The sequence below is a fragment of the Phyllobates terribilis genome, unplaced genomic scaffold (genome assembly GCF_046119375.1).
Source record: "Phyllobates terribilis strain yellow unplaced genomic scaffold, ASM4611937v1 Scaffold_3__8_contigs__length_932513732, whole genome shotgun sequence".
NCBI classification, from domain to species: Eukaryota; Metazoa; Chordata; class Amphibia; order Anura; family Dendrobatidae; genus Phyllobates; species Phyllobates terribilis.
Genome location: NW_027362763.1, coordinates 79311929 through 79384017, shown reverse-complemented (window position 1 = coordinate 79384017; position 72089 = coordinate 79311929). Strand labels below are relative to the sequence as shown.

At 42.9% G+C, this 72089-nt stretch overlaps 2 protein-coding genes across 2 annotated transcripts in view; both read right to left on the bottom strand.

The window, feature by feature from the left end:
* LOC141257947 (interleukin-17F-like) overlaps positions 1-7247 on the bottom strand; it is a 7487-nt gene extending 240 nt beyond the window's left edge. The window contains exons 1-3 of the mRNA XM_073672951.1: positions 7151-7247; positions 3336-3535; positions 1-1095 (exon numbers count right to left, since the gene is read on the bottom strand). The exon at positions 1-1095 is cut by the window's left edge and continues 240 nt beyond it. Coding sequence (XP_073529052.1) covers positions 885-1095; positions 3336-3535; positions 7151-7183 — 444 coding nt within the window. The 5' untranslated portion in view covers positions 7184-7247 and the 3' untranslated portion in view covers positions 1-884. The remainder of the gene's footprint in view (positions 1096-3335; positions 3536-7150) is intronic.
* A 50023-nt stretch (positions 7248-57270) lies between these two features.
* LOC141257946 (interleukin-17F-like) lies at positions 57271-60627 on the bottom strand. The gene is made up of 3 exons (XM_073672950.1): positions 60372-60627; positions 58453-58703; positions 57271-57528 (listed from the first exon to the last, which is right to left on the bottom strand). Exons 1-3 carry the CDS (start codon positions 60399-60401, stop codon positions 57294-57296), a joined length of 516 nt encoding a protein of 171 aa, XP_073529051.1. The 5' UTR covers positions 60402-60627; the 3' UTR covers positions 57271-57293.
* Positions 60628-72089: the final 11462 nt, after the last annotated feature.

The window sequence follows — 72089 nt, the reverse complement described above, 5'->3', positions numbered from 1 at the left end:
GAAGGTGCAATGTTACCGTCTTGCCTATCCAATTCCTTATATGTGACTGCAGTTTTGAAACTACACCTCCCAGCATGGAGGCAGTGTCATGGAAATGTATTTAATTGGTAAGTGCATGGGGAAAAATAAAAGTAAAAGCGATAAGTGTGAACAGCACTCTAAGGGGTAATCCGGTTACACTATATTAACACTTTCTGCTGAATAGGGGATAGATCAGGAGGATTTCCTGAGGTCAGAATACAGCGTTCTCCAGCATGGGGTCTGTTCACACTAGCCTTCTGCACGATACAATCTCTATCTGACTAATACATTGCATCTGTCAAATGTGGAATGGATTACCACTAGTCGAGCATTTATCTCTAGTGATGAGTGAGTGTGCTTAGTTTAACCCTTTAACCCGGCATGCTCGGGTGCTCACCGAGTATCTCGTATATTATGGTCGAGTCCTGCATGATCTATGGCTGTTAGACAGCCTCAACATGTGACGAGTCTATAACCGCTATAAATCACGCAGACGCAGGGACTCAAACATAGTATACGAGCACGCCAAAGATACTCGATAAGCACTCGCGCATGCTCTGTTAAACGAGCACACTCATCACTATTTATCACTTATCACAGGGGTAAGTAATGAGTTACCAGAATATCTCTTTAAATTAAGTAACTTGTGTACTCTTTCAATACTTTTGTATAAGGGGTCCCCAGTTCTGAGCAACCCCTTTTAATTCCAAGTTGTGATGTCAGTGGGTGCATTCTATAAAGGGTTAAATATAAATACACGAGCGGCGGTGGCATCCGGCCTCCACGAATCTGCCGCCTCCTTCACGTCTGCTCTCTGAGGGCCCGATGATCAACAATGTCCTTCGTGGCGCCATCTTTGAAGATCACGTCTTCTGCTGTTCCCTCACTTCGGGGTAGATGCACGTGCAGCCCACGGTCACCACCATCTCGCCCAGCACCAGCAGGTCCCCCTCTCTCTTCAGGTAATGAATGTTCCTTTTAATCTGCGCGACGTTCATTTCATTGCCCATACATTTATCAGAGCAAACAACCTCCACAATCCGCTCTGGATACCCTTTGGGGTTCATAATGGGCCTATGGAAAGGAGAGAAGTGTTTGGCTTTAATGTATGCAAATTTATTTTCTTAATTTCTTTTTCAAATGTAAAATTAACTTTTTTTTTTTTCCCCCCACTTCTCTACACCACGAGAACAATTTTTGGGTTACACAATGAATACAAATTTATATTTTTAATTTTACATTTAATTTCTATTTTTTCCCAATCTTCTAAATTGATGTAATTATGAAGGAGGGGGGTGGACCTAAAAATTTGTGGGGTACATTTAACGCTCTTTACTAACACATCAGTATTTCTATGCCCAAACCAGGAGTCTTCAAAACACAGAACCAATGTCAATTTTTCCATTCCAGATTTTTCTCTGTTAATTCCACTCCTGCTTTTATATTACAAACACTGATGAAAAATACTGCAGTGTGAATAAGCGTTAGTATCTGCAAACTTGTGGTTACACTGATCTGTGTACCCATCACTGTGTGGGGAAAGGGCTACTCCTGGTGCCTAATATGTTGCTCATCATTGAGGGGTTAAGCAGTTTATTACAAAAAAAAATGTATTTTTTTTTTTTCCCTAAAAGTTATAGGGCTGTTGGAAATTCTTGAGTTTGGAAGCAACAATGGAAGACTAACAAACTATGCCAAACTTTCTTGCCAGCCTTAGTTACAGGGGAATTGGTAAAAAAAAAAAAAAAAAAAGTGTTTGAAATGCCCCCAAAGGTCTTTTATGATGTCTGGGTTGGTGATGGAAGGGCACAATGTGGGAAATAAATGAGGAAAAAAAACGCGGGTGCAAATAAATTTCTAGCCGTATCCTGTTGAAAAAAAATAAACACGTCCACTGAAATGGTGACACAATCTAAAATGGATTTTAGTACACTCTTGTGGTTGTTATAAAAAAAACTTATTTCCATCCCCCCCCCGTGTTTGCAGAAAAAAAAATTAGGACCCACATATCGTAAAAAAAACCAAAAATTATTTGAAAGAAATTATGAAGTCTTAAAACCACATGTACGGTCATGAATGGGTTATACAATTATTGCATCATTTTATCATTCTAGGCATATTTTTTCAGTAAATGGTAATATACAATTTCATCTGAAAAAAAAAAAGTTTTACCCAGGTGTTAAGTTTATTTTCATCATTTATCAAAATGCAAAATTAATGAACAAAGAAATATAAATCCCAAAACAGCACCAGTTCTTCCCGGTACATTTGCACAACGTCATGGATTATAGTCAGGTGTATAAAGATAATAATTATTCCTTTCTTATTTAAGATGAAACAGTCATGAACTAAAACAGAAACAAGCTTTGTGGGAGGCTTAAAACTGGGTGAGGAACAGACAAACTTTGCTACGAAGGTGAGTGTGTAAGAAAGTTTCATGTCAAGGGTCATACACAATGGCAAGGCCTAAGCACAGCAACAAGGTAGTTATCCTGCATCAGCAAAACAGACTGGGCACTCAGGTTGTGCTGTCCCAAGTTTCTTTTGAAGACGCACCAAGAAATGGGCAATGTTGAGGACGGTTAACGCAGTGGACGGCCTAGGAAACTTGGTGCAGTTGGTGAAAGACACCGTGCTTTATTCCCTTAGAAACCGAAGGTTGTCCAGCAGTGCCATCAGCACAGAGCTGGCAGCAACCAGTGAGACCCAGCAGCTATATGCTACAAGTCTGGCCAGAAGTGGTCTTCATAGAAGAGTTGAGGTCAAAAAGTCATACCTCCTATATGGAAACAAGGACAAGTGACTCAACTTGGTCAGGATTAATAGTGTCCTCAATGCTCAGAAATCCAGGCAGATACTTATCCATCATGTAATACCATCAGAGAGGCGTCTGACTGGCTCTAAATTTATTCTGCAACAGGACAACGACCCCCAACATCCAGCCAATGTCATTAATAACAAGGAGACCTGTAAGTGATGATTCAGCCTCAAAAATCCCTGATCTCCCATCATCCAGTCTGTCTGGGATCACATGAAGAGCCAGAAGGATCCGCAGAAGCCTCATGCACAGAAGATTTGGGGTCAGTTCTCCAAGATGTTTGGAAAAACCTGCCGAGATCCTTCATAAACCGTGTACAAGTGGCGAGAAGAAGTGATGAAGGTGACGGACTGTCACCGGATACTGATGGTGTTTAGAGTTCTCTTTTGTTAATTACATTATTATATCATTATTTTACATATATATATATATATATATTAGATTATCAAGTGATTACTGAAAAAGAGAAGCTTCCACCATTATTCTCATCACTTACCTGTATTCAAAGGGCACAATGTTTCTTTTCGGGAAACTTCTGATCTCGCTGACGTCTACTTCATGGTTGACTGGTTTGTCCACTCGCACCTGGATGAAGTTTACTCCTTTCTTATTCTTGAAGCATTTGTTCTTTTTATTGGGATTCTTAGCGCCGTCTACAGCATGGGGGATGAGTAGCAGAGCCATAATGGTGATGACCTACAGAAGAATTGAAAAGGTAAGACTTTACCCTAGTCGGAAACCCTCTCTCCGATCCCAATCTTATTACTTATTCTGTGGATACAGGAAAACTTGATAACTTAATGATCACTTGGGGGTCTTATCGCTAGGACCGCTCTTGGCCGTGAGCACGTGGCCCAGTAGAATGGAGAGCTGGTCGCACATGGGCACCACTTTTCCATCTTTGTGGCCTACCAAAGATAGCTGGGATATCTCTGCCAGTCCCACAGACAGCGAAGGGCGGCCACATCTCTATTCTACTGGGACATTTTAAAGCCACATACTTAGGGCCAGGAGGGATTTTAGCAGGGCATCCTGGCAGTCGGTGGGCCTGTTGAATGGTCCCATAGTAGCCATGTATTGCAGTATATAAAATCAGTGATCAAATGAGCACTGGTTCAAATCCCCTAAAAGGGACTAGAAAATAAAGTAAAATATAACAAAAAAGTTTAAAAAAATATAGTAAAACTTTAGAAGATCTAAATAATTATATTAACATTCTTTTCCTCCTATAAAAGTTAAAAAAAATAATAAAAAAATTAGCATATATTGTATCGCCGCCTCTGAAAAAGTTTGATCGATCGAAAAATGAATTAACCGGTATGGTTAAGCAACATTTAAGAGAAGAAAAATCAGAACACCAGAATTGTAAAGTTTCCCTGAAAAAACGCAATCAAAAAGTATGAAATCCAAAATGGTATCAATAAAGACATCAGCTCGCTATGCGAAACAAAACCCATCGATGGGAAAAAATTTTAAAAAAAAGTTACAGGTCTGAAAAAGTGGTGACACAAAGTAAAACTTTTTACTGTTTTTTTTGTTTACAATTCACAAACTTTGTAAAAAAAAAAAGTTTGTAAATTGTAAAAAATAAAATAAAAATGTAAATAATAAATATATGCAAGTTTGGTATGGCCATAATCGTACTGACCTGAAGAATCATGTTATCAAGTCATCTTTACAAAACCCCCAAAATAATAGCAAAATTGAGTTTATTTAGTCATTTTCATTGCACTTTGAATTTTTTTTTTCCCATTTGTTTCAGCCCATTATGTGGTAAAACGAATGGTGACATTAAAAACTACAACTCGTCCCCCAAAGGACAAGCCATCGTATGATTATGTCGGCTAAAAAAAATTAAACAGTTATGATTCTTGGAAGGAGGAAAGTAAACAAATAAGTAAAAGCGCAAAAACTTTTATCATCCAACTGGGGATTAACGGATGCCACATCTTGCTTTGTCCCTTTGCCTCTCCACCACCACCAACTAACAAAGTACATTTTAATAAATAGATATTCTTAACATATTATATCAATATTTTATTCTATGTAAGAGCAGTAAAAAGCATGTGGCCTAATGGCCTAATTTAAATAAGTAATAACAAAGGATAAAAAACCTTGAATACTATAGATAATAAAGTATGATGCACATAGTCTTCCATACAGTATAATGGCATCATATAGTCCTCCATACAGTATAATGGGCCCACATAGTCTTCCATACAGTATAATGGCATCATATAGTCCTCCATACAGTATAATGGGCCCCACATAGTCCTCCATACAATATAATGGCCCCACATGTCCTTCATACAGTATAATGGCATCATATAGTCCTCCATATAGTATAATGGGCTCCATACAGTATAATGGGCCCCACATAGTGCTCCATACAGTATAATGGCCCCACATAGTCCTCCATACAGTATAATGGGCCCCACATAGTGCTCCATACAGTATAATGGCCCCACATAGTCCTCCATACAGTATAATGGGCCCCACATAGTCCTCCATACAGTATAATAGGCCCCACATAGTCCTCCATACAGTATAATGGGCCCCACATAGTCCTCCATACAGTATAATAGGCCCCACATAGTGCTCCATACAGTATAATGGCCCCACATAGTCATCCATACAGTATAATGGGCCCCACATAGTCCTCCATACAGTATAATAGGCCCCACATAGTGCTCCATACAGTATAATGGGCCCCACATAGTCCTCCATACAGTATAATAGGCCCCACATAGTGCTCCATACAGTATAATGGCCCCACATAGTCCTCCATACAGAATAATGGCCCCACATAGTCCTCCATACAGTATAATGGGCCCCACATAGTCCTCCATACAGTATAATAGGCCCCACATAGTGCTCCATACATAGCCCCACATAAAATAAATAAATACTCGCCTCTCCTCATTCCCCTGCTGCTCCGGTCTCTTAATGGTGTCTTCAGATCCTCTGCACATCCTGGTACAGCGGGCGTGTTATAATGATGTCATTGTGCCCGCTGTCCTAGGTCGTCGGATGTTGAGGGGGAATGATGGGAAAGAGAGTGTCACCTGGCGCTCCCTCCTCCATCATTGCTTTCAACTGTATCGGCATCCATGATGCTGATACAGTTGAAAGTGCAATATCGGACGGGGGACCAAATATACTCGTGGGACCCACCAGGTGTTGTGGGACAAATATACTCACCCTGCTTCCAGATTTGGCCTGCGGGCCAGAGTTTGACATATGTGGTCTAAGTGAAGGGCTTATCTCTTTTAGGTATTGCTGCTGAGACCTGATGTAACTTGTGGAAGAACTTAGCATCAAGTGTTCCCTTTCTCTACAGCACAACCGCAGGACAAATGAAGTATTACACAATATCCACTAACTTCAATGGCCTATTATAATGTGTGGATGTACCAGGTCCTCCGGAGTAGGGTTATATTCACACTGAGTTTTCTGAGGCCTTCAAAAGTGACAGGTTTTCAAGCAGAAATTTATTCAGGAAATGCTTTTTTTAGGAGAGTTTTTGGAGGAGTTTTTCTTTTTCTTGAAAAAGTTTTGAAAAATTTTGGAAGAGTTTTTTCCCCCTGATACCTTTTGATTGGACAGTGCCTAGTTTGGAGCAGATTCCATCAGGATGCGCTTCATAGAAGCGACATGCACTTTTTTTATCCTCTCTTGGTGTTTTTCAAAACTTCCAAAAAAAATGAATAAAAAAAAAAAAAAGGCTAAAACCCCCCCCTCATTTAAAGGAAGTTGAGTTCCCTTAGACATGAACAAGTAGTTCAAGCATTGAGAAGAATTTTGGAGCATATCCTCCAAGAAATCTCCATGTTTTTGTTTCCAGCCTAAGAGACTTCTGTACCTGCTCTCCACTCCGGGTTATAGGTGAGGGTGCTGAATGGGATCATCCCTCTGTTACCTCGAAATCACTGATTGGGTATTAGAAAATGTTTTTTTCTTTCTCTAAATCAGAGGATTTCTGAGCAGAAAGCAGAAATTTATAAAATGTGAAGGAGATAAGGAGAAGCCTTGAGACATTAGATCATTTTACAGACTTTTTTTTTTTTTGCTCTAAAGCCACCCTAAAAAAATGGTAAAAACTGTACAGTGGAATATTACACACCATGAAGGATTTTTTTTTGTAAATACAAAAATAAATAAATCTAAATTTGCAAAATTCTCTTAAAATGTAAATGTGAAAATATCAAAATAATTGCATTTTAGTAAAAATATAATAAAATAATTGAAATAATAATGCAAGAATAAAACATAAAAACATAATGTATAGGTAAAAAATGACCGATATGTTACCTGCCACCGAAGCCGGTTCCTCGCCTGCCTCATCCTCGTGCCTGGTGTAGGGGAGCCGATGTTTGAGGGGTATTACGAGCCTGTGGCCGTGTTATAAATCTGGCGAGGCCACACCTTTCTTCATGTGGCTTCAGAGCTCACTTGACTGGTTGGGTTCGCGATGCACTAATCATACAAAACACTTAGCAAATGTCTCACATTTACCTCAAAAGCCACCACTGTAACAGACAGATGGAGAGATCTGTGTAATTTCATTTCCACTGCAAAGAAGGAAAATTAAATTGCAAATTCAACACTTTTTCCACTTGACTTATTGCTTTGCCCTACATTGTTCTCAAAGCTTTTCTAAGATGACTATTTGGGTACGTTGTTTTTTTGCATAGTTTATGGGCCCTTTGCGGTCCAATAGTTGTCTGTGACCCATTTGGAGGTGGTAGTGGTTACCTGCTGGGCCCCTGTTCGACTGCACTGGTTGCACCAATAATAATATTTATCCTATCATTTTATTGCTTTAGCAGCAGCAACCTGACACTGGTTGCTACATTTCTGTCTACTATGTACAGTAGATATAACTCTGCATATTCTTTGTAGAATTTGTTGGGACCCCTTCCTGGCGTTCCCTCTCGTCAATGCCCTGTTATCGGGTGGCTCAACTGCATTTGACCCTGCTGTAACTCTGTTGTCTATTAAAGGGGGTTTCCACTAATAAACTTCTGGCCTCTATAGGGTCCGGGCTGTGTTACAAAACTAAAGTGAAATATTACTCACCCTCCCGGGGTCCAGCCTCGTCTTTCCACTGGCCTCTGTCACGCCCAATGGTGGCGCACGTGGATTTGTGAACCAAATGGGCCACAGGGTCGGGCCTGCCTAGGAAGGGGCATAGCTAAGCGGCTGCCTGGTGTTTACTGGAGCTCCTGATGGTTGGCTGCGGGTAGTCGCCAGGTACCACTCCTAGGCAGATCCCCGTACTGCAGCTGCTGACCCCGGGGGTCAGGTTTGCTGACATGGACTAGAGCTACGTTCAGACTCACAGGTCTCGGATACTGATTCAGGGACTGGCCTCTCATGGACCAGGGGTCAATGTTCAGGCTCTGGCCACACTAGGACCAGGGACTTTGGATTCAGGACTGGCTGCAACAGGACCAGGGGACATCAGGAACAGGACTGGCCGCACCGGGACCAGGGACTTCAGATTCAGGACTGGCCACAGTAGGACCAGGGACAACATTCAGGCACTGGTCGCACCAGGACCAAGGATTCGGGTTCAGGACACTGGCCACAGCGGAACCAGGCGACTCACAACTGCACTGGTAGAACACCACACTACCTAATGACCGAATGTATTGCTTGACGACTCCCTAAGGGGAAGGGAGTCTTTTATACAGGATGACTCCCAGCAGGTGTACTAAATGCCTCTCAGCTACAAGCCTGTTTCATGAGTTTAGTTTTTTAAAAAAATTCTGTGGAAGCAGGGTTGAAAAGCAATGTCTGACTTTCATTTGTTCATTTTCATAGATTTTTAATTTATTATTACTTTTGTCAGATTCAAGTTATTTCTGTGACCATTGTGGGTTTTTCTTTCATTAAACAAGGGGTACCAACAATTTTGACCACGTGTGTACAGAATTTCTATCTGGCCTGCCTACCTAAACTGAGTACTTGGTTCTGTTGTCAATTGTTAAAGAGATTCTCCGGGTATAGAAAAAAAGAAAGAAAGAAAATGTCATTATAAATTGCATAGAAGAGGAACATCACAGCCATAATAAGAAAAATATCTTCTTTATTTGTTATAAATCCATAAAACATTCTTATAAACAAAAGTAGGTTAACATAATAAAACCGACTGATGCGTTTTTGTTGAGATGTGGAAAACCCTGTTCACATATACATTCCAGGTCATTATAAATTGACTCTTAAATATCTTTCATTAGCAAATCACACTTATTTTGCGTAGGGAAGTAATCACTATAGAAGAATAAAATAGCTGCAGTCTTTTTACACTGGTAGAAACTTGTCCTAGAATATTAATAGAGAAAGGTGCCTGTAAGCATGTGCAGTAGGAATAGACAGGGTGGGTAGCAGTGAGAGCAGCCTCTTCTTACCTCAGTGCCCCTGGTAACTCCAGTATAAGATGAGATAGACAGGATAGACAGCAGTGCGAGCAGCCTCTTCTTATCTCAGCACCCCTGGTAACTCCAGTATTAGATGAGATAGACAGGATAGACAGCAATGTGAGCAGCCTCTTCTTACCTCAGCACCACTAGCATCTCCAGTATTAGATCAAATAGACAGATTGTAGACAGCAGTTTGAACGGCCTCTTTTTACCTCAACACTCCTGATATCTCCTACCTCAGCACCCCTGTTATCTCCAGTACTAAATCAAATAGACAGGGTGAACAGTGTGAGCAGCCTCTTCTTTCCTTAGCACCTCTCGTATCTCCAGTATTAGATCAGATAGACAGATTGTAGACAGCAATGTGAGCAGCCTCTTGTTACCTCAGCACCACTAGCATCTCCAGTATTAGATCAGATAGACAGATTGTAGACAGCAGTTTGAACGGCCTCTTTTTACTGCAACACTCCTGATATCTCCTACCTCAGCACTCCTGATATCTCCAGTATTAGATGAGATAGACAGGGTGGACAGCAGTGTGAGTAGCCTCTTCTTACCTCAGCACTTTTGATTTCTCTAGTATTAGATCAGATAGACAGAGTGGACAGCAGTGTGAGCAGCCTTTTATTACCTCAGCACCCCTGTTATCTCCAGTACTAAATCAAATAGACAGGGTGAACAGTAGTGTGAGCAGCCTCTTCTTTCCTTAGCACCTCTGGTAACTCCAGTATTAGATCAGATAGATAGGGTGGACAGCAGTGCACACTGCCTCTTCTTTCCTCAGAACCCCTGGTATCTCCAGTGTTAGATGAGATAGATAAGGTGGACAGCAGTGTATGCAGACTCTTCTTTCCTCAGCACCACTGGAATTTCCATTCTCCAGTATTAAATGAGATAGACAGGGTGGACCACAGTGAGAGCAGCCTATTCTTTACCTCAGCATGCCTGGTATCTCCAGTATTAGATCAGATAGACAGGGCGGACAAAAGTGTGAGCAGCCTCTTACCTCACCATCTCTAGTATCTCCACTATTAGATCAGATAGACAGGGTGGACAGCAGTTTGAACAGTCTCTTCTTACTTCAGTACCCCTGGTATCTCCACTATTAAATAAGATAGACAGGGTGGACAGCAGTGTGAGCAGCCTCTTCTTACTACAGCACCTCAAATATCTCCGGTATTAGATCAGATAGGATTCACAGCAGTGTGAGCAGCCTCTTCTTATCTTAACACCTCTGGTATCTCCAATATTAGATCAGATAGACAGGGTGGACAGCAGTTTGAACAGTCTCTTCTTACTTCAATACCCCTGGTATCGCCAGTATTAGAGCAGATAGGATGGACAGCAGTGTGTGCAGTCTGTTCTTAGCTTAGCACCTCTGGTGTCTCCAACATTAGATCAGATAGACTGGGTAGACAGCAATGTGAACAGCCTCTTCTTACCTTAGCTCCCCTGGTATCTCCAGTATCAGATCAGAAATATACAGGATGGACAGCAGTGTGAGCAGCCTCTTCTTACCTCAGCACCCCTTGTATCTCCAATATTAGAAAAGAAAGATAGGATGGACAGCAGTGTGAGCAGCATCTTCATACCTCAGCGCACCTGATAGTTCCAGTATTAGATTTATTAGGCTTGAGAATTTTTAACTTTTAACATAGCCATAAAGCATGTTTTGGATTGCTACATGTGTATAAGATCAGAACCACAATCAGCACATGAATGCTGTGCTAGGACCACCATCAGTACATGAATGCAGCACCAGAACCACTGTCAATACAAGAATGCAATACCAGAACCACGTCAGTACATGAATCAGTGCTAGAACCACCATCAGTACATGAATACAGCACCAGAATCATTGACAGTATGAATAAATCACCAAGTTTAGTACAGTGATCAGTTGTAATGTCACATCAGCCCCATGTACAATTGTATCACATGAACCTACAACTCCCAGTATGTCTTTAACAATGGTAAGGAGATACTGGGAGTTGTTGTTAACAGTCATCATTAGACTGAGGACCATACTGGAACCACAGTACTGATGAGATGCAGGCAATATCAGAAATAAGCATTTACATTCAGGCACTTTATAGATGACATCTTCTCTGATTGAAGTCGTTCCCATCAGTTTTGTCTTCATGTAGTAGAGATGCCATGATGAGAATTCACGCTTAGAGCTTGTCTCTGCAGACTTCCCTCTTCTCTGTTTTCAGCAGCACATCTCGACATGGTGCCCTTAAAAATAAAAGTATAATTAAACTGCCCCATAAATAAACATATCTCCCTTGCTGTGTCCCTGAAAAAATAATTGCTGTGTTTCCCACACAAAATATAACCTGCCTCCACACATGCTGCCTTTCTCCAAAATATCCCTCCCCTATACTGGTCTTATTTTTTATTTATTTTACTCACTTATGTAGCGCCATTAATTCCTCAGCACTTTACAGACATCATCATCGCTGTCCCCATCGGGACTCACAATCTATATTCCCTATCAGTATGTCTTTGGACTGTGGGAGGAAACTGGAGAACCCAGAGGAAACCCACACAAACACGGGGAGAACATACAAACTCCTTGCAGATGTTGTCCTTGGTGGGATTTGAACCCAGGACCCCAGCGCTGCAGGACTGAAGTGCTAACCACTGAGCCATCATTTTGGTCTTCTGCAAAATATCCTCCCCACACTGCTCCTCTGAAAAATATCCCCCCCACACTGCCTCTCTCCATAATATCCCCCCACACTGCCCCTCTACATAATATCCCCCACACTGCCCCTCTCCATATTATGCCCCAACACTGACCCTCTCAATAATATCCTACAGACTGCCCCCCTGCAAATTATCCCCCCCACACTGCCCCTCTGAAAAATCTCTCCCAACATTGCCCCTGTGCAAAATATCATCCCCACCATGCCCCTCTGGACAAAGTACCCCCCCACTGCCTCTTGCAAAACTGTCCCCCCTTTCAAAATTGTCCCTCCATTATGTGCCCTCACAGTAACCTCCCTCTTCCACAATGATCAGGCATGTAATCTTTGGCTCCTCGATGGAGCCGTTACTGTTGCCCATGCTGTCTCCACTCCTCTGCAGCGCTTAGGTGCTGAGATGCCAGTAGCAGTGTGATGACGTCAGTAGAGTACTGACCTCATCACGCTGCTGCACATCGGGAACGGGGCTGGCAAGCACTCCTCTTTTCCTGCCCAGTGCCACAGTGTTCAAATGTATTCACGTCTGAAAAACGTGAATACATTTGAGTATAGGAAGAAGGGAGCGGTGTCTCCTGAACAGCTCTGCGGGCCACTGTAAACCCTTCAACAGGCCCTATGCAGTCCGCGGACCATATGTTATACAGGCCTGCTTTAGTGTGATTTTATAATCAGCTGGAACAAAGATCAGCACAAAGTTTATTAGGAAAAGTTTTTTGACTTGCCTTAGAAAAGTAAATGCATTAGTCGTGCAATTCAAGATTTATTATCACATCAAGTTAAAAAAAAACAAACTAAACATTAAGTGAAACAGCAGGTAGTGGTAATTTTGCTCGAGTGCTATCTAGTCGTACAATCCTGTGTCGATCTGCAGACGTTGTTGTTTCTGTGGCTCCACATTGCTCTATCCAAGCTAAAATGCACAAATTTTTCCTCCAGCCCTTGCTGCAAAAGGCGACTCAATTCTGGAGTAAATATTGAGCACGGTTAATGAAAGCAATGAAATAGTCACAAACTTAAAGAAACAATTTGTGTAAAATTAAGGAGAGTCAGTACGCCAAAAATCGAATTGGTACAGCTTAAGATAAGCTAGTGGCATTGTGAAGTGAGGTTGGTTCCCTTAAGAGGAGTCTGTCAGCACAAAATCACTATTCAAACCAAGCACGGATTCTTTCCCGGTGTTCCCTTGGCGTGGTTAAACAAAACAGTTCAGTGCATCTTTCCACAAATTTGATTTTCACCTATATCCACCCTCCCCTGGCTCCTGTAAAGATAGAACTGTCTATCCCATAAGAAAAGACGATGGGAAGTAGGTGGGAAGGTGCACTGAGCTATTTGGCCACATGAGCGCCTGTGCTTGGTTTGAACAGTCATTTTGTTTTAACAGACTCCTATAAAGTGCAAGCTAATTTGGTCTCTAAGATGTCTTACTTGGAAGACTCTTCACGTAGGTCTAATTCCCGATGTTGAGTTTTCCAGGGAAAGAGTAGATTCTCAAAACTAAATTCATGCAGGAATGGTTACAGAGTACTTTTCCTACAGATGTTTGTGATTTATCAAGCACACATCATCTTGATGAATAGGAAAGTCCTAGAGATTACCTTAGAGCAATTCTGGCTAAGATGTTATTATCCTTTGATACAGACTTAGTCTTACAACCACCAGATCTAAAGAGTAGAGATGAGCGGTGTTCGACTAGAACTGTTCGCCAATCTCAAATTCTAGCTGTTTTGGGCGGTGTTCGAGTTGTTCGACGAACCCGAACGATTTGCAAAAAATTCGGCTGTTCGAGGTTATGTTCGATAACTGTTCGTGCACCAAAAGCGTGTCCTGCATGTCTGGCGCTATTTAGAGCACCAATCATGCAGGGATTGTCTGCCACTCACTGTAATGCCACAGCCATGGTGGTTGTGGCATTACAGTGATTGCCCAAATCGATGGGAACAGTGCTCACAGTGAAACACGAAAAGCCGGCAATTCAGCAGCGGCATACACCGGTACCCGACAATTTAGAACCGAAAGAATAGAACTTCACACATAGATTAGATAGATATAAACATGTCAGCCACATATATACGAAGTACAGTGAAAGTGCTGCTTACTGTACTTGTCATTTAGTGTAAAGGATTTATCAAAAAAAATAATAGTGTTTTCATGCACCGTCTCTTTAAAAAAGCCGGCCGGCAATTCAGCAGCGGTACCCGACAATTTAGAATAGAAGGAATAGAGAATCACACATAGATTAGATAGATAGAAACATGTCAGTCACATATATATGAAGCACAGTGACAGTGTTGCTTACTGTACTTGTCATTTAGTGTAAAGGATTTATTAAAAAAAATAATAGTGTTTTCATGCACCGTCTCTTTAAGAAAGCCGGCCGGCAATTCAGCTGCGGTACCCGACAATTTATAACAGACCGAATAGAGCTTCAAACATAGATTAGATAGATAGAAACATGTCAGTCACATATATAATAAGTACAGTGACAGTGTTGGTTACTGTACTTGTCATTTAGTGTAAAGGATTTCTTTAAAAATATAATAGTGTTTTCATGCACCGTCTCTTTAAGAAAGCCGGCCGGCAATTCAGCATCTGTACCTGACAATTTTGAATAGAAGGAATAGAGAATCACACATAGATTAGATAGATAGAAACATGTCAGTCACATATATATGAAGTACAGTGACAGTTTTGCTTACTGTACTTGTCATTTAGTGTAAAGGATTTATTAAAAAAAATAATAGTGTTTTCATGCACCGTCTCTTTAAGAAAGCCGGCCGGCAATTCAGCATCTGTACCCGACAATTTATAACAGACAGAATAGAGCTTCACACATAGATTAGATAGATAGAAACATGTCAGTCACATATATATGAAGTACAGTGATAGTGTTGGTTACTGTACTTGTCATTTAGTATTAAAATAAAGGATTTATTATTAAAAAAATTGGCGTGGGGTTACCCTTAATTTTAGGCTCTAGCGGAGGTTAAGCAGACAGCTGGGGCAGATGTTTGAAGCCTGGGAAGGGGGTAATACCCACGGAGCTTCCCAGGCTACTAATATCAGCCCCCAGCTGAATACATAGCCTTTAAGCTATTAAAATGGGGGACCCCCCCAAAAAAATGACGTGGGGTCCCCCCTAATTTAATAGCTAGCAAAGGCTAGGCAGACAGCTGGGGGCTGATATTAATAGCCCAGGAAGGGAGCCATGAATATTGGCCCCCTCCCAGGCTAGAAACACCAGCCGTCAGCCGCCCCAGAAATGGCGCATTCATAGGATGCGCCAATTCTGGCACTTAACCTCGCTCTTCCACGCTGCCCTGGTGCGGTGGCAGGGGGTAATAGGGCTGGGGTTGATGTCAGCTTATAATGCCAGCTGACATCAAGCCCAGGTTAGTAATGGAGAGGCGTCTATAAGACACCCCCATTACTAACCCCATAGTCAAAGTTAAAAAAAACACAAACACCCAGAATAAAGTCCTTTAATTGAAATAAACACACAATTCTTTATTGTTCTAAATTAAACCATACTTACCACCACGCCCATTCCAGCTGAAGCCAACGATCTCCTGTAATAAAAATAAAATAATAAAGCAACATCATCCTTACCTTTCCATGGCTCCCATGACAGCTTCAGCTCTGCTACATCGAGATGACAGGCTGGACCGCAGCAGAACGCTGCCATCCAGCCTGTCATCCCGCAGACACTGAGAAGCGCAGGCATGCTTGCGCTCCACATTGTCTCTCTGTGACGGCATAAAGATGAGCCGAGGTCATGTCCAATGAACTCGGCTCACCTCATGCACGTCACTGACAGCGTGGGAGAATTCTCCTGCACTCAGCACTTCAGCGTGAGAATTTTCCCACGCTGTCAGTGACGTGCATGAGGTGAGCCGAGTTCATTGGACATGACCTCGGCTCATCTGGATGCCGTCACAGCGAGACACTGAGGAGCGCAAGCATGCCTGCTCTTCTCAGTGTCTGCGGGATGACAGGCTGGATGGCGGCGTTCAGCTGCGGTCCAGCCTGTCATCTCGATGTAGCAGAGCTGAAGCTGTCGTGGGAACCATGGAAAGGTAAGGATGAGGTTGGTTTATTATTTTTCTTTTATTGCAGGAGATCGTTGGCTTCAGCTGGAATGGGCGTGATGGTAAGTATAGTTTAATTTAGAACAATAAAGAATTGTGTGTTTATTTCAATTAAAGGACTTTATTCTGGGTGTTGTGTTTTTTTTAAATACTTTACTAGAAATTCATGGCGGTCATGTCTAATACTGGCGTGACCCCATGAATTTTGGGCTTGGGGCCAGCTGATAATACCAAGCTGGCCCTAACCCCTTTATTACCCAGTGAGCCACCGCACCAGGGCCCTGGATGAGTTGGGTACAGCGCCAGAAGATGGCGCTTCTATGAACGCGCCATTTTCCGGGGTGGCTGCGGACTGCAATTTGCAGCGGGGGGGGGGGCCCAGAAAGCTTGGGCCTCCCTGCGCTGCAGATTCCAGCCCCCAGCTGCCTAGTTGTACCTGGCTGGACACAAAAATAGGGCGAAGCCCCACGTATTTTTTTTTTTAATTATTTCATGAAATTCATGAAATAATTAAGAAAAAAAGGGCTTCCCTATATTGTTGTGTCCGGCCAGGTACAAATAGTCAGCTGGTGGTTGGGGGCAGCCCGTTCCTGCCTGCTGTACCTGGCTGGACACAAATATAGTGCGAAGCCCCACTTCAATTTTTTTAAATTATTTCATGAAATAATTTAAAGAAAATTGACGTGGGGCTTCGCCCTGTTTTTGTGTCCAGCCAGGTACAACTAGGCAGCTGGGGGCTGGAATCCGCAGCGCAGGGAGGCCCAAGCTTTCTGGGCCACCCCCGCTGCAAATTGCAGTCCGCAGCCACCCCGGAAAATGGCGCGTTCATAGAAGCGCCATCTTCTGGCGCTGTACCCAACTCATCCAGGGCCCTGATGCGGTGGCTCACTGGGAATTAAAGGGGTTAGGGCCAGCTTGGCATTATCAGCTGGCCCTAAGCCCAAAATTCATGGGGTCACGCCAATATTAGACATGACCACCATGAATTTCTAGTAAAGTATTTAAAAAAAACACAACACCCAGAATAGAGTCCTTTAATTGAAATAAACACACAATTCTTTATTGTTCTAAATTAAACCATACTTACCGTCACGCCCATTCCAGCTGAAGCCAACGATCTCCTGAAATAAAAGAAAAATAATAAAGCAACATCATCCTTACCTTTCCATGGTTCCCACGACAGCTTCAGCTCTGCTACATCGAGATGACAGGCTGGACCGCAGCAGAACGCTGCCATCCAGCCTGTCATCCCGCAGACACTGAGAAGCGCAGGCTTACTTGCGCTCCACAGTGTCTCTCTGTGAGGGCATCCAGATCAGCCGAGTTAATGTCCAATGAACTCGGCTCACCTCATGCACGTCACTGACAGCGTGGGAAAATTCTCCTGCACTCAGCGCTTCAGCGTGGGAGAATTCTCACACTGAAGCGCTAAGTGCAGGAGAATTCTCCCACGCTGTCAGTGACGTGCAGGAGGTGAGCTGAGTTCATTGGACATGAGCTCACCTTATGCACGTCACTGACAGCGTGGGAAAATTCTCCTGCACTCAGCGCTTCAGCGTGGGAGAATTCTCACGCTGAAGCGCTGAGTGCAGGAGAATTCTCCCACGCTGTCAGTGACGTGCAGGAGGTGAGCTGAGTTCATTGGACATGAACTCGTCTCATCTTTATGCCGTCACAGCCAGACACTGCAGAGCGCAAGCATGCCTGCGCTTCTCAGTGTCTGCGGGATGACAGGCTGGATGGCAGCGTTCTGCTGCGGTCCAGCCTGTCATCTCGATGTAGCAGAGCTGAAGCTGTCGTGGGAACCATGGAAAGGTAAGGATGATGTTGCTTTATTATTTTTCTTTTATTGCAGGAGATCGTTGGCTTCAGCTGGAATGGGCGTGATGGTAAGTATGGTTTAATTTAGAACAATAAAGGATTGTGTCTTTATTTCAATTAAAGGACTTTATTCTGGGTGTTTGTGTTTTCTTTTAACTTTGACTATGGGGTTAGTAATGGGGGTGTCTTATAGACGCCTCTCCATTACTAACCTGGGCTTGATGTCAGCTGGCATTATAAGCTGACATCAACCCCAGCCCTATTACCCCCTGCCACCGCTACAGGGCAGCGTGGAAGAGCGAGGCTAAGTGCCAGAATTGGCGCATCCTATGAATGCGCCATTTCTGGGGCGGCTGACGGCTGGTGTTTCTAGCCTGGGAGGGGGCCAATATTCATGGCTCCCTTCCTGGGCTATTAATATCAGCCCCCAGCTGTCTGCCTAGCCTTTGCTAGCTATTAAATTAGGGGGGACCCCACGTCATTTTTTTGGGGGGGTCCCCCATTTTAATAGCTAGTAAAGGCTATGTATTCAGCTGGGGGCTCATATTAGTAGCCTGGGAAGCTCCGTGGGTATTACCCCCTTCCCAGGCTTCAAACATCTGCCCCAGCTGTCTGCTTAACCTCCGCTAGAGACTAAAATTAAGGGGAACCTCACGCCAATTTTTTTTTAATAATAAATCCTTTATTTTAATACTAAATGACAAGTACAGTAACCAACACTATCACTGTACTTCATATATATGTGACTGACATGTTTCTATCTATCTAATCTATGTGTGAAGCTCTATTCTGTCTGTTATAAATTGTCGGGTACAGATGCTGAATTGCCGGCCGGCTTTTTTAAAGAGACAGTGCATGAAAACACTATTATTTTTTTTAATAAATCCTTTACACTAAATGACAAGTACAGTAAGCAACATTGTCACTGTACTTCATATATATGTGACTGACATGTTTCTATCTATCTAATCTTTGTGTGAGGCTCTATTCCTTCTTGTCTAAATTGTCGGTTATCGGTGTATGCCGCTGCTGAATTGCCGGCCGGCTTTTTTAAAGAAAGCGTCTTCTGAGCAGTTTGTCAGCTTTTGGACACCTTTGAAGGTGTTTTCTATGTGTTTCTATGTGTTTTTGTTTGCCTGCCATTGGTTTTAACGGTGTTCGACGGTGTTCTAAGGTGTTCGACGAACAGTTCGACGAACAGTTCCTCGAACATCCCGGTGTTCAACGAACCGAACCGAACCCGAACACTACGGGGGTGGCTCAACACTACTAAAGAGGTCATTATGTCTAACTAGATGTTGGCCCGATTCGAATGCATCGGGTATTCTAGAATATGTATGCGGCCGACCGGACACAATCAGGAAAGCGGTGTTTAAATAATGCGCCAAAATCGCTGATTGGTCGCGGACGGCAACCGCGACCAATCAGCAAAGCAGTGTTTAAATTTTGCGCCAAAATCGCTGATTGGTCGCGGCTGGCAACCGCGACCAATCAGCAAAGCGGTGTTTAAATTTGGCGCCAATATCGCTGATTGGTTGGGGCCGGCACCCGCGACCAATCAGCAAAGCGTTGTTTAAATTTGGCGAAAAAATCGCTGATTGGTCGCGGCCAGCGACGGCGACCAATCAGCAAAGCAATGTTTAAATTTTGCGCCAGCGACCGCGATCAATCAGCAAAGCAATGTTTAAATTTGGCGCCAAAATCGCTGATTGGTCGCGTCCGGCGACCGCGACCAATCAGCAAAGCGGTGTTTAAATTTGGCGCCAAAATCGCTGATTGGTCGCGGCCGGCGACCGCGACCAATCAGCAAAGCGGTGTTTAAATAATGCGCCAAAATCGCTGATTGGTCACGGACAGCGACCGCGACCAATCAGCAAAGCAATGTTTAAATTTTGCGCCAATATCGCTGATTGGTCGCGACCAATCAACAAAGCGGTGTTTAAATTTTGCGGCAAAATCGCTGATTGGTCGCGGACGGCGACCGCGACCAATCAGCAAAGCGGTGTTTAAATTTGGCGCAAATATTGCTGATTGGTCGCCACCGGTGACCGTGACCAATCAGCAAAGCGGTGTTTAAATTTTGCGCCAATATCGCTGATTGATCGGGGCCTGCACCCGCGACCAATCAGCAAAGCGTTGTTTAAATTTGGAGCCAAAATCGCTGATTGGTCGCGGCCAGCGACCGCGATCAATCAGCAAAGCGGTGTTTAAATTTGGCTCCAATATCACTGATTGGTCGCGGACAGCGACCGCGACCAATCAGCAAAGCAATGTTTAAATTCTGCGCCAATATCGCTGATTGGTCGCAACCGCGACCAATCAACAAAGCGGTGTTTAAATTTTGCGCCAAAATCGCTGATTGGTCGCGGACGGCGACCGCGACCAATCAGCAAAACGGTGTTTAAATTTGGCGCCAATATCGCTGATTGGTCGACGCCGGCGACCGTGACCAATTAGGAAAGCAGTGTTTAAATTTTGCGCCAATATCGCTGATTGGTCGTGGACGGCGACCGCGACCAATCAGCAAAGCAGTGTTTAAATTTTGCGCCAAAATCGCTGATTGGTCGCGGCTGGCAACCGCGACCAATCAGCAAAGCGGTGTTTAAATTTGGCTCCAATATCGCTGATTGGTCGGGGCCGGCACCCGCGACCAATCAGCAAAGCGGTGTTTAAATTTGACGCCAATATCGCTGATTGGTCGCGTCCGGCGACCGCGACCAATCAGCAAAGCGGTGTTTAAATAATGCGCCAAAATCGCTGATTGGTCGCGGACGGCGACGGCGACCAATCAACAAAGCCGTGTTTAAATTTGGTGCCAATATCGCTGATTGGTCGCGGCCGGCGACGGCGACCAATCAGCAAAGCCGTGTTTAAATTTGGTGCCAATATCGCTGATTGGTTGCGGCCAGCGAGTCGTATTAGTGAGGACCGAGGAGCGGCGCTGCCTGTGCGGGTACTTCCGCTGCGAGCAGCTGGGAGATGAGCGGCTGCTCGCAGCAGAAGTATCCTGACCGGCGGCGCCGCTCCCCAGTCCTCCCTTCACACTTGCCGTCGGGAGATCAGCGGCCCTCGACCAATCAGCAGAGCGTTGTTGAAATTTGGCGCCAATTTCGCTGATTGGTCGCGGCCGACGCATCGGGTATTGTAGAATATGTATGCGGCCGACCGGGCGCAATCAGCAGAACGTTGTTTAAATTTTCCGCCAAAATCGCTGATTGGTCGCGGCCGGCAACCGCGACTAAGCAGCAAAACAGTGTTTAAATTTGGCGGCAATATCGGTGATTGGTTGCGGGTGGCGGCCGCGACCAATCAGCGAACTGTGTTAGTGAGGACCAGAGAGCTTGTTTAAATTTGGCGATAAAATTGCTGATTAGTTGCGACCGCGACCAATCAGCAAAACGGTGTTTAAATTTGGCGCCAATATCGCTGATTGGTCGCGGCCGGCGGTCGCGACCAATCAGCAGAGCGGGGTTTAAATTTGGCGCCAATAATGCTGATTGGTTGCGGCCAGCGACCGCTACCAATCAGCAGAGCGGTGTTTAAATTTGGCGCCAATAATACAGATTGGTCGCGGCCGGCGGTCGCGACCAATCAGCAGAGGGGTGTTTAAATTTTGCGCCAATATTGCTGATTGGTCGCGGCCGGCAACCGCGACCAATCAGCAGAGGGGTGTTTAAATTTGGCACCAATATCGCTGATTGGCTGCGGCCGGACCAATGAGCGACGCAGGATTTCCTGGACAGACAGACAGAAAGACAGACAGAAAGACAGACAGACGGGATAAGATGATTATATATATAGATGGGAAAAGCATTATGTTTTTCCCGAACTTCTTAGTTGCGCCTCCTAAAACTAGGCAAAATTTTAATGATATTAGTAGAGAGACAGATAAATATTCATTTTTTTTCCACTTTTTCCAGCTACCATGAGGGTAATTTGTGAGGATATGGTTTATATCTTTTCCATTCCTGGAGATGCTATTCAGTGGGTACATCCCCATCCTATGTTTAAGGGTAGGCGTATAAAAAATCGCTCAGATTCTCAGCCAGAAAAGTTGGCGAGTGTCAGGCGAGTGTCATTTTGCATGTGAGTGCTATGCGAGTGTGCGTTTTTTTTTCCGCCTGGTATCCATATGCAATGTGTTTTTGATATCTTTTACATACTATAATAATGAGATAGATAGATAAATAGATCCGGCGATCAAAAGCTATGCAGCTTCGTTCTGAGGCTCCATTGACTTTGAGCAGTAGCAGTAACGTTACTGACATCACCACCCATCACAGTTGCCTGGTGTCGGGGAGCACTGTGAGAGCCCCATAGCCCCAGAATGAGGCCCCATAGCCCATGATCGTTGGAATCGAGAAACTTTGTGGGAACCACTGGAAGATGTCGGACCTGCGTGAGAACTTTGCTTTCTAATAAACTGGTGAACGAGGGACAGTCTCTTGTTTTCCTTTTTCTCATTTTTTGTCTTTCAGGTATCCATGTGTGGACTATGTTGGGTTCCCTGATCTATGTTGGATTCCCTGGACCATATTGGATTCCGTGGACTATGTTGGATTCCCTGGACTATATTGGATTCCCTGAACTATATTGGATTCCCTGGACTATGTCGGATTCCCTGATCTATGTTGGATTCCCTGGACTATGTCGGATTCCCTGGACTATGTTGGATTCCCTGGACTATGTCGGATTCCCTGGACTATGTCAGATTCCCTGGACTATGTCGGATTCCCTGGATTATGTCAGATTCCCTGGATTATTTCGGATTCCCTGAACTTTGTTGGATTCCCTGGACTACGTTGGATTCCCTGAACTATGTTGGATTCCCTGAACTATGTTGGATTCCCTGAACTATGTTGGATTCCCTGGACTATGTCAGATTCCCTGGACTATGTCGGATTCCCTGGACTATGTCGGATTCCCTGGACTATGTCGGATTCCCTGGACTATGTCGGATTCCCTGGACTATGTCAGATTCCCTGGACTATGTCGGATTCCCTGGATTATGTCAGATTCCCTGGATTATGTCAGATTCCCTGGATTATGTCAGATTCCCTGAACTATGTTGGATTCCCTGGACTATGTTGGATTCCCTGGACTAAGTTGGACCTCCATTTTTTTTTTTTTTTTTAAATAAATTGGGGAACTGTGTGGTAAGACGACTCACTTGGCTGTTTCCAAAAGTAGGCTCAAGACCCGGTTTCCTCTCAGGGTTATTGTAACAGCATAAGCACTGCAGATTCAGCGAAATAAACGTGGCCTTTCCGGCGTAACGGCAAAACTAAAAAAACATAAAATATAGCACAGTCCATAAGTGAAGCAGGTTCCGCCCGCTCTCGGTATCACAAGCCGTTCAGGCAAAGTCCTTTTGTGGAGCTCTCTAGCTTCCACACACAGCCTGGAGACTTCCGTCTCCAGCTCACACTCCAGAAAAAAAAAATAGTGACTGAACATTTAACCTTGCTCAGCCGCACCCTGAGGGGAGCTAGGGTGAATGACTTCCCACCCTATCTCTATGCCATTCACACAAAACCACTCCCTTCACATATAACACCAGTGACCCTGTAACAACTGTTTTTTACAACAAAATTGTGTGTTTTTATCTTTTTAATTACTGGGTTAGTAATGAGGGTGTCTGATACCCTACGCATCTCCATTACTAACACCAGGACTTAAAGTCAGCTGTTTTTTTTTTCAAATCGCAGCTGTCATCAACCCCATTTGCCATTACCCGATTGCCAACGCACCAGGGCAATCGGGATGAGCCTGGCAAAGCGCCATAAATGGAGCATCTAATTTGAATCTCCACTTCTGGGGCGGCTGCTGGCTGATATCTTTAGGCTAGGAAGGGCCCAATAACCAGGGTACTTCCCAGCCTGATAATGTCAGCTCACAGCTGTCTGCTTTACCTTGGCGGGTTATCAAAAATAAGGGGGACACCCTGACATTTTTTTTAAATTATTTATTTATAAATTTATTAGGTTAAACCAGCCTAAACACTATTTAGTGCCACGAGACAGGCACTAAAGAGTGCAAGTTTATAATATACACTATGTGCAGAATTATTAGGCTAATGCGTATTTTGATCACATGATACTTTTTATACATGTTGTCCTACTCCAAGCTGCATAGGAGTTAAGTAAAATCTGGTGATGTGCTTCTAAGTAAATCTGGTGATGTGCTTCTCTGTAATGAGGAGGGGTGTTGACTAATGACATCAACCCCCTATATAACGTGGGCTTAGTTATTAGGCAACTTCCTTTCCTTTGGCAAAATGGGTCAGAAGAGAGATTTGACGGGCTCTGAAAAGTCCAAAATTGTGAGATGTCTTGCAGAGGGAGGCAGCAGTCTTGAAATTTCCAAACTTTTGAAACGTGATCACCGAACAATCAAGCGTTTCATGGCAAATAGCCAACAGGGTCGCAAGAAGCGTGTTGGCCAAAAAAGGCGCAAAATAACTGCCCATGAATTGAGGAAAATCAAGCGTGAAGCTGCCAAGATGCCATTCGCCACCAGTTTTGCCATATTTCAGAGCTGCAACGCTACTGGAGTATCAAAAAGCACAAGGTGTGCGATACTCAGGGACATGGCCAAGGTAAGGAAGGCTGAAAAACGACCACCTTTGAAGAAGAAACATAAGATAAAACGTCAAGAATGGGCCAAGAAATATCTTAAGACTGATTTTTCAAAGGTTTTATGGACTGATGAAATGAGAGTGACTCTTGATGGGCCAGATGGATGGGCCAGAGGCTGGATCAGTAAAGGGCAGAGAGCTCCACTCCGACTCAGATGCCAGCAAGGTAGAGGTGGGGTACTGGTATGGGCTGGTATCATCAAAGATGAACTTGTGGGACCTTTTCGGGTTGAGGATGGAGTGATGCTCAACTCCCAGACCTACTGCTAGTTTCTGGAAGACAACTTCTTCAAGCAGTGGTACAGGAAGAAGTCGGTATCGCTCAAGAAAAACATGATTTTCATGCAGGACAATGCTCCATCACATGCATCCAACTACTCCACAGCGCGGCTGGCCAGTAAAGGTCTAAAAGAAGAAAAAATAATGACATGGCCCCCTTGTTCACCTGATCTGAACCCCATAGAGAACCTGTGGTCCATCATAAAATGTGAGATCTACAGGGAGGGAAAACAGTACACCTCTGGGAACAGTGTCTGGGAGGCTGTGGTGTCTGCTGCACGCAATGTTGATGGAAAACAGATCAAGCAACTGACAGAATCTATGGATGGAAGGCTGTTGAGTGTCATTATAAAGAAAGGTGGCTATATTCATCACTCATTTTTTTGGCTTTTGTTTTTACATGTCAGAAATGTTTATTTCTAAATTTTGTGCACTGATATTGGTTTACCTGGTGAAAATAAACAAGTGAGATGGGATTATATTTGGTTTTTATTAAGTTGCCTAATAATTCTGCACAGTAATAGTTACCTGCACAAACAGATATCCTCCTAAGATAGCCAAATCTAAAAAACCCCACTCCAACTTCCAAAAATATTAAGCTTGGATATTTATGAGTCTTTTGGGTTGATTGAGAACATAGTTGTTGATCAATAATAAAAATAAGCCTCTAAAATACAACTTGCCTAATAATTCTGCACACAGTGTATAGGGTGGTTGTGACATATATCTGCAGGATATCTATCTATTCTATGCATCTATCTAATATCTTTCTGTCATCTATCTACAGCTTTATATTATTTTTTTTCTCTGAGATGTGTGCGTAAAAATCTGACGGTATATGCATGGTCCGCGTGCCAAGCGATTTTTCTCTCGCACCGATTGACTTGCGTTGACGATTCTCGGCCGTTTTACGCAGCCATACGCAGGATGCTGTGATTTTTTTCCTCAGCCCGATTCCTGATGAAGAAAAACTCGCAGATCAGCACTGCCTGATTGAATAACATTGCATTGCGATTTTTTTTTTTAGCGCATTGCACTCGTGGATTTATGCGCAGATGTGAGCGAATCCTAAATCTGAACTCTGGTGCAGTGGTGGGGTACGGATGGCTGCGAGATGTGGGGGGGCTTAGGATTTGAGGCTGTTGGGTTTCTTATTTCCTGGCTGGTCACCTGGAAGAGTAAGTTTATGCAGAGAGGGAAGGAATGTGCAAGCAAGGGGAATTTGTTTTTTCTCTTTTTTTTGGATTTAATGGGATGAATTGTGGTTACAATTTTGAGTTGGAAACTTTCAAGTGGTTTAAAGGGGTTGTCTCATCTTCTAGAGAGGAAGATGACAGGAACTTTAGTGCTACTTATTGGATGTAGAAATCTTAAAAATCAATATCAACCCAATTCTCTTCTGCATTGCACTGATGAGGGGCAAACACCCAGAAACTTATATCTGCAAATGGAGTTTCTGGTTCGGCTTTTTATCCTAAGTCTTGTGGCAAAGCTCTTTTAAGAGTCAATATTGACTTCAATTATTGCTACTTCCACTAGGAGGCACTAGAGTTCCTGACCACTTTATTTTGTTCTACCAATAGTTTGAAGGTAAAAAGTAGGTTACAGAAATAGAGGAATACCAGATAACTCCCCAGTAGTGTGTTCACTCAATATCATATTTAACGGTTAATCCACACTGACTGAATTTGCAGAATTTGCTGACTTATTTGGGGAATAAAGACTAAAATTAAGGAGTCTCATATCGCTATGAGAACTTTTAGACAGGAAGAAAACAATTTGGAAACTAAAGTTATTTGGGCTGAAAATGATTATACCTTAACCCTGTCACAATCTATGAGGAAGGTCTGCTTGGAATCCTAGGCAAGGACAAGGAGGACCCCTCTTTTCTTTTGCAGGCAGGTAAAGTACGCAGAATCTGAGAGGCTGGGTGACTATCTGTCCAATCCAGTTTAAAATCAATCAATTAGGATTAGAATGGCTGCAATTTGGGTAGGATACTTATGATATCAGAGAGATATTTTTATGCCGATTTTTATTTCTCAGCAAAAATTGCTGGATTGTTTTTAACAGGTATACTATGTCCATACTTTTGTCGTCTAGCCAAAAAGATCTATTGGAAACACTGTCGAAATTAGAACAGGTATCAAAGACCTCAGCTATCCAGATCTCCGGGCACTGACTGCAGTGGTGTAGCGTTACTTGCCGGTGCTTGGGGCAAGGTATTTTGTGCCCCCCTAACCCATGAACCTTTAGCATTCCCTGAGTTGCTTCTACCATGTAAAGCAGTTGTACCACAAACAAAGTACATTTTAATCAATAGATCTTGGAATAATAATAAGTCCCACAATTGGATTTCTTAAAAAAAATGTTCTGGTGCTGAGATAATCTTATGAATGTGCCCCTGCTATGTACTGTTATTTGCTGTCTCTGACCATGCAGAGCTGCTCCAGTTCTTGGTCCATAAATACCACAGTTCTTGACCAGGGAAGAAGCAGAAATCACTTATGATAAGTGAGTATACAAACGAAACAGCAGGGGCTTGAAGCTGCTGCTTTCTGAGGTAACACATTTTTCCTGTCTGTTTTATCACAGGAAGATCTCTCTCAAACCTTAGAGAATGTACCACTGTTGTTGGACATAGTAGCCAGATTTGGAGCATTTTTACTTTTGTAAATTGACTGAGGAAAGTATATACTTCTCCACTTGTTTTCCCCAAAAGTCAAAGAATATCTGCCAGGAATAAAAAATAATTGAAACAGCTGCATCTTTCTGTTATTTAGGAGTCATGATCTCAACTAAGTTCAAGATTATTTAGAACTCAATGTTAGACACTTTCTCAAACTCTGTCAATCAAAGATTTGAGATAAAGCTTCTACTTTGGAAGGAGGATATGAATAGTGTTAACCCCTTCAAGGGGTGAAGAAGGTTTCCTACCGAAACGTGCGTCGGGGTGACGCTTACCGCGGTTCAATTGGTGGCTGAGCAACGATCCAGGTATACTTTTCCCCAATATTTGGTTACTAATTAAATAGTACCATGTATATATGTATGTGGGGAGTGATTATACTCGTTTTACTGGGTATCCTAGATGTCATATAGGGATGCAGATGTTATATGGGGATGGAATATTTCCTAATCTTTGAGTCATTTTGAATATTGATAAAAAAAAATTTCTCCCCACTAACCTGTGCATTATGTTAGCCTACCATTTGCCGCGGATGCGCCACAAATTTTATCATTGTTTGTGATCATGGCCTTTTTATATATATGTCTTGGTCTTAGTACTCTGTTTTTCTGGACATGTTTCGTATGTGTATGTACATGATGTGACTAATTTTTTTCAATAAAGTTAAAAAAAATTTTTTACATATGAACTAGTGTGACCATCCTTTTCTCTGCTTTGCGGAGATCCCCCCCTTCTTAAATGCTAAAACTGACTGGCCATTATGATTCTCCAGGTCTTTATAAGTTCGTAGATGCCAAACATGTATAGATTCTTTTTTATTTAAGTGATGAAGAAAAATTCCAAAGTTTATAAAAAAAAAAAGTCTTCCGAGACCCGTAGCGTCTCCATTTTTTGGGATCTGGGTCTGAGTGAGGGCTTATTTTTTGCGTGCCGAGCTGACGTTTTTATTGATACCATTTTGGGGTAGACATGGTAGACAATGTTTTGATCACATCATCCATTACTGCACTTTATAGCAGTGTTGGCTAGAGGAAAAAAAGCATAGCATATTTTTGTAAATATTGCTCTCTGCAAAGTATCATGCAGTAACCAAAGGGAAGCTCTCAGTGTTTGTTATTTAGGGGGTCATTTGGTCAACTCACTCTGTAATCCTAGCAGTAGGTGGCCAGCTTCGTGCAGGGTGCAGGAAGAGTCTTATGTATTTATGATATGCAGGCGTCCACAACCATACAGTAAATAATTGCCAACTTTCTTTTTACTACTGTACATAGGGAGAAAGTGGTTTAGGTAGCCATTTGTGCCTATGGTGGCACTGGGAAACAGTGTATGTGGCCATGTAGCCATTTGTGTTATGGTGGCACCACCACCCTCTAACCATTGATTGACAACTTTTACCCTATTACTGCGCTTAGGGAAAAATCTGGTTGGGGTAGCTGAACGTGCCCATGGCAGTACTGATGTAGGATTATATACCAGTTATCCACAGGAAGAGTCTAATGTATTTGGGATATGAGGGACTGCACTGCAGCCACTAATTGACAGCTTTCATCTTACTTTTGATCATATGGAGAAAGCTTTTTATGGTAGCTATTTATGCCCATGGCGGTACTAGGAATCATAGTGTTATATAGAAAAAAGTAGACATAAGTTGCCCCATGGTCATACTAACATGAAAGCAATGAATTTGGTGGTAGGATAATTTAGCCTACTTTACTTGTGTGTTTTTTACTTGTGTGTTTACTTTATGCAACTGATCAGGGAAATTTTATGCATTTATGGTGATTCTGGGCAATGTCCATTGACTTAGTGGCCACCTTTGTACAGGAAAAGTCCTATGTATTTATGATGTGCGGGTGTCCACAACCATGCAGTAAATAATTGGCAACTTTCTTTTTACTACTGTACATAGGGAGAAAGTGGTTAAGGTAGCCATTTGTATATCTGGCGGCACTGGGAAACAGAGTACGTAGCCATGTATTTGTGGCATGGTGGCACCACCACCTTCTAGCAATTGATTGACAACTTTCACACTATTACTGCACTTAGGGAAAAATCTGGTTGGGGTAGCTCAACGTGCCCATAGCAGTACTGAGGTAGAATTACAAACCCAGTTTTCCACAGAAAGAGTCAAATGTATTTGGGATATGAGGGATATGAGGGAGTGCACTCCAGTCACGAATTGACAGCTTTCATATTACTTCTGTTCTTATTGAGAAAACTTTTTATTGTAGCTGTTTATCCCCATGGCGGTTCTAGGAATCATAGTGTTACATAGAAAAAAGTAGACATAAGTTGCCCCATGATCTTACTAACATGAAAACAATGAATTTGATGGTGGGATTTTACTTTATACAACTGGTCAGTCGGAGAGGACCCGTGGAAGTTCGGGTTCTGGCTGCTAAATTGTAACAAAGTTAGCATGCTTATGACATCCTTCATAGCTGCTATTTCACAGACATACAAGTCACTACAATTGTGAGAAATAGTGGGATCCAACAGGACAATGTATAAAAAGTATTTAGTCCAAGATGCATTAGATCTGAAAGAACACAGTGTAAAACATATTAACAACATTTTTATTTGCTCTGAATCAGTAAAACAGGCCTATATAGTGCAGACCTAAGACACCAATTTTTTGGGGGGGAATTAGATGATATTATGGTTCATACAGTGATAAACCATAAAAACGTAAACCACTGAAGTCAATTATCCTGTTAAAATGGTACCTGTCCGTGTTGAGATTTCTTAGCAGCAAGTGAAAAGTCCGTTTTTAAAGTTAAAGTGTTGGAAGCTGGAAAAAACGGAGAACTAAGAGTCCATAAAGCTAGAAAATAACAATTTTATTTTAAACAGATATTTAAAAACACACATATGATATATTATTTCAATGAAAAATCCTAGTGAGATTATTTCAATATGTCAATCTGGAAGCATATAAAGAAGTGTAAGGATCTGGTCTTGTTGGTTGTTTCTGTTGTACAGCAGGTTTCATGGAATGTTCCTGCTATATGGCAAGTCTTGTGGAGGGTTCCCGGTAAACAACAGGTATTATGGGGCTTTCCCAGTAAATCGCAGATCTTCTGGGATTTCTACTATATGGCGAGTATTATTATTTTTTTTTATAAGTCTTGTAGGGTGATGCTGTGACATGTTCTTAGTATACAACAGATCTTGTAGGGTGTCTCCAGCATATGCCACGTCTTGTGGGTTGTTCTTGAGATACACTGGCTCCTGTGGAATGAGTCAGGATCATTCTGGTTATTTAGCATGTTGCCAGTATACTCCATATCTTGTCGGGATTTCCCAGTGTCCATTGGTTTGTACCTACTAAAAGTAGTCAAAGAAAGGATAACACCCAGCAAAAGGGTCATGATTGTCCAAGGCTCATTAGTAAATAAGGGTTTGAAGGCTAACTCACATGGTCTGACCCCTCTGAAGAAACACTGGACACAAATTAATGCAGAGCATCGCAGCTGTGGTAGATAGGTGTCAGAATACACAGAGCATCGCAGCTATGATAGAAAGGTGTCAGAATACAAAGAGCATGGCAGCTATGATAGAAAGAGGTTGGGATATGTAGAACAGAGCAGCTATGATAGAAAGAGGCTGGGATATGTAGAGCAGAGCAGCTATGATAGAAAGAGGTTGGGATACGTAGAGCAGAGCAGCTATGATATAAAGAGGTTGGGATATGTAGAGCAGAGCAGCTATAATAGAAAGAGGTTGGAATATGTAGAGCATGGCAGCTATGATAGAAAGAGGTTGGGATATGTAGAGCAGAGCAGCTATGATGGAAAGAGGTTGGGATATGTAGAGCAGAGCAGCTATGATAGAAAGAGGTTGGGATATGTAGAGCAGAGCAGCTATGATAGAAAGGTGTCAAGACACGCAGAGCATCATAGCTATGATACTAAGGTGTCAAGACACACAGAGCATCGCAGCTATGATGGATAGGTATAAGGACATGCAGAGCATCACAGCTATGATAGAAATAGGTTAGAACATGCAGAGCATCACAGCGTGATGCCCTTTCAGGTTGCGTGGTCACAGACCAGTCAGAGAAGCCATTTTGACTACTTTCCATCACTGAAAGCACCTACAATGGGCACCTGGACATTAGAATTTGACCATAGAGCAATTTTGAACTTGATTCCAAAATCTCCAGACCTCAGTCCAATCGATCATCTGCAGAATGTGCTGGAAAACAAGACCAATGCACATATTGGATCTGCTAACGTCTGGAGGCAGAAACCACAGAACACCTTCACAGATCTTGTGGAGTCCATTACTCAACTGGTCAGACTTGTTTTGGTAGCACTGTGGAGGCTTACAAAGTATTACCTGGGTAGTTTTAATTTTTTTGGCTGATCAGTGTATATATAAAATATGTATAAACTGCCATATTTACCATCCCCCATTAGTTGTGCTTCATGCCTCCTACCCGTTCTCAGAATGAATAAAATGTCATACTTTCTAGCACAAGTATAAGTGCAATGTTTATCACACTGTGGTTTCCATTAGATGTGGTTAATCTTTCAAGTAAATTTCAAAATAAAATTGCCTTTAAATAAAGATATAGATCATGTGGCTATAATATGGGGTTACAGTCTGCTCTGTAGTACCGCAGGAGCATGCATGCATACAGTATGTTTGGCTAAAAGAAATACAGGAGGCAGTGGGGTCCTGTTAATAGTGGCAAACCACTCAGGCACTATGGGGACCATAAGTTGGAGAGGCCTTTCAATTTTGGCAGTCAGTACTTGTGTGGGAACTGTGGGGTCTCATAATATGTTTGGAGATCACTTTGGGGGCATCATACAGTGGGAGTTCACTGAGGGGCCTCATAATATATGTGGGGTTGCATCATACGGCATCATACTGCAAGGGGGGTATCATACTGTTTGTGAGTCTGTGGGGACATCATGCTGTTACTGACTAAGGGGCATATTAGTGTGTGTGTGGGGGTCATTATGGGGGTGTATTACTGTGTGAGTGGGGTTAGATTGTGTGGGGGGCTGTGGGGGCATCATATTGTGGGGGAATGTACTGTGGGGAACATCATATTGTGTTTGAGGAGGCACCATGGGGACATCACACTGTGGGATTGTGGGGGCCAGCATATTGAGTGAGAAGCTGTTTTGAGTATCATACTGTGGAGAGTGTCTGAAATCATCATACTATAAGTTCTGGACTGGACCAAGGAAATGCAGTGGATGTTGTGTATATGGACTTTTCAAAAGCTTTTGATACGGTTCCACACAAAAGGGTGATACATAAAATGAGAACAATGGGGATAGGGGAAAATATATGTATGTGGGTTAAGAATTGTCTCAGTGATAGGAAACAAAGGGTGGTTATTAATGGAAAACACTCAGACTGGGTCTCAGTTAACAGTGGAGTACCACAGGGGTCAGTATTGGGCCCCCTTCTTTTTAACATATTTATTAATGACCTTGTAGGGGGCTTACAGAGTAATATTTCAATATTTGCAGATGACACTAAACTCTGCAGGGTAATCAATACAGAGGAGGACAATTTTATATTACAGGAGGATCTATGTAAACTAGAAGCTTGGGCTGATAAATGGCAAATGAGCTTTAATGGGGATAAATGTAAGGTAATGCACTTGGGCAGAGGAAATAAAATGTATAATTATATGCTTAATTGTAAAACACTGGGCAAAACTAAACCTGAAAAAGACCTGGGTGTATTGGTGGACGACAAGCTCACGTTTAGTGGCCAGTGTCAGGCAGCTGCTGCAAAGGCAAATAAAATAATGGGATGCATTAAAAGAGGCATAGATGCTCATGAGGAGAACATCATTTTACCTCTATACAAGTCACTAGTGCGACCACACTTAGAATACTGTGTACAGTTCTGGTCTCCGGTGTATAAGAAAGACATAGCTGAACTAGAGCGGGTGCAGAGAAGAGTGACCAAGGTTATTAGAGGACTGGGGTCTGCAATACCAAGACAGGTTATTACACTTGGGGTTATTTACTGAGGAAAAAAGAAGGCTTAGGGGTGATCTTATTACTATGTACAAGTATATGAGGGGACAGTACAAAGACCTGTCTACTGATCTTTTTACTCTGAGGCCTGAGACGGGGACAAGGTGGAATCTTCTACGTCTGGAGGAAAGAAGATTTAATCATAATCACAGACGGGGATTCTTTACGGTAAGAGCAGTGAGACTATGGAACTCTCTGCCGCATGATGTTGTAATGAGTGATTCACTACTAACATTTAAGAAGGTCCTGGATGCCTTTCTTGAAAAGTATAATATTACAGGTTATATATACTAGATTCCTTGATAGGGTGTTGATCCAGGGAACTAGTCTGATTGTCGTATGGAGTCGGGAAGGAATTTTTTTCCCCAATGTGGAGCTTAGTGTTTGCCACATGGGTTTTTTTGCCTTCCTCTGGATCAACATGTTAGGCTATGGGCTGAACTAGATGGACTTAGTCTTCCTTCAACCTTAAAAAACTATGTTACTATGTATAGGTTAACTGTGCGTGTGATTGACTGGGAGCATCATACTTTGTGTGGGGAAATTGGAGGCCTCTTAATATGTGTGGGGGAACTGTGGGGACATAATACTGTGTTGGGGTGTTGTTTGTGCATAATACTGTTCTGGGTGGCACTGTTGGGATATCATACTACATAGGGGGCACTGTGGAGCTTCATACTGTGTAGGTGACATCATAATGTTCATATGGGGGTACTGTGGGGACAAATTGTGGGGGGGGAATTCACTTCAGGGTCATCATACTCTATGGAGGCTATGAAAGGGGTATTGTGATGACACAGCTTTTCTTAATTATAACAGACTTATATTCAGTAGGCCCAGAGACATAACTATTATTCATGAGTCTGGATGTTAACTCTTCTTGTAGGTCTACTTGATATTTGTAAATTGATAACTGGCAGTTATTTACGTCTTATATCAGCTTCTACAGTTTAATGTACTCTTATCTTTGCAAGACAGCGATGCAAGGTCATTAAACAATGCTGTTTGCTAATATGTTGATTACACATTATACCAGGCCATGCAGTTTGTTAACTTGCATTGTTTGGGTGGTTATAGTTTATTCTTCAATGTTTGCAAGTCAGCATTGGGGGATGAGCTGTGGATACTTGGGTAATGTGCGTTAATATCATCCTTGACCTGTGGATGGTGGCATGAAGGACAGTTGTGAACTATATACAATGGTCTCTGCCTCTGTTCCTTGTGACTCTACATGATGTCAGCTTAGGGGACCACGGCCCCAGCTGAAAGAACGCAGATCTGCTCCACTGACCATGGCTGAGCTCTTGGACACCACGGTGGCTCAGTGGTTAGCACTGAAGCCTTGCAGCGCTGGGGTCCTGGGTTCGGATCCTACCAAGGACAACATCTGTAAGGAGTTTGTATGTTCTCCCGGTGTTTGCGTGGGTTTCCTCCGGGTTCTCCGGTTTCCTCCCACACTCCAAAAAAAAAAGACATACTGATAGGGAATTTAGATTGTGAGCCCCATGGGGACAGTGCCCATAATGTCTGTAACGCGCTGTGGAATTAATGGCACTATATAAGTGAGTAAAACCAGGTTGGGACACTCAGTTCAACTGGCCACATACCCCACTGCTCTCGGTTAGTTTCCTAAGCTTGTCGTTACCTACTCTCTGTGGGTGCCTGCACTGCCTGACAAAAGCAGGGTGCCACTGGTGGGGGTAGTCAGCGCTGGAAACCCCTAAGTCATAGTGGCTCTAATCCCAGCGAGCCAGTGGTAGGCACCATCTTGTGTATTTGTTGGGACTGTTGTATATGTTATTGCTTGCTGGTGGTTCAATAAATTATTGCCACACTGTTTTACTCTCACCCTGTGTTGCCTGTAGTGTTGTGCCCATGAGAAAAGAGAGCGGGCATTCAGTGGTATGAGCCCTGGCCAATGCGGTCTTTCTAAAAGACAGCCAGGCCGGTGGGCGAGAGAACCCAATGACCCCCGTGTCCTTAAAATTTTGGAGTATGCTCTTTTATGACTATAATTATGTGGCTTGACCATATTTTTTTGTACGGCCCTCGCAGGTGGCAAGTATAATTCACAAGCCGTGATTGCATGGAGACATTGGAAGAGTTCTTAAGCACTAAAGTATCATTTGAAATTCAAATTCGCCAGCTTTGCAGAATTTTCACAACGAGTAATAGTCATCACAAGTCGCAATACTGAAAAGCCTCTAATTCACTGGAAAATATTTAAATAACACTCATATTCTATAGTGTGTTGAACCCCTTTTTAAACTCTTTAATGCAAAGACAGCCTTAATAATGTCCAAGAGGCCATTAAGGCTAGGGTAAAAAAAAAGAAGATAGGCAGTGGTAACCAGCCGCTTTATTTGGGTGGCATGTTCGAGTCTAATATTAGACTCCTACAACAAGGTAGTGTGGAAAAGAAACAAAAATATTTTTTTAAGCACGCACACTTTGTGATGGGGACAGTTGTGTTTAAATTTCTGGATTGTAGAGATTTTTCTTTTGGCTTTACAATAAAAAAATATGGCTTGTCAGACTCACAATGTAAGAGTGTCACACATACTTTTTCCACCGGGACTTGTTCCCCAAAAAAAGAAACTATATGAGTATATTTAAACCAAAAAATAATTTTTATTGAAAAAGATTAAAAAAAACATAAAATACAATACAGTGCTTCACGAAAATGAGCAGGGGGGCAAAATTCTGTATGCACAGACCATACAACAAGATTTGGAGAATGTTCTTTATGAAAACTACCCTCTTGATAGAACAACTATAGCAAAAGGAGACATGCTCAAATTGTATATTCAATAATGAAAAGGTTTAATAGCCAAAGGTTTAATAGCTAACAATAGCCATAGCGAAAAAAACAACCCTAAAAGATTATTAGAGCTTTGAATATCCTTATAAACTATAGTAATGTGTGAACATGACCAGCCTAATGTGCATGGAGATTTAAATAGCTGCCAATAACCACATAATTTGCCCTATTTGGATGTATGTAAATACATGCAAAGTATATATCAAAGAGGTTAATAGCTTAGTAAAGTGCTAATAGGTTATAGAAATATGTGAACATGACCAGGCTAGTGTGCATAAAAATATAGATGGCTGCCAATAACCACATCATTTACCCAATTTGGATGTATACAAATACATGCACAGTATATATCAGAGGGGTTATTACCTTAGTAAAGTGCTCTGTGCAGCCGCCCGCCCTTCGCTCCAACGCGCGTTTCGTCTAGCCTTCTTCAGGGTGCTATAATAGGTGTGTAGCGTACGGGGTTTATGTAGTAAAAATGTGTGGATCTCCCATTATTGTCAGGTGTGTATTCTGACATTTTCAGTCGCAGACTCAGCCTCCAATGGCGCATGCGTAGGATGACCACTTCCTTTGAGTCATGGAACTTCCATTCGCGGACGGTGAAATGCAAGCAACAGGTTGCTATGCAACACTTGTGTGCTCGGGATCACTTTGGCGGAGTCAGGAAAAATCCTAGAAGCGGTCAATTCCGCGCATGCGCACTGGTGCAGGCATAGTGCTGAAAGTATTTATAATAGCTTAAATCAATATTAACTGTTGTTATTATTTATACTACAAATGCCGGCCTCACCCAGCCGCAACCACATGGAAGATTTCTCACATAGAGTAAATCAATATATAAATATATATCATGCACATAAACTAAGAAAAAATTAACTAAAAATAAAAAATAAGAAATAACATTATACATATTATAGAAACAAAATAAACCAATAAATTGGCACATGATTCATATACAAGTTATTAAATAACAGTGCAAATAAAATACGAAGACTAAAAGTATATTGCCTTTATAAATTAATATAAAAAAAAAAAATGAATGAATAAAAAGTGGAAAGGATTGTGAAGAAATAACAAAATACAAGATGCTAGAATGTGAAAAAAATCAAATGTGAATACACCGATCCTGTGAATGTGTGTGATGTGGTATGGAAACTAATATGGGAAGATGTGTACATAAAATGTGAAAACTCATATTAAAAATTGTGTCCATGATGTGATTACTCAAAATTGATGCAAAGTGTGATTATACATGATTGATAACCATATCAAATTCAATATGAATGAAGATAAACATTATGAATAATGTAGGACTTGGAATTTAATTACTCATGATTAGTGAGTGGAGTGGTGACTCATGATTAGTGACGTGATCAAGGAAATAATATTGCTGTATGAATAATGTGACGGGTATTGAAAAAATAAAAATAAAAAAAACCTCTGTAAAAATCAATATAATAATGAATAAATGTCACACAATCCCCCATTCCCAGACATAATTGGTCTCCCCGGGGGGTCTGTGAAATTTTTGGTGGATATTTGGGATAAGGTATAGGGTTGGCATGCGTGGTTTTAATTTTTTAATGTTTTCCAGAAAACTTTTAGGAATTATTCCACCTTCATAGGCCGTTTCCAAAATATCGATTAACAGCTTGGAACTCGACAATGGGAGTTTCTTATAACAATGCTGGTCTGACAGGAGTTTGAAGGCCTGTGTTTCATATAATTGATTAGGCCAAATAACCAGATTTCCTCCTTTGTCAGGCATTTTTAACACACAGTCATCCCATTTGCCAATTTCCTGAATCGTTCTCATAAATTGGTTACTATGATGGTGACGAGCTGTACCGAGTCTCAATTGCTCGATACCTCTGGTCACCAATTTTACAAAAATATCAACCGCTGGACATGTATTCATATTGGGAAATTTTTTGGATTTGTTAACCAACTGCATCGGAAACATGCTTACCCCCTCTGGATCTTCTTCAGCTAAAGATTCAAGAATAGCAAGAGCTGCCTTTTCTTCTTCAGAATCAAGGGTCAGGCGGCAGGCCCATATTAGATTTTTCATGGAACCTTTTAAGTATCAGCTTCCTGGCAAATAGATGAACGTCCTTCACAGTCGTGAAGGCATCTAGGGGTTGATTTCATTTGTTGTTCAGTGAGCACATGAGTGGACAAATTAATTACCTTAGGGTGATCTGTGCGTTTGTTTCCATGGTTAGAACTATGATCATTACGGGATTTCCCTTTTCCTCCATATCTAGTTTTTATATGTCGTTTAGTGACAGATTCATTTTCAAGGCCCGAGGTTGCCCCGCTGGATAGGGATGATATAGATGTAATGACGGGCAGGCGGGCGGCTGCACAGAGCACTTTACTAAGGTAATAACCCCTCTGATATATACTGTGCATGTATTTGTATGCATCCAAATTGGGTAAATTATGTGGCTATTGGCAGCCATCTATATTTTTATGCACACTAGGCTGGTCATGTTCACATATTTCTAGAACCTATTAGCACTTTACTAAGGTATTAACCTCTTTGATATATACAGTTAGGTCCATATATATTTGGACAGAGACAACATTTTTCTAATTTTGTTTCTAGACATTACCACAATGAATTTTAAACAAAACAATTCAGATGCAGTTGAAGTTCAGACTTTCAGCTTTCATTTGAGGGTATCCACATTAAAATTGGATGAAGGGTTTAGGAGTTTCAGCTCCTTAACATGTGCCACCCTGTTTTTAAAGGGACCAAAAGTAATTAGACAGATTAAATAATTGTAAATAAAATGTTCATTTCTAGTACTTGGTTGAAACCCTTTGTTGGCAATGACTGCCTGAAGTCTTGAACTCATGGACATCACCAGACGCTGTGTTTCCTCCTTTTTGATGTTCTGCCAGGCCTTCACTGCGGTGGTTTTCAGTTGCTGTTTGTTTGTGGGCCTTTCTGTCTGAAGTTTAGTCTTTAACAAGTGAAATGCATGCTCATTTGGGTTGAGATCAGGTGACTGACTTGGCCATTCAAGAATATTCCACTTCTTTGCTTTAATAAACTCCTGGGTTGCTTTGGCTTTATGTTTTGGGTCATTGTCCATCTGTAGTATGAAACGACGACCAATCAGTTTGGCTGCATTTGGCTGGATCTGAGCACACAGTATGGCTCTGAATACATCAGAATTCATTCGGCTGCTTCTGTCCTGTGTCACATCATCAATAAACACTAGTGACCCAGTGCCACTGGCAGCCATGCATGCCCAAGCCATCACACTGCCTCCGCCGTGTTTTACAGATGATGTGGCATGCTTTGGATCCTGAGCTGTACCACGCCTTTGCCATACTTTTCTCTTTCCATCATTCTGGTAGAGGTTGATCTTGGTTTCATGTGTCCAAAGAATGTTCTTCCAGAACTGTGCTGGCTTTTTTAGATGTTTTTTAGCAAAGTCCAGTCTAGCCTTTTTATTCTTGATGCTTATGAGTGGCTTGCACCTTGCAGTGAACCCTCTGTATTTACTTTCATGCAGTCATCTCTTTATGGTGGATTTGGATATTGATACGCCTACCTCCTGGAGAGTGTTGTTCACTTGATTGGCTGTTGTGAAAGGGTTTCTCTTCACCATGGAGATTATTCTGCGATCATCCACCACTGTTGTCTTCCGTGGGCGCCCAGGTCTTTTTGCATTGATGAGTTCACCAGTGCTTTCTTTCTTTCTCAGGATGTACCAAACTGTAGATTTTTCCACTCATAATATTGTAGCAATTTCTCGGATAGGTTTTTCTGTTTTTGCAGCTTAAGGATGGCTTGTTTCACCTGCATGGAGAGCTCCTTTCACCGCATGTTTACTTCACAGCAAAACCTTCCAAATGCAAGCACTACACCTCAAATCAACTCCAGGCCTTTTATCTGCTTAATTGAGAATGACATAATGAAGGGATTGCCCACACCTGTCCATGAAATAGCCTTGGAGTCAATTGTCCAATTACTTGTGGTCCCTTTAAAAACAGGGTGGCACATGTTAAGGAGCTGAAACTCCTAAACCCTTCATCCAATTTTAATGTGGATACCCTCAAATGAAAGCTGAAAGTCTGAACTTCAACTGCATCTGAATTGTTTTGTTTAAAATTCATTGTGGTAATGTCTAGAACCAAAATTAGGAAAATGTCTCTGTCCAAATATATATGGACCGAACTGTACTTTGCATGTATTCACATACATCCAAATAGGGCAAATTACGTGGTTGTTGGCACTATGGCTATTGGTAGCTATTAAACCTTTGCGCTATTAAACCTTTTCATTATTGAATATACAATTTGAGTATGTCTCCTTTTGCTATAGTTGTTCTATCAAGAGGGTAGTTTTGATAAAGAACATTCTCCAAATCTTGTTGTATGGTCTGTGCATACAGAATTTTGCCCCCCTGCTCATTTTCGTGAAGCACTGTATTGTATTTTATGTTTTTTTAATCTTTTTCAATAAAAATTAATTTTTGGTTTAAATATACTCATATAGTTTCTTTTTTTGGGGAACAAGTCCCGGTGGAAAAAGTATGTTTAACATGTTTTCATTGAGTTCATGACCAGAGCTATTGTATAGGACTCCATTAATGGAACAGTGTTGTTAATTCACAATGTAAGAGGCACACTTTCTGCGACACACAAGCCTTGATTTCAGGATTTTGGTTTAGTAGTAAAATTAGCACTGAGGGGTTTAATATTGCCCTCCTTATTTACAGTGTGTGAGAAAAAAACTTATTAAGGTGCTGCTACTGCAATATATTAGGTTCAGTACCTCCCTATATCACTTGAATTTTTGGATTTTTATTTACAGACTGTAATACCATCCAATTTTCAACGTGATTCTGCACTGAAGATTTATATTACAGTCAGATTAGGCCTTTTTCTATACCTATGTGGAATGAGCCGTGCGCTCTGACATCTATCCGTATGTTGGAAAAGCTCTAAAGGTTGCTGCTAGGCCGGCTCCCATCTTTTATCCTCACTATGATAGTTCACTCTGATTGGACAGCATACGATCTGGCAGCTGAAGGGCATTATGGGGAAGCCCATGATTTCATTGACTTGTTCTTTGAGTCATTGTGTAAAAAGGTGTAGGGCTTTTTTTTTGCTATTTTTTTGCTATCCTCGCTAATCCAATTGCAGAGTGTTCAAATTTGTAAGGGACCTGCGAATTTCAGGAAATTTGACTCAAATTTGATCCTCTGCCAATCTATCCACTTGTCTCTATTAGACATGCTTTCATCATCACTTGTCAATAAATGTCTGTTGATAGATCTGTTATATTAATTCAGTGTTGTACATTCCAATCGTCACTGGTAATCATATCCTGACTCTCGCATTAACTTCTTAATGCCTGCTTTATTATTATGGGTGTCCAGTTAGACATTTCTGTGATGTAGGAAATACTGTTACAATGACGGGTCACTTTAACTTAAAGCATTTAATAGAAGTCCTAAGAAATCTAGGCCAATTGGTGCTACTGATCAAGTGGCTGTATCCATGATATCAATCAGGGAAATCAATTTTTCAAACTCGACAACCACTTTAAGTTCTGTAGATTACCATTGGTGCCCAGGATTTGTTGAATGCTCACTAGTATTCTTTCCTTGAACCACTTTTGATAAGTTCATACCTCTGTGTACCAGAAAAAGCCCACAAGACCTGCCAGGAACTAGGAACACTCCACAAGACCTGCTGCATCCTGGGAACACTCCACAAGACCTGCTGTATACCGGGAACACTCCACAAGACCTGCCGTATACCGGGAACACCCACAAGATCTGCCGTATACCCGGAACACCCCACAAGATCTGCGGTATACCTGGAACACTCCACAAGACCTGCCGTATACTAGGAGCATCCACAAGACCCGCCGTACAGTGGGAACATTCCACAAGACCTGCCGTATAGTGGGAACCCCCCACAAGATCTGCCATATACCGGGAATACTCCACAAGACCTGCCGTATACTAGAAACACTCCACAAGACCTGCCATATTCTGGAAACATCCCACAAGACCTGCTGTATACTGGGAACACCCCACAAGACCTGTCGTATACTGGGAACATCCCATAAGACCTGCTGTATACTGGGAACACTCCAAAAGACCTGGCATATACTGGGAACACCCCACAAGACCTGTGGTATACTGGGAACACCTCACAAGACCTGCTGTATACCGGGAACACTCCACAAGACCTGCCGTATACCGGGAACACCCACAAGATCTGCCGTATACCTGGAACACCCCACAAGATCTGCGGTATACCTGGAACACTCCACAAGACCTGCCGTATACTAGGAGCATCCACAAGACCCGCCGTACAGTGGGAACATTCCACAAGACCTGCCGTATAGTGGGAACCCCCCACAAGATCTGCCATATACCGGGAATACTCCACAAGACCTGCCGTATACTAGAAACACTCCACAAGACCTGTCATATTCTGGAAACATCCCACAAGACCTGCCGCATACTGGGAACACCCCACAAGACCTGTCGTATACTGGGAACATCCCATAAGACCTGCCGTATACTGGGAACACTCCAAAAGACCTGGCATATACTGGGAACACCCCACAAGACCTGTGGTATACTGGGAACACCTCACAAGACCTGCCGTATACTGGGAACACTCCAAAAGACCCGGTGTATACTGGGAACACCCCACAAGACCTGCCGTATGCTAAAAACACCCCACAAGACCTGCAGTATACTGGGAGCAACCCAGGAGATCTGCCGTAAACTGGGAACACTCCACAAGACCCGCCGTATACGGGGAACAATCCAAAAGACCTGGCATATACTAGAAACTATCCACAAGACCTGCAGTAAGCTGGGAGCAACCCAGAAGATCTGCTGTATAATGGAAACACTCCACAAGACCTACTGCATACTGGGAACACTCCACAAGACCTGCCGTATAGTGGGAACACTCCACAAGACCTGCCGTGTAGTGGGAACACTCCACAAGACCTGCCGTATACCAGGAACACCCCACAAGTCCTGCTGTATACTGGTAACACTCCACAAGACCTGCAGTGTACTGGGAACACCCCACAAGGCCTGCTGTATACTGGGAACACTCCACAAGACCTGCTGTATATTGGGAACACTCCACAAGACCTGGCGTATACCAGGAACACCCCACAAGACCTGAAGTATACTTGGACCTCTCCACAAGAGCTGCCATATTCTGGGAACACTCCACAAGACCTGCTGTATACGGGAAACACCCCACAAGACCTGCAGTATACTGGGAACACTCCACAAGACCCGCCGTACAGTGGAAACTCTCCACAAGACCTGTCGTATAGTGGGAACACCCCACAAGACCTACCGTATACCGGGAACACTCCACAAGACTTGCAGTATACTGGGAACACTCCACAAGACCTGCAGTATGCTGGGAACATTCCACAAGACCTGCTGTATACTGGGAACACTCCACAAGACCCGCTGTTAGCTAGGAGCTATCCACAAGACCTGCTTTATACAAGGAACACCCCACAAGACCTGCTGTATACCAGGAACTATCCACAAGACCTACCGTATACCAAGAACACCTCACAAGACCTTCCGTATATCAGGAACACTCCAGAAGACCTTCTGTATACTAGGAACAGCCCACAAGACCTGCCATATACTGGAAACACTCCACAAGACTTGCTGTATAAACAGGAACACCCCACAAGACCTGCCATGTACCTAGAACACCCCACAATACCTGTCGTATACAGGGAACACTCCACAAGACTTGCTGTATAAACAGGAACACCCCACAAGACCTGCCATGTACCTAGAACACCCCACAATACCTGCCGTATACAGGGAACACTCCACAAGACCTGCCATATACTGGGAATACCCCAAAGGACCTGCTGTATACCGGAAACACCCCACAAGACCTGCCGTACACAGGGAACACTCCACAAGACCTGCCATATACTGGGAATACCCCACAGGACCTGCTGTATACCGGAAACACCCCACAAGACCTGTCGTATACAGGGAACACTCCACAAGACCTGCCATATACTGGGAATACCCCACAGGACCTGCCGTATACCGGAAACACCCAACAAGACCTGCCGTATACAGGGAACACTCCACAAGACCCGCCGTATACTGGGAACACCCCACAAGACCTGCCGTATACTGGGAACACCCCACAAGACCTGCCGTATACTGGGAACACTCCAAAAGACCTGGCGTATACTAGAAACAACCCATAAGACCTGCTGCATGCTGGGAGCAACCCAGAAGATCTGCCGTATACTGGGAACACTCCACAAGACCCCCTGTATAGTGGGAACACCCCACAAGACCTGCCGTGTAGTGGGAACACTCCACAAGACCTGCCGTGTAGTGGGAACACTCCACAAGACCTGCCGTATACCAGGAACACCCCACAAGACCTGCTGTATACTGGTAACACTCCACAAGACCTGCAGTATACTGGAAAACACCCCGCAAGGCCTGCTGTATATTGGGAACACTCCACAAGACCTGGCGTATACTAGGAGCACCCCACAAGATCTGAAATATACTTGGACCTCTCCACAAGACCTGCCATATACTGGGAACACCCCACAAGACCTGCAGTATACTGGGAGCATTCACAAGACCCGCCGTATAGTGGGAACATTCCACAAGACCTGCCGTATAGTGGAAACACTCCACAAGACCTGCAGTATACTGGGAACACCCCACAAGGCCTGCTGTATACTGGGAACACTCCACAAGACCTGCCGTATGCTGGGAACAGTCCACAAGACCTGCTGTATACTGGGAATACTCCACAAGACCTGCTCTTAGCTAGGAACTATCCACAAGATCTGCTGTATACAAGGAACACCCCACAAGACCTGCCGTATACTGGAAACACTACCAAGAACACCTCACATGATACCCCACAGGACCTGCCTTATCGTGTTCCTCAAAACCTGCTGTATTTTATGAACATCCAATTAGTCCTGCCATATACCAGGAGCACCTTGTGAGAGCTTCTGTAAGCCATCTACAGCCCATAAGACATGCTGTAAAATGAGAACACCCCACTTGACCTAATATATGCTTGGTTCACCCTGCAAGACCTGGTATAATGTTTAAACTCCTCACAAGACCTACCATATGCCTAGGACACCCCAAATGACAGGTCATTTTAGAGATGCTCTGACCTCACTCATGTAGACACTACAGTTTGGCCCTTGTAATTTCATTCAGATCTTTACACTTGTCAGTCCTTATAACTAAATCTTTAGTGGATTTTCTCTATTCTTTAAAACTTATGTCCCAGCCTACCCTGTGGTCAGATGACCACGCTTCTGATCTTTTTCTCCTGTTGTCGTATATCCTGAACCTGTGTAATTCTCCAATATTTTTGTGAAGTATGTTCCATCATGCATCACATCCTTTTCTCTATTCCTGCCTGGTTTTCCTTATTTGTTTCCTGTTTCAAGAGAGGAATGTGTTTCACATGCTGGGCAGCACATGTTCCTGTCGATCAGCAGCAAGGCAGTGAGTCAGTAGCAGAGAAATGGCTCAGTGTGTTGTCTATGAAAAAAGTGGACAATTATAATACTACCTTGCTCTTTGTAATAGAGGAGCTGGAAGGCTCTTCCACAAACAGAAAGCATTGACAGTATCAAAACAACTGTGCTGCACAGAGTTGGGCAACATATTGAAAATAAGTTCAGGAAGCCTTGGTTGCTGCTTAATCATCTACAGTATGATAAAAACGTATGCCATGGTCAGGTTCCACTTCCCATTCTGTGATATACATTTTTGTCATTGTGAGTTGTGACCACTTTGGATCATTTCCTGTATTACACACGCCTGCTCTTGCTGAAACTGTATAGTGGGGCCAGAAGGGATGCTGTGTTAGCTTTATGCCTAAAACAGGATTATGTAAAGTTTTATGTAATTGATCAGCAGATCACATAGAGAAGTCCCCAAATGGGACTTACTATAAATAAAATGCAAAAAAAAAAAAATATTAACACAAAAATCAATGTTGAAATAGAAAAAAATAGAAACATAATGGGGGGCGATTCATCAAGATCGACGATTATCTTGCCGGTCTTGAAGATGAGGCATGTTGGAGTGGGCGCTCCTGATTCACTAAAAGGCTCGCGCCTCTATTAATCAGGAGAGGCACGTAGTGTCGTGCACCGCTATGTGCGCCTCACCACAAATCTTACTACACCCCTGGTCGTGTTGCACAATAAATTATGACTTTTCAAAGCTTTTTTTTGCAAGAAATATGGCAAATAAGCTTTGATGAATCACCAATAAGACTCTTAGAAGGCAAAGATGAAAAACTTGTATTTGAATTGATATACAAATGAGGCTGAAGAGCTACAGTAGATCTGAAGCCTGTGTCACTCCAGCTCTATTCCCTACCCAGCTCCGCCTCCTCCTGCCAGACTGGCAGCCTGTATGCTGTTTGACATCAGGCAAAAGAGCCTGTCAGTCAAGAAGGAGGAAGCAGCGCTGTGTTGGGAATAGAGCTGGAGTGACAGAAGCTTCAGATCTACCATAGCTCTTCAGCCTCATTTGCATATAAATTTAAATGCTGATTTCTCAGTAAAGGAGAAACGAAAGGGCTATGTAAAGTTATTGCTGGACTAGTTTTTGAAAGAGCTACATGTACATGGGGAGATAAATCTTGCTGATGTTTTAATGAGGCATGTCAGCTCTAGAAGATCAGGTCAGAAAACTGATCCAACGCAACCTGAGGACTGGACAGAAAGCTGTGGACGCAGGACAAGTGATGGATAGGAAGAGGATTTATTTTAATGGCCTTCAGCTTGATCTCAGGCCATGGCGACTTGATGGATGAGCGTAGGAAGATCAATCTTTTGCGAGCCTAGATAGGTCCACCAGGGTCTTCTCCACCATTATCTTGATAGTATCAAGCCATCGGACTGCTGGTCTTCCTCTTCGCCTTGTTCCTTCAGAGGATAGGGGAATTTAACAGTTTTTTTTAACTCATTTCTCAAAACCATGCAGCAAAAAGTTTGGCAGATCCAAAATTTGGGGATTTTTTAAACTAATTTGATTTGTCATGAATCGATTCACCCATGTATAATTTCAAGCAAATATTTATCCTTTAGTTGACAAAAAATGTTTTACTAAAATTCTACATACAGATATATCCTGTTGTTATCTATCTGCCTAGTTTAACGCTACACATTTCACCTAAGCCTGTCTCACTTTGTAACAAGCCCCTCCAAACCAAAACCACTGAGGTTCTCTATTTCCACTGTCGGCCACAAGCATTGTCGACCAATCAGCGTCCTGCCTGTATGCAAATCATCGACACTGAAGTGTATGAAGATACGTAGCTCCTTCCCAGACTCGTTGTTTTCGGACATCCCCAGATCCTCGTCACCCCTGCCGCGCGCCGGCCCCAGCATCACACACTATGTGACCTCTGTTTTGCACTTTTGAGTTATTTAGGTTACACATCTCACAAACATAAAGTTACTGGTAACTTTGCTCTCTGCATTTTGTGGTCGCTGGGACTCGAGTGTTTATTCTTGTGGAGTGGATTTCCCCTATAAAAAGGGCTGACTAATATCTGAAGCCCTGACAGACGTGTGGGCTCCAGAGCTCCAGGATATTGTAAAAAAAATGCAAGTCATGCTCAAAGAAAATTCCTGTAATTACTAGAAAAAAAAAATCATCAAAACCATCACAGACAAAAAGATAACATGAATTGTGATAATGCAGAATAAAGGACCCGGCTGGGGCTGCACTACAATGCCTAGCAATTTCTGGCAGCCTTATTACAGTATATAAGCATAACAGATAAATGCATCATGAAAATTCAACTTATTAATTATTTTATATAAACATACCTGTATAACGATATTGAATATTTATTATAAATATGCATGAAGAAATTTAAAAAAATTAAAAACCGGAAACGAAAATCTATCCACCATGGCATAAGATAGACACAAGTCTGGTCAGATACAAAAATTATGATTTACACCTATAAGCCAGTTTCAGACAGATACATTATACAGAAAAGATATCTATGTAATGATTAATAAGATGTCTGAAACATAAAGTGCATTCAATGAGGTTAGGAAAAGGTATGCATATGTCAGAAAGCACTTAAAATGTTTTACTATAGACCAAGGGTGGGCAATTAATTTTCCCGAGGGGCCACATGAGAGACTGTGACTGTTGTGGAGGGCCAAACCAATAGGCTAAAATTCATTCTGCTCAATATTAAAATTAACATATTAATTACAATTAATATGAATATAAAATAATTATATCACTTAATATTGAGCAGAATTAAGTAGGTTGATATCCCACTATATACAGTATGAGACTGAACACAACTCCCCTATATAACATATTAGCCCACACACAGCCCCCTATATAATGAAAGAGCCCATACACAGCCCCCTATATACAGTATGAGCCCTTACATAGCCTCCTATATACAATATGAGCCCCCACATAGCCTCCTGTATATAGCTTGAGCCCTACATAGCCTCCCATATACAGGATGAGCCCCACATAGCCTCTAATATATAGCATGAGCTCCACATAGCCTCCTATATACAGCATGATCCTCCCATATACAGCATGAGCCTCCACATAGCCTCCCATATATAGCATGGGCCCCATATAGCCTCCCATATATAGCATGGGCCCCACATAGCCTCCCATATATAGCATGAGCCCCACATAGTCTCCCATATACAGTATGAGCCCCACATAGCCTCCCTTTATACAGTATGAGCCCTACATAGCCTCCCTATATACAGTATGAGCCCCACATAGCCTCCCATATACAGCATGAGTCCCACATAACCTTATATATACAGCATGAATCACTCATAGCCTCTCATATACAGCATGAGCCCCTCATAGCCTCTCATATATAGCATGAGCCGCACGTAGCCCCTTATATACAGCATGAGCCCCACATAGCTTCCCTATATACAGCATGAGCCCCACATAGCCTCCTATATGCAGCATGAGTCCCACATAGCCTCTTATATACAGCTTGAGCCAGTAATAGCCTCCCATATACTGCATGAGCCCCTCATAGCCTCCCATATACTGCATGAGCCCCTCATAGCCTCCCATATATAGGATGAGCCGCACATAGCCCCTTATATGCAGCATGAGCCCCACATAGCCTTCCTATATACAGCATGAGCCCCACATAGCCTCATATATACATTATGAGCCCCACATAGCCTCCTATATGCAGCATGAGTCCCACATAGACTCATATATACAGCATGAGCCACTCATAGCCTCCCATATACTGCATGAGCCCCTCATAGCCTCCCATATATAGGATGAGCAGCACATAGCCCCTTATATACAGCATAAGCCCCACTTAGCCTCCATATATACAGTGTGAGTCACACATAGCCTCCTATGTACATACAAACATCCCATACACATAAAAAAAAAAATCACATACTCACCTCGCTCCCGTTCCCCCAGCGCTCTTCTCCTGTCTCCGGTGAACTGACTCTCTGCAGTGCACAGCTGACGCAATGAAATGACACTATCATGTCTGCTGTCTCACATGGTGATTGATGGAAGGAGGGGCCGGCAGCCCCTCCTCCACCAATGTATTCAACCGCCGTTTGCATCCCGAGGATGCGGATAGCGATAACGGCGGCAGTGGCAGAGGATGGACAATGGGCGGGGGGGCACTGTGCGGCCCATGGGCCACTGTTTCGGCCCTTTGGCTGTCTTGGTCCGTGGGCCGGACTGGAATAGCCAGGGGGCCGAATGTGGCCTGCGGGCCATGCTTTGCCCAGGTCTGCTATATACAATAGCATATACAAAAATGTATTCAATGTTATTCATTCAATATATATATATAGTCCATCATCCAGATTGTCAAAATATTGCATAATGAAACTTTCTCAGTGTCTATTTAGCATTCGCAGAGATGTTCGTAGCACACAAACACTTATGTATGATATGCACATCTTTAGTAACAGGAACATCAGGCTGTTTGGAGATGTCTTACAGCCTTTACCTTTAACATATTTGTCTATAATTTTCTTTATAGTCTCCTGAGGCAACTCTCTGATCAGCTTTATTTGCTCCATGCTCAGTGTGGTACACAACATGATAGCAAAAAGCACATTGACTACTTTTCACGCGGTAGGAATGGGCCTGGGTGTCTGAGAGCATTCGGGTGAGCCCCACTGGTCAGGGTGAGTGGGTAGGCCTACCGTTCTCTCTCTGCCCTTGCTGACTATCCCCCTTTTCGTGGTGTGATAGCCCACGTCCCTGAGCTGGCCGTGTACTATGCCTGTATGGCTTGCGACTCGGGCCTTAGGTACCTGTTGCTTCTCCGTGCTGTACCGGTCCCTCTGTGTGGCGGAGCCTCCAGGCTTCTTAGGCCAAGGGACCTGAAATCCCTCGCGGGTTGGTTATCTGCTGCAGGGCTTGCAACCCTGACAGCCTCGGACCCCAGTGTCCGGTTGTGTAGTTCTCTCTCAGCCAGGACCGCCTCTCGTCGCCTCTGTCCCTGGCTTGCTGTTCCTCCTCTGCCTCCTGGACTCCTCAGCTGCTGCTGACCTGTCCCTTTCCTCTGGGAACCCTTCTGGATGCTTCAGAAGTGATCCTGGTCTCTCTAACCCTGCCCTCAGTTCCAGCTTTTATAGGGGCAGCCTGCTCCCCCTACTGGCCTGGGACAGGAGGTGCTGCATGCTAATGGTTGACCAGGGAACCTCCTTCCTGCTCTCAGACACAGCCTTTAATGTTTGTGGCATCCAGACCTGGGGTGACACATGAGCACAACTGTATATGGTTTGGAAAGTGAGAAGCTTTTTATTTCTTTATTTTATAATTCAGAAAAATGTATATTATTGAATTTTAGCGCTTTGTAGCCATTTCTGCTTTTTTTATGGATTTCTCTTTCTGACGTTAAAACTCAGTGTTGACCTATTATAATGTAGAGGAAAAGTTTTTCTTTGAATGTATAATAAACTGTACAAAAGTAGAAAAGATTAAAATAAATGTTCTTTCTCATGATTTTCTAAGTATGTGAACCACAAAGATAAGAAAATAAGATATAAAACTAAGTTTCACATAGTATAAAAACAGGGGGGTGCTATAGTTGGCAAACTGGGCAATTGTCCAGGACTGTATTTTTTAGCTTATGATTCCGGGGGTTAATCGAGGGGTTCAGCAGTGACCACACTTTAAGGGTCTGTTTACTGAAAGTTTTTTTTTACTAGTTTTTTTTTTCTGCGTGGAAAATGTAGACTGTAACCCGAAAACTGCAGTGGAAATTATGCACTTTTTTTTAGTTCGCTTTTGGGTTGGATTTTAATTTGTTTTTGGTGTTTGGTGCTTTTGCTGCTAAACCATTTTGTTCTCAAATGCTTTAGAAACTCTGAAAAAATTGACAAATATTTGTCAAAAAATGCAAAGATTAAAAAAATAATTCACCATGCGAAGTAGATTTAGAAATCTTTTACTTATTTTGCTATTTCTCTAAAATGCTTTGTTTTTTTTTCTGTTAATAAAAACGTAATGAAAAGTGCATATAGTGAACATGTCTAAAAAGCGATGACGGCGCTGCAAAGGACAGAAGACAATACCAGTGGTAGAATAGGAACTCGGCTGATTGTAGAGGCAGAAAATAAATTAAATACGGAACTGTGCAAAGTGTTAGAGCATGTTCACACTGCATCCATTTAAAAAACAAAAAACAAAATGAGTACATGTAAATAAATGTAATACTTAGTTAATGCTAAAAATGCACAAAAGCCATCTCACCACGACTAGGTGTACCCATTGGGACTTGAAATGGCCACAGCGTGATTATCACGCTCTTACACTTTGCACGTATAACAGCTTATTTGCTGTAATCTATTGTACTTTGTACAAGAGGCATGGCCCCCCTTTCTGAGCTAAGTATTTTCATCTGTATAGCGTCAGGCGGGACCCTGTCCTGCTCGGTCCTTATTCACATTGAGGTCAACTTATTTACTTGATGAAGCATACAGTATATGCTCATTTTTTTTCTTCTTGAGTTTTGTAGCTCTCTCTTTGGCAGGAATACTTCAGGTCACTTGATCAGATGGGGTCTATTCTCAGAAGGACTTCTCTCTTCGGGGAGATGGTGCATGTCAATCGCTTTATAGCGGCTCTGGCACAAGCTAACCCTTCATCAGCATGGGGTAATCCCAACTTTAGGCTGGAACATGGTAACTTAAAGGGGAAATCTTTTCACCATTTACATATACCATTATGGTGGCTAGTACCCATGGAGACATGCCAGGAACATGATGGGCATAGCAGTCTTCCAGTGGAGCAGTCTTTGGCTCATTCAGTGACATGGAAAGGCTATCCGCTCATCTCTTCCGTAACTTTATTACAGGCCTCCCACCATAGTTGGACTCCGTGAGGGTGTTATGCTCAGCACTTATACCTCTATCGGATTGTCAGGATGCAAATTCCTTCATCTTCCGTGGCCTTGTACCACCTCCTTGACGTTGGCTGCTTCGGCGGACTCAAGCATCACGCCCATCATCATCATCATTTTCCCCAACATCATGTGTTGTTCTATATGGAGGAAGGGATTCCACCTCTCTATACAAGGAAACCATCCAGCAGTCACTTGCTATTTACCTCTTACTTTGGCCTCCAGTGGATGTAAAATTAACACCTTTGCTGCCTTAGACCACTGAGGAATTAAGAATGGACTCTATCCCGACTCCAGACCACCAGGGCTTTAAAAGTTTTTAGATTGGTTTGGAATTTATCCTTAGTCGTGTTGCAAGGCTTGATAAAGGGTCGGACATTGACTTATTGGGCAGTAACCTCTTGTACGTGCTACTTGCAAGATAGCTTTTATGCTAATTTGCATACTTTTCTCCCATGGTTCATTGCCTGTAAGACTCCATACTCAGCTTGTCACTTTGAGGAAAACAAGTACTTCCCCCAAGATAATAATTTGGATGAAAACTAAGTAAAAATAGAAAGCGGGGGCTCTAGAACTTGTCATTTAATTCATTGTGCCTGAACCAAGAACATCACAATTCAGAGTTTGGCTGTGTTATGGCGACCATGTACGTTTTAGGCCACGTCCCACTATCAGCATTTGGTCAGTATTCAGTCAGTATTTTTTCTCAGGAGTAGGATCCAAAACCAGGAGTGGGTGATAAATGCAGAATTGGTGACTTGTTTCTATTATACCTTTTCTCTGATTGTTCCTCACCTGGTTTTGGCTCCCACTCCTCAGAAAAAATACTGACCGAATACTGACCAAATACTGATAGTGGGGCTGTGTCCTTACTCTGAAACGCTGATGACTAGTCCCTGGAAGGTTCTCCCTGCCCCGATCTCTTTAACTGACAGGTCTATGCCTCTGCACATTCATAGGGAGAGACCTGTCAATCTAGGGGAGGAAGGCGGAGAGAAGCCAGCGGGAACCAGCCTTGGATTATTCAGCTGAGCCACATAGTCCCCGGCCATTTTTTTTTAAATATATTGCGTTTCAGAGTAAACATACATGTCTGCAATTCTTTTCAGGCAGCATGAATCAGATGACAGGTTCCCTTTAAGGGACTGGTTTAACCGGGATTAGGATGTCTGAAGGGGCTAAATGTTCCTTTAACAAGTAAGAAAACCCTCAGTATTATAAATGGTAAATATTAGGTGGGACCCCCCATTAAAATATTTAGTTTTAGGGCCTGTAAATACAGATTTGTGCCATGTAGTAAATTTGTATTGCCCTTAGCAACCAATCAGAACTCAGCTTTCATTTCAAAAACGTCCTTTTTCAAATGAAAGCTGCACTCCGATTGGTTGCTATGGGCAACAGTTTTTCTTTTAGGCCATTTTGATAAATGATGCCTGCTGTATAGCGGTGAAATCTTTAATCATGTCAACATTATAATTTCTAATCACCGATCTAAATTCCACGCTGTCTCCTGCAGCGTTTCCAGAGATAGTAATTGCTTTCCAAGTCACATCATTTTCTAAGAATTTAAACCTTGTTGTACTTCACTTGTAAAATGATGACACATCCGTGGCATGGCGGCTCTTGCCCCTTCACAAGTCACATGGTTAGGGCCACAGGTGATTGCTTTGGGTGCAAAATTCTTAAGGGTGCAAAATTTTACGCAAAAATAATAAAAAAAGAGAAAGTTTCTTCTTTTGTGCCACTATGAAGTGGTGAAGATCCGGGCGGTGCACATGTCCAGATGTCTTGCCCAGCACCCCGGATCTCAAGGCGAAATATATCAGGCATCAACATGAATTCTGTAGTAAAGCTGCCCCACCAGTCTAAAATGATACAACTTTTGTCGTTCTCACTCCATTGATGCCTATCTCCAACAAAGTGGTTGGAGCTGGGGAAGGACGGGGGTGTGACGACTGCCGCTTGTCAAATTCATGGCGAGCGGTGGCGTCTGCTACTCCACAAACCTTACTTAGTATAGAGAGAACACTATGGTTCTCGGAAAATGGTGAGAAATGCCCCCAAAAAATGTTCATACAAATTTTTAATTTTTTTCACCACTTACATAAAAAATAAACTATAGATGTTTGGTATCTGTGAACTCATACTGATCTGGAGAATCATAATACCAGGTCAGTTTTGCCATATAGTGAACATGGTAAATAAAAAACCCAAAAAACAATTGTGGAATTGCACTTTTTTTTGCAATTTCACCGCACTTGGAATTTATTTTCCTTTTTCCAGTACACTATATGGTAAAATAAATGGTGTCATTCAAAAGTACAACTCATCCCGCAGAAAATCAAGCCCTTACACGGCCATATTAATGGAAAAATAAAAAAAATATGGCTCTGGGAAGAAGGGGAGGAAAAAAAATGAAAACGGAGGTGGAATGGTTAAGGGGGGCACTCAGATGACATTATTTATTTTAAGGGGGCACTCAGGGGATATTATTGCTCGTTTAGGGCTTTAAGAACATGAAGGAATATTTTGTTAGTGTTTCCCACCGGAACAGGGTCAGTCCATGGAACGGTGCTTCGCTTCTCTGTCACAGAGTCGGAAACAGGGAAGGAGAGTGGAACCAAAGAAGCCACCAGAACATATGTTTGGGAGTGTCCCGGGCATACAATTGGGTTTCTATCAAGTTACAGCGGAGCAAATAGGCCAGGCTAGTGTGAATATGTGCATATGTAAGCCCTCTACCTGAAATAGCTTCCATAGCCAAAGCCAGATGAGTTCAGATGGTAACCAGAGAAATGAGGATCTGCACCTGACATGGCCGGAGAGCCAAAAACAGGTTGGAGTAATGAAGTGACTGGATTGTCCGAGTGGGCAATGTGAGGATGAGGGCCTGGAGTACAGAGAGCTCGGTGCAGAGAGACACCTGACGACTGATGAGAAAATCCGGGTGGTGACCTATAGTGGAAAAGGGGACCCAAAGGGCAAGAGATCACGAAAGTTTTTGTATCGAGCCCATACAAAATGACATGTGGTTATGGTATTTGACATCTAGATTTTGTTGCTGGAGATTTCCGCTAAGGACTTTCCTGCATTGACGTATTCTATCATTTCTAGATAGTCCATCAGGGTTATGTAGGGACAACCAGGGGCGTAACAATTGCGGTCACACACTCTGCAGAAGGAAGGCTGACGAGGCCAGTATCTGAAAATGCACATTCAGCTGAAATGCTTTCCAGCGTGGAGACCCGCCAGGTCCATGTACCACAATACATGCTGCCGGCCAATCAGAGGCCGACTGCTGATGTCAGTGTGCAAGTTACTGGTGGCGCATGGCAGTGATGTCATGGGCTGCCTGTTGCTTGCACGCTGAAGTCAGCTGCCAGCTAGAGACGAGGACGCCACATGTCGTTGAATCGGGAGAAGATGAATAGAATTGTTTTTGTTTTTTTGCGTTGAAGAAAAGCACCAGAGCGGGGGACATATACACCAGGATGGGCCCAGGATGGAGGATATATATATACACTAAGATGGGGGATATATATACCAGGATGGGCCCAGGATGGAGGATATATATATATATACCAGGATGGGGGATGTATATACCAGGATGGGCCCAGGATGGGGGATATATATACCAGGATGGGGGATATATATACCAGGATGGGCCCAGGATGGGGGATATATATACACTAGGATGGGGCATATATATACCAGGATGGGCCCAGGATGGAGGATATATATATATACCAGGATGGGGGATGTATATACCAGGATGGGCCCAGGATGGGGGATATATATACACTAGGATGGGGCATATATATACCAGGATGGGCCCAGGATGGAGGATATATATATATACCAGGATGGGGGATGTATATACCAGGATGGGCCCAGGATGGGGGATATATATACCAGGATGGGCCCAGAATGGGGGATATATATACCAGGATGGGGGATATATATACCAGGATGGGGGATATGTACACCAGGATAGGCCCAGTATGAGGGATATATATATCAGGATGGGCACAGGATGGGGGATATATATACCAGGATGGGGGATATATATACCAGAATGTGTCCAGGATGAGGGATATATAGCTGTCTGAGCTCTGTTTTCCGATACAGATCTCTAAATCCCCTGCAAAGAAATAGAGTTATAGTGGCCACCACTAGAGGGAGCTCAGGAGCTTACTGCATAATGCTTATGTTCTGACCTCTATAATAAAATAGTCTGAAATAAGCTCCCCCTAATGGTGGCTGCCTAAAGCTAGAATTTTATAATTTAACCCTTTGTCTGTTGAGGAGATTTGGAGCACTATCTAAGAGACACTGAGCTCTAACCATATTACTAAGTTAATCAGCACAAAATTTCAAAATTTGAAACTTTTTTTTTTAAGGTGAAATAAGAACAAAATAGTGTTCACTGCCATAACAATAGAGCATTTATTAGAATACAGTAGTGAGTCTGTTGTACAAACAGCATAAAATAAAAAAACGTAGATAATTCAGTAATAAATGGAGATAGGTGTGACACATGTGCAGCCCAGAGTCACCACCTCGCCCTCCAGTCTGTAGGAGAAGCTGCAGCCTTTCTGCTCCCGTCGTAGGACCATCACCTCCTGCTGGATGGGGAAGGAGATCAGGTCTGGACTTTCATGGCCATCAGCGTCTACACAAGCAAAAGTCAGACAATCGGCCTCGGCAATGACGACAGGGAATCTGTTGGGATCTGTGTTGAGACTAAAAGAGAAAAAATAAAAAAGTTATCAAAAAGTGTCCATATCTATCTATCCAATATCTATCTATCTGAAACATTACATTTTTATTTTTTTATAGTGTTTGCCAGAGGGGATACATTTTAATAGTTGAGACTTTAGTACCCATTTACTGTTTTACTTTTAAATTTTTTTAAATTAGAGTTAATATTCCCCCTACGGGACTCGAACCTGTGACCATTCGCGCACTAGTACGATTCACCTCTATACCTCTTTATTGCACCCTATTCTCTTGCTCAGCCTTTCCCACCATTACAAAATTTGCGCAGAAAATAGATAAAGTTGCTATTTTCAGTACAAATATGCCATACTACATAATTTACAACTTCTCTCCACCATTGGACTTGTAAATAATTCCTTTTTTTGCTAACTTTTCAAGGTTAATGGAGGTTTTTGATATGTAATCTGAGAGCAGCACAATATAGGGGTAGAGAACCTGATTCCTGGGAAGTGTTACTTATTAGGCTGTGTGCTGTAGTTTCAATACAATCAGTGTTTTCTCAGCAGGATATTATCACTGCAGGACTAGATGTCTCATGCCAGGCAGTGAGGCTTATCTGTATACCCTCGCCCCCATCACTGATAGACAGATTGCAGACAAAGCACAGTCTGTATAAGAAGTAGCCAATCAGTGATGGGTTATACACTACTCAGTAGTCATAGCGCTGTTATATCTATAGCAGAGAAAACAGGGATTGTATCAAAACTGAACAAAGCAGCTCAGTAAGTGACACATCACTGGAATCAGGGTCTCAGCCCCTACATCATGCTGTCCTCGGATTACATAACAAAAATCTGCTGACGGATTCCCTTTAATAAGCAGAAGAATCCACTTCTGGCTTAATGACTTATGCATAAAATTCCTAAAAGTAGATAATTGATATCTTACCTATAGTCCCAGGGGGACAGAGAGCGGGTGTGACCGTCCTCCATCTGGACCAAGCCGTCCATAGAGCTGCTGTCAATCAGACTGGTGTCCACTGTCATACTGGTCGGCAGGCGCCGGTTCCTTCTTCCAGGACATCTCTGTCTGCCCTCTAGAGGGAGCTCTTCACCCCTAGATCCTTCTTGAGTATTAATGTGGGACAAATACTCCTCCGGTAGAAAGGATGACGAGCAAATAGACACCAGGACGGCCACCTGAGGAGTGGATGAACTTTGAGACTCGCTAAAAAACAGAGGATCTGATGTAAATTGCGATGAGCGAGAGAGAAGGAGAGAAGGAGAGGGAGAGAGAGGGAGAGAGAAGGAGAGAGAGGGAGAGAAGGAGAGGGAGAGAGAGGGAGAGAGAAGGAGAGAGAGGGAGGGAAGGAGAGGGAGAGAGAGGGAGAGAGAAGGAGAGAGAGGGAGAGAAGGAGAGGGAGAGAGAAGGAGAGAGAGGGAGAGAAGGAGAGGGAGAGAGAGGGAGAGAGAAGGAGAGAGAGGGAGAGAAGGAGAGGGAGAGAGAGGGAGAGAGGAGAGAGAGGGAGGGAAGGAGAGGGAGAGAGAGGGAGAGAGAAGGAGAGAGAGGGAGGGAAGGAGAGGGAGAGAGAGGGAGAGAGAAGGAGAGAGAGGGAGAGAAGGAGAGGGAGAGAGAAGGAGAGAGAGGGAGAGAAGGAGAGGGAGAGAGAGGGAGAGAGAAGGAGAGAGAGGGAGGGAAAGAGAGGGAGAGAGAGGGAGAGAGAAGGAGAGAGAGGGAGAGAAGGAGAGGGAGAGAGAAGGAGAGAGAGGGAGAGAAGGAGAGGGAGAGAGAGGGAGAGAGAAGGAGAGAGAGGGAGAGAAGGAGAGGGAGAGAGAGGGAGAGAGAAGGAGAGAGAGGGAGGGAAGGAGAGGGAGAGAGAGGGAGAGAGAAGGAGAGAGAGGGAGGGAAGGAGAGGGAGAGAGAGGGAGAGAGAAGGAGAGAGAAGGAGAGAAGGAGAGGGAGAGAGAGGGAGAGAGAAGGAGAGAGAGGGAGAGAAGGAGAGGGCGAGAGAAGGAGAGAGAGGGAGAGGAGAGGGAGAGAGAGGGAGAGAGAAGGAGAGAGAGGGAGAGAAGGAGAGGGAGAGGGAGGGAGAGAAAGGGAGGGAGAGAGATATTTGTATACATATATATTTGTTTTTATTTTTTTATTTTTGATGCAGAATGTGTGACTGCATAAAATGCACGTATCTCAGAAGTATAGTCATATAGATGAATAATTAAATTCTGTCTGCCTGTAGTCACCAACAGGGGGAGCTTAAGAGCTTACAGCATACTGGTTATACATAATACTCTACAGGCAGTATGCAATAAGGTCATGAGCTCCCCGTGGTGGTGTCTGCAAAGAGCTCACATTTTAACACATAAACCCAGAATTTGACACCATAAACTGAAAAAAATATCTCTTGCCACTAAAAAGTTTTATTATAAAATGAATCAGCTCAGAATGTCAAATCTAAACTGAGGAGGAGACGCAGTGTTGGACCTGGAGAGGGGGTGTAAAGCACAGCTTGTTTGTTATTTAAAAGCAAACTGCAGCCAGGAAACAGAAAACTCCTTTAAGGCAGAATTCTGAGATCTTTATACAGAACAGTGACATAATAAAGCACAATTATTTCCTCTAGAACAGTCTGGATTACTAGATTCAATAATCTTATAGACACCATTAGCTCAATATGCAGAACAGTAACATTTCTTTAATCTGCCATCAATGGGACTTTACTGGTTCTGGATTATCAAATATTCCATAGAAAAGTATATAATTCTGACTTTAAGACCTCGAGGAATAAATCTTGGAATTATTAACGCTGCATTAAGTAAGAAGATGTTTCCACCGTCACTCAGCTAATATTTAAATATAAATGTACTCACACATATCCCTAGTGCTCCGGGATTGACCATTCTGCCTCTTCTGGTGAATGCTGGTGAATGTGATATTTCCAAATTTCTGGAGCTGGTAACATTGTATCCCAAAGTCTGGTCTTATTTATACAGGAGAGGTCTCCATTCTAGTTTCAGTTGACCTTAAAAAAGTTTTTGAAAGTTCCAAAAGTTTCTCTTCATTCTTTAGCTGTTGCGTAAATTTGGCCGCCACCCTGGACAGTCCAAGTGACTCTCGTGTGCTGTCATATGAGCGCATTATAAGATAACAGGAACGGTTCATGATCCTTGGTACTTCCCCAATATGAGATTATAATTTATCCCTGTTATCTTGGGTTCGGAGGTCTCGAAGAATTTACTTTCATTTTTTTTGTCAGTCATTTTTTTCAGTGCACTGCTCTCCTAGTTGAGTGTATAGGGTTAGGATAAGTCCCAAAATTAAACTGGGTCTCTCTACTTTTGAGGAGAGCCCCTAATGCCATGAAACTAGATGCCTTACATAGTCATATTGCACATAAGGGAAAATCAATAGGGAGTAAAGAGAGTCAAGAAGTCTTCTGCCAAGAGGTATGAGTTTCTTGAACAAACGCCAGTCTAACAGTCCCTTGATAGCAAGTAATGGGCATCTGCAATAAAAACTGTGTCCGGGCTATAATACAACACTAACTGGTATTTCCAACCTAACTTGTTAGTATGTAACAATTTCCTGGTGGCCCAGTGATAGAAACTTTGTCCATGCTGAAGTATCTCACCAGTATCTAATCGGCATCTTGAGCCAAACTCATTATTCCGTTACTATTTCCTGGTGGCCCAGTGATAAAAATGTTATACAGACTCTGGCACCTCACTTGTATCTAATGAGTATTGCCAACCCAAATTATTACAACTAATTTATCTGTACCTAGTCCCTGGTGGTCTAGAGATAAAAATTATGCAAAATTTTGTATCTTCAGTGAAGCTCGGTATTCCGTACCTAGTCCTTTGGTGGCTTAGTAATAAAAACTGTCTCCAGGCTTTAGTCCCTCACCAACATCTAAGGGGTATTGTTAGTCTAACTCGTTACTACTTACTTGGTCCCTAATCTCTTGATGATAAAATTTGTTCCCAGGTTTGAGCTCCCTACCGGTATCTGATGGGAATCTGTTGCCTAATATAATACTATATAACAAGTCCAAAAATAAAAATGACATCAGGCGTGGCCATGTGGGCTTCCCCATAATGCCTTACAGCTAACAAATTGTCTAGTGAAGTCAATCAGGCAGGACTTACACAGGGACTATAAAAAAGGAGGTCCGGCCAGGTTCATTATTACTGATAAGTATAGACAAAGGCCTAATCTGATTGTGGTGCTACTGCAGTGCTGAAGAACACAGAAAATGGGAATGATAACCTCAGTGTCTGAATAATTATCAAAAGATTCAAGAGATAGGGAGGTGCTGGATCTACAGAGTCAGTGTAACTGTGAATTGATTGATCTGTGACATACTGCAATAACAGAACCATTAGTAACAGCATCTTTACTTATTTTGCTGAAGAAAAATAGTGAAACCAAGGCTTGTGTGTGACAGAAAGTACGTGCATCCTGGATTGTGAGATGGGCCAGCCTAAGCGATATTGTTTTGCATTTCTTTTGCTTTTTTTTTTTTATATATATTTTTGTTTTGAAAGACAAAAGAAAAATCTCCATATTCCAGAAATTTAAACACCACTGTTTCTGCATACAGTGTGTGCATTGTAATAGTCCAATATTAGACAGGTACACGCCACCCGAATACAGCAGCCTATTATAGGTACTCGCTTTTGGGATGTGAGCCTATCTCGCTTTTCACGTCCCACCCTTTTTGTTAAAGACCATTGGGTTTCATTTTTTTTAGCCTTTAAAAATAATAACACATTTTAATTTTTGAATATCTGGATTAACAGTCAATTTAGCAACAGTACACCAAACAACAATAATTCATAGCTATCAGGCTGCATGTTTGGTCAATAAAAATAATTAAAAAGGATTAAAACATAAAATGCATACGACTTTGCAACTGTTTTACTAGTCTAATTTAACATGTATGTAATTCTGCTGATTGTTGCCCCAATCCCATTAGCAAAGAACAAAGCTCTTGATACTTCCCAAGCAGGGATAATTTTTACACCCCATGTGTAAAAAAAGCACTGCCTGTGTATAAACAACAGCAATGCAGGCTGCCCTCAAAAAGGGATAATTTTTGGACTTTTTTTTATAATTTAAGCAGCCTGATACTGCAGTTTGTTGTAACCTTTTATTTACCACCAGTTACCATCCTTTTCATCTAGCCTGATAATTTGAGGTTACTAGGACATTAATAAGGCTATGTTTGCCTTGCCAAGCTCAAAAAGGATTTAATACAGTTCTAGTAGACTATTACCCAAGTGTTTTCCGGGCAGCTAGAGATATTGAGATTCACAGAGAATACCGCAAATTGAATTATTTTGATAAATTCCTTGAAGTTGGTGAATTTGAATTTCAAAAGATTCTGTAAGATTTAACCATGACCTATTTTAGCTAGGAGAGCTCCATTAAAGATGCAACAAAAAACTTTAGAAACAAAAATAGTCTGGTGCAACCACTGTCTTGAAAGAGGCGGACATAGAATTTTAATTTGAGGCTTCTTATTCATTGACTTCGCAATTTCCTTGGATTCCATGGATTTTTCCAATTGTGAGAGATGCCGGATCTCCTGCTGGATCTCAGCTGGTGTGAAGTCTCCATTAGTGGAAATCCATGGAAGAATACTTCCGTTAGGAAACTTTCATATCCGAGGTTTATAGCTTATGGCTTCTAATCTAACAGATAACAAGGACAGTTGTATCAGTGTCCTCTCTGGTTAATTAGTAATTATGGGATTTCATGCTTCTGACCTGTGAATTCTCCCAATATTTCATATTAAATTCCCAAAGATTTAAATAAATGCTAAAACAATACATTAAAAACTGAATTTAAGGTGATGACTGCGCATTTTAGGAAAGCCCAGAAACAACTATGGCCCGTATATATTGGGTCTTGAAGTCAACATCACAGCACAGTCCAACAGCCGAACCTCACCTGAGCACATCGAGGAGAACAATGGCCGCACCATCAATGGTAAGAGCTCCGGCTCCTCTCTGATCACCAGTCAATTGCGACCACATTTTGTGGGTTCATTGTTTTAAAATAATTAGAAATTGAGACAATTACATTGTTTAGGGTCAACAGGTAGATGGCAAAGTTGAGGCTGTGGATTCTCAATCGTTTCTCAGAATAATTGAAGAACTTTTGTTGCTCATTTACCTGAAACTTTACAATAGAAATGTGCTCTTCCATAACTTTCCTCTTGGCTTGTCATATCCTGAGATGTCCGTCACTAGTTGATTAACTTTGAAAAAAAACCTCAAAACAAACATGGTATTGTGATACTCTGCCAGGAGAGGTTTACGTTATATGTGTGTTGTATTTTGGCCACCCGGTGGTTTTGATTTGAACTGCAGCCTGTCAAGGGTTTTGCTATTGGTAATGTATTGATTGAATTTCTTCCAAGAGAAATTGGAGGGCTTAAGGAATTAAATGTAAAAATAAGGATGGGCACATCTTTCTTGGTTGATGATGATCTGTTACTTGGAATCCTACAGTGGTTTACCAGTAACGACCCATGGGGTTCAGACATACTTGGAGCCCCTGAGATCAAAAGGACTGCGGAAGAGATTTTAAGTGACCAATGCCAAAGAGGTTTGGTTACAAGTAGAGTTGAGCGAACCCAAACTTAAAAGTTCGGGGTTCGTACCGGACAGTTAGTGTCCGGTGCTAAACAGCGAAGACTGACTTCTCCTGGAAGTCTGTTGCAATGTTTGGAGTTCTGGGAGAAGTCCGGTGCAATGTTTGGAGTTCTGGAGGAAGTCCGCTACAATGTTTGGAGTTCTGGGGGAAGTCCGTTGCAATGTTTGGAGTTCCGGAGGAAGTCCGCTACAATGTTTGTAGTTACAGGGAAAGTCCGCTACAATGTTTGGAGTTCTGGGGGAAGTCTGCTACAACATTTGGATTTCTGGGGGAAGTCCGCTACAATGTGTGGAGTTCCGGGGAAAGTCCGCTACAATGTTTAGAGCTTTTGGGGAAGTCCGTTGCAATGTTTGGAGTTCCGGGGGAAGTCCGCTACCATGTTTGGAGTTCCGAGGGAAGTCCGTTACAATGTTTGGAGTTCCGGGTAAAAGTCCGCTACAACATTTGGAGTTCCAGGGAAAGTCCGCTACAATGTTTGGAGTTCTGGTGGAAGTCCGTTGCAATGTTTGGAGTTCTGGGGGAAGTCTGCTACAACGTTTGGATTTCTGGGGAAAGTCCGCTACAATGTTTGGAGTTTTGGGGGAAGTCCGTTGCAATGTTTGGAGTTCCGGGGGAAGTCCGCTACAATGTTTGGAGTTCCGGGGGAAGTCCGTTGCAATGCTTGGAATTCCGGGGGAAGTCCGCTACAATGTTTGTAGTTCCGGGGGAAGTCCGCTACAACATTTGGAGTTCCGGGGAAAGTCCGCTACAATGTTTGGAGTTCTGGGGGAAGTCCGTTGCAATGTTTGGAGTTCTGGGGGAAGTCCGCTACAATGTTTGTAGTTCTGAGGGAAGACCGCTACAATGTTTGGAGTTCCGGGTAAAAGTCCGCTACAATGTTTGGAGTTCGTTACAGAGGGAGGGAGAGAGAATTTTTTCCAGCTCCTAAGTTCTGGTCCCCATACATGTCAATGGGGTTTGGGTTCTGGTTCAAGTCTGGGTAAATTTCTGGTACCTAAACGTTGGACAAAAGTTTGGGTCGGGTACCAGAAACCGAACTTCCATGGGTTTGCTCATTAAGAGTACTGTGTACTTTTCTTTCTAGGAATCAGTAACTTTTGGAGCTCCATTAATGTTATTTTGTCTCTTTTGTCTCTACAACTAAAATGGAACAACATTTTAGAATCTATATTTACTGTGTTACAATCAGCTGCGATCGTTCATAACATCTGACTTTTTAAAAAATCACAAAAATGTTTTAACCCCCACAAAAAAATCTTCAACATGATTCTGCTGTCACTTTTGTTTTTATTTTATTATTTATCCCTGTATTCTAACTTTTTGCTCCATTTCATGATATCTTCATAGTGGTCCATTGATTATGTTTCAGGTTTTTTCTGTGCTTTTGCTGTTTTTGAACCTCATCTCTTGTGTCCATGGAGGAGAAGAGCAGGTCCCTGGCGCTGATGGCTGGGAGGCCCCTCTAGTGTCCGGCGGGGGATGTCTCTTCACACCGGACACCACATTTCCTCCACGTGTGAAGGTGGATATGAAGGGCGGCAGTCGGAGTTCTGCACAAGTAATGGCGGACAGTGTGAGGAGCCGCTCCATCTCTCCATGGGAATACAGGTGAATGTACATGGAGTAATGGCAGAAAAAATAATAATGATATATAGGGGTCAGCAGGCCGGAGTATGGGGGACTAAACATGGTTACTGCTGTGTCCTGATTTCTCTCATCTCCTTCCACCAGCTCTAATGTGGACAATAACAGATTCCCTGCGGTCATCAGCGAGGCCCGATGTCTCCACCGCGGATGTTTGGACCCGGAGGGTCATGTGGACCTCAGCATGAACTCAGTCCCCATCAGACAGGAGATCCTGGTCCTGCGTGGTGAGATGAGAGGATGTGTCCCACCTATAGGCTGGAGAAGCAGCTGGTGACGGTGGGCTGCACCTGTGTCCGGCCCATCATCCAGTACCTGGAGTAACAGACGCCATTGTCACGGAGCCTCAGCTGTCATGTAGCGTCCTTGTTACCCCTAGCAGTAATTTGATTGATCGTCAGGAGCAACTTTATTAAAAGCTACTTATTTTTAGTTTTATAATTTAAATATTTATTATTCTTTGTTGTATTTTTATGGAAATGTTCTTCATCTATATATGAATATTTATTACATCAAATTAGTAAAACTGTTTATTATTATTTGTGTGTTTTTTTCCATTTGTTAATGGATATGTGTTATTTACAATATTTTTCATGTTGGTTCATTAAAATAAAAAGCATAATTGGAAAATACCGTTTTGTGTATACAGCTCTCATGTAGACCAATGCGTCTCTGTGGTTGCAGATTATAAATTCTGTGTGAACTCGTCATGCCCCTTTATTATTGCCATCTACACAGTGCCCCTTTATCATCATCATTCACACAATGCCCCTTTATTATTGCCATTTAGACAGTGCACTTTTATCATTGTCATCCACACAGTGCCCCTTTATTACTGTCATCCACACAGTGCCCCTTTATCATCATCATTCACACAGTGCCCCTTTATTACTGTCATCCACACAGTGCCCCTTCATCATTGCCATCCACACATTGCCCCTTTATCATCATCATTCACACAGTGCCCCTTTATTACTGTCATCCACACAGTGCCCCTTTATTATTGCCATCTACACAGTGCCCATTTCTCATCGTAATTCACACAGTGCCCCTTCATCATTGCCATCCACACAGTGCCCCTTCATCATTGCCATCCACACAGTGCCCCTTCATCATTGCCATCCACACAGTGCCCCTTTATCATCATCATTCACACAGTACCCCTTTATTACTGTCATCCACACAGTGCCCATTTCTCATCGTAATTCACACAGTGCCCCTTCATCATTGCCATCCACACAGTGCCCCTTCATCATTGCCATCCACACAGTGCCCCTTCATCATTGCCATCCACACAGTGCCCCTTCATCATTGCCATCCACATAGTGCCCCTTTATCATCATTATTCACACAGTGCCCCTTTATAATTGCCATCTACACAGTGCCCCTTTATTATTGCCATCTACACAGTGCCCCTTTCTCATCATCATTCACACAGTGCCCCTTTATTATTGCCATCTACACAGTGCCCCTTCATCATTGCCATCCACACAGTGCCCCTTCATCATTGCCATCCACACAGTGCCCTTTTATCATCGTCATTCACACAGTGCCCCCTTATTATTGCCATCCACAGAGTGCCCCTTTATCATTGTCATTCACACAGTGCCCCCTTATTATTGCCATCTACACAGTGCCCATTTATCATAGTCATTCACACAGTGCCCCCTTATTATTGCCATCCACAGAGTGCCCCTTTATCATTGTCATTCACACAGTGCCCCCTTATTATTGCCATCTACACAGTGCCCCTTTATCATAGTCATTCACACAGTGCCCCCTTATTATTGCCATCCACAGAGTGCCCCTCTATCACTGTCATTGACACAGTGTCTACATTACACTGCCATGCACACAGTGCCCATAAACCTTGCTGGCCAAATAGTGCCTCCATAACATTGAGATCCAAACAATTCCCCCATAACACTGTTATCCACACAGCTCCTATATAACATTACCATTCAGACAGCACCTTTATAACACTGTCAGCCACATACAGTAGTGCCTCAGTAACATTACTCACCATGCCACTCAGTAGCGTAGCTACCGGGGAGCAGAGGGTGCGGTCACCCTGGGCCCTGCACTCAGAGGGGCCCATTCAGAGCTACACTACCCTTAACTATACATATACAGTTAAGCCCCGTGGAAGTGCAGGGAGACAAGATCTTCCTGAACTACCACTCTTCATTCTGTAGACCACAGGTCACTTTAAGCCTGTGGTCTACAGAATGTCAGAGTCCCGGCGCGGTGACATTATATCACTGTGACGTTCGGTGCGTGCATCGGCGCTATGACAGCTTGTTGCCTTGCCGCTGGACTCGTCAGGATCCTGGATTAGGTAAGTATATGATTTCTTTTTTAATTTAAAACTAGTAGTGACATGTTGAGGCATCATAAACAATGGAGGAGCCTTACACATAGTGTAGGGGACCCTGAAACAGTGTGGGGGGCCTTCATACATTTTAGGGCCTAATGCGGGGGCTATTATACAGCTTGGGGACTAATGCAGGGGCCAGTCTACAGTTTGGTAGCCATTATACAGTTTGGTAGCTAATGTGAAGGTCATTATACTTTGTTTTGAGGGAGCAGTGGGGGCATCATACTATTTGTAGGGGAGCTGAGAGCCCATCATACTGTGTATAGGGGTTCTGTGGACCCATCACAAAGTATATAGAGGAGCTGTGGGTGCATTATGCTGTGTATAGTGGAGCTGTGGGTGCATTATGCTGTGTATAGTGGAGCTGTGGGTGCATTATACTGTGTATAGGAGAACTGTGGGCCCACGGTAATGTATATAGAGGAGCAATACATTGAGGGGACATTATTAGATGTTAAGTGAGCACTTAAGAAGCATTATTGTTATGGGGCACTCCGATTATTGTAACCGTTAAAGGTGCACAGGGGGCATTAACACTTCCTAGGGGCAAATGTGAGCACTGTTTCTAGGGCATTTGCACAGGGCATTAATATTTTCTAATGGGCAGTTTTACCATTTAGAGGGCACAAAAGAGGCATTATTACTATGTAAGGGGCACAGTGGTGGCATTATTATGTGGGGGCACAAAAAGCGCAGTTATTGTGCCACACAGCAGGTGCAGTAATACGGCAGCAGCGGCTCAGCATTGGGGTATCAGCAGGATGAGGAGTTTGTGCAGGTTGGGAATAGATGTAGATGGGACTGGAAATGTGAAAAGTGAAATATGTCTTTGTTGTAATGTCTGCAGACAAGTCTTGACTGGAGAAGTTGTTATATTGGTCTGGGCTAGTGAACGATTCCATCAGAAAGAACGACAGCTGTAAGTATGTCTTTGGGGTGGTGGAGGAAACTGAAGAATCAAGAGGATACCCACGCAAACAACATACAAACTCCTTGCAGATGTTGTGATTGGTGGGATTTGAACCCAGGGCCCCAGAGCTGCAAAGCAAAAGTGCTAACCACTGAGCCACAGTAGGAAACAAGTAATGCTTTGAAGCGTTGTGACCTACATGGTCTTAGTTGCAACAATATGTGTATGTTATAATGTAATAATGTTATAACTAAGACCATTTAGGTCGAAACGCGTTGAAACATTACTTGCTTCCAGTCGTGTCCATGTTTTTATGGAATTATCAATAAAATGAAGAAATTTTAAATGGAATTATCCAGCTTTTTTTTTCCTTTTTCTTAATCAGCTCTGGACAAACACTGCAATGTTCCCCAATCTTCATGTAAAATACTTGATGCTACAATCTTCATATAAAATATTTGATGCTACAATCTTCATGTAAAATTTATCCACACGTTTTCCATGGCATTACTATGATTTGGTCAGTGACCCCACCACATTGCTGTTTTTCAGTCCGTACTGTGTAGTTTTGGTTTTATGTTTGGAGTTCAGAAGGTTTTCTCCAGGATTTCCCTGTTTTCCATAGAACTCATTTTACTCCTTACCTTCACGCGTCTTCCAGAGCCCGAGACAGAACATGATGCTGCATATCCTTATTTTACTATAAGGGTGATGGATTTTTGGGGGCATGCCATGCTTCATTTCAGAGAACGTAGTATATTATGGCCCATAAGCTGATGTATATTCTATTCCTTTATCTCATCCATGTAACTCCTACACAGTCTCTGTCACTAGCGCCCCCTCACTTCCAGGTGATTGCCGTATTTTGTAACATGAGTTGATTTTTCTGTGTGTTTGAAGGATATTGGACACTGAGTGGTACATACTGTAGAAAAGCCATGTTGAAGTGGGTTACATCCTAGCACTGCATGTCTTGATTAAATGCACCTGGCTAGCTTTGACTAAAAACCAGGGCATGTGCTCACCTGAGAGCTCTCAGTCTTTTGAGGAAGTTGAGCAAAGTGGAATTTATTGAAGCTAGTGAGTGACCAGCTGAAATATGAGCTGTAGCTGAGAGAGAGACAAGTCAGAATCTTTCTCTGAATGGAGACTGCAAAGATCAGCTAGGAAACCTGAGCAGTCTGTGTGTTGGAGCGTAGTGTGGAAGGTGCAGCCTGTTCAGTGTGAAGTTGAACACTTCTGTTTGGAGCTGGAAGCTGCTGTAGCTCAGGCTGAAGGTGATAGCAAGACTGGTAAGACTGTACCTCTTCTTTGTGTAAAGTTTGCACCAGGAGAGCGGACTGTATATATCACCTTATTGTGTTTGGGAGGAAGAAAAGACCTCTTGTGTTGGCAGTCTCCGCCAGAAGCTGAGAGCGAGGACTGTAATCTGTTTGGGTGAGCCTGCACTGGCATTTGTGCCTGCTGAATGAACTGTTTATTTTCTGCGATATCTTTGTGCTCAGAAGAGGCTGTTTTTGGTTTTGGATCCCTTGGAGTTTTATGAAAGCAATAAAACTGCACATGTTTGAACTAAACCGCATTGCCTGTGTAAACAATACTTAATGCCTACATGAGAGCGTGAATCCCTACATTTGGTATTTTGGATACAGGCCAGAAGTCCCAAAGAGCACAGGTGATTGAAGTTTTAAGATTGAATGTCCTGGTTAAAGGCAGCTACAATATTACAAACACAGTCTGAAAACATGGAGAAGCTGTCCTGCCGGAAGGTGACATTGCTACGGTTTCATGGCGTTGCTTGTGCGGCTCGGCAGAGTGCTGAGAGCTGGGTCCCCAATGCCGAGAGCGAGATTCACATAGCACCTTTGTACAGGGAAATGGTGGTACTGACCAAGTCCCAAGACCAATGGACTGCAGCATGGGCCAGGGCAACTCCTACTTCGCCTACCCTGCCTAGAGTGCTGTTCCTCATCCTGGCAAGGGGCATCAGGCAAGCCAGGTAACTGTGAATGAAGTCCAAGTGATGGAACTTTTGAACTCATGGAGTTTGCTGACCCTGGTAAGGGCCACACTTTCGCATATGCTAGTCCCTGGGAAGTGGGTGGGGGTAGGGTATATCCATGGAGATGCTAAGAACTATCCCATCTCCCATGGCCCAGGTATACATACGCACAGACTGTGGTTCCGAATCCCAACATGTGGGAGTGGTCAACAACTTGCATGCTATTACAATTGGTCAAGATTTTACTTTGTGTTGGCACTACCCAGCTCAGAGACTTTATGGTAAAGGGTATTCTTTAAAATGTGTTAAATGATGTTCCCCAGGAGCTGGTAGTCAGTAAACACTTTCTGCAATTGTCCAAGCATGAGCCTCCTGTAGGCACTGTTGACCTGTGGTTTAGCAGATGGTGCCCAGCCCTCGGCTTTGGGCAGAGGGGGAGAATATGTAGGAAAACCAGGTAGGATTGGGTTAAATTCTAGCATGGCAGGTCTCGATTGGATGCACCTGACTAGTTTTGACTAAGAACCAGGGCATGTGTTCACCTGAGAGCTCTCAGTCTACAGGGGATGTTGAGCAAATTACTGTTTGTTGAAGCTGGTGAGTAACCAGCCAAAATGTAAGCTGTAGCTGGGATAGAGACAAGCAAGAGTCTCTCTGGATGGAGACTGCCCGGGACAGTAATTTTATGGATAAGTGATAATTTGCCAAATCCGTACAAACCTTTTAAGTGTAGGACCACTGGCCCATCACCTGCAGAGCTGCACACTGATCCCTATGACTCCATACTACATAGCTGTAGGCGCTCTGCCACATTGGGTTTCTTATCAGTGTGGGACTCTGCCCCTGAAACATTGCTTTGGAATTTAAAAATGGAAAGACCCCAGAAGCCACGTGGAGACACAGCAGGGTTTCATACACTCCTACATTATGCTGTTAGATGGGAATTTACCCTGTGTATCCTCTGATATCAGTATGTTCCACCATAACATGGA

What these genes read in the sequence shown, in the direction of transcription:
- LOC141257946 (XM_073672950.1), bottom strand. Translation starts at nt 60,401, where the DNA reads ATGGTCAATCCCGGAGCACTAGGGATATGT. An exon ending in CCGGAGCACTAGGGATATGT is followed by an intron (nt 58,704 to 60,371) that starts GTGAGTACATTT and finishes TCCACTCCTCAG; the next exon opens with GTGGCCGTCCTGGTGTCTAT. An exon ending in CTGTCCCCCTGGGACTATAG is followed by an intron (nt 57,529 to 58,452) that starts GTAAGATATCAA and finishes TTTCTCTTTTAG; the next exon opens with TCTCAACACAGATCCCAACA.